The sequence below is a fragment of the Vicia villosa genome, linkage group LG3 (assembly GCF_029867415.1).
Source record: "Vicia villosa cultivar HV-30 ecotype Madison, WI linkage group LG3, Vvil1.0, whole genome shotgun sequence".
Lineage (NCBI taxonomy): Eukaryota > Viridiplantae > Streptophyta > Magnoliopsida > Fabales > Fabaceae > Vicia > Vicia villosa.
Window position 1 is genome coordinate 208,758,625 of NC_081182.1, and position 62,782 is coordinate 208,821,406.

Below are 62,782 nucleotides of genomic sequence, written 5' to 3' on the forward strand. Positions count from 1 at the left end.
GTCGAAAGACTTCTACGATGCAAGTTCATCAGAACTGCGAGGTATGTCGAATGGATTGCTAATATTGTGCCGGTTATTAAAAAGAACGGTTCATTAAGAGTATGCATAGATTTTCGTGATCTTAATGCAACAACGCCTAAGGATGAATATCCCATGCCAGTGGCAGAAATGTTAGTTGATTCAGCCGCAGGCTTCGAATATCTAAGTATGTTGGATGGATATTCTAGGTATAACCAAATATTCATTGCAGAAGAAGATGTGTCTAAAACAGCTTTTCGTTGCCCAGGGGCCATAGGCACCTACGAATGGGTTGTAATGCCTTTTGGTCTAAAAAATGCTGGGGCAACTTATCAAAGAGCAATGAATTCTATATTCCATGATTTTATAGAAACTTTCATGCAAGTCTACATAGATGACATTGTGGTGAAATCTGTTTCAGATAACAGTCATCTGGACCATCTGAGCCAATCATTCGAGAGAATGAGAAAACATGGCTTAAAGATGAACCCCCTTAAATGTGCTTTCTTTGTGCAGGCTAGAGATTTCCTGGGTTTCGTTGTCCACAAAAAGGGAATAGAAATTAATCAAAATAAAACAAAGGCTATTATGGAAACAAAGCTTCCATCCACGAAGAAAGAATTACAGTCTTTACTGGGGAAGATAAACTTGAGAAGATTCATCTCTAACTTGAGTGGACGCACGCAAGCTTTTTCTCCTTTACTTCGACTAAAGCAAGGAAAGTTCGAATGGCACGCCGAACATCAAGAAGCTTTCGAGAAGATAAAGCAATACTTGATGCATCCACCAATTTTATCTCCCCCAAATGGGAAGAAACATATGCGCCTGTATATTTCAGCGTCAGATAATACAATAGGTAGCATGTTAGCTCAAGAAGATGATAATGGCGTAGAAAGAGCCATTTATTACTTAAGTAGAGTACTCAATGATGCAGAGACTAGGTATAGTGCAATAGAAAACCTCTGCCTTTGTCTATATTTCTCTTGTATCAAACTAAAGTATTATATAAAGCCAGTTGATGTTTATGTTTCGTCTCATTGTGATGTGATTAAACACATGCTATCAAAGCCTATATTGCATAGTCGAATTGGCAAATGGGCGTTGGCCCTTACTGAGTACTCTTTGATATTTCAACCCCTTAAAGCAATGAAAGGTCAGATCGTATCAGATTTCATTGTTGACCATGCAGTGGTTGAAAACCCTCAACAATACGTAGAATTGAAGCCTTGGAAGCTATACTTTGACGGTTCAACCCACAAAGAAGGAACTGGCGTTGGAGTACTAATAATTTCTCCTGATGGAATTTCAACAAAGCTCAAGTACAAAATTGAAGGTCCCTTATGCTCCAACAACGAAGCTGAATACGAAGCACTGATTGGTGGACTTGAAGCTTTGTTAGAATTGGGGGCAACTAGAGTCGAAGTTAAAGGAGACTCTGAACTAGTGATTAAGCAGTTGACGAAAGAATACAAGTGTATCAAAGAAAATTTGATCATGTATTTCGTCATAGCAAATAGGCTGCTCAAAAAATTCGAGTACGTGGATTTAAATCACGTTTCAAGGGTAAAAAATCAAGAAGCGAATGATTTGGCACAATTAGCTTCAGGATACAGGGTATTAAAAGAAAAACTAGAAGATTTGATCGAAGTAAGAGGCAAGGCAATGGCTACCAGGCTCTCCCCAAGTGACTTGGAGAACTCACAATTAGGTTTTGCCAACAAACAAGAGTTTGAAGTTTTGAATATAGACTCTTTGGCAGACACAGATTGGAGAAGTCCAATTGTAAACTATTCAAAAGATCCTTCAACAGACACGGATAGAAAGGTAAAATATCGAGCTTTATCATACTTTTTAATGGGAAATGAATTGTTTAAGAAAACTCCCGAAGGAGTTTTATTTGTCTGGGCGAAGCAGAAGCATATTTGGCTCTCTCAAATGTACATAGCGGAGCATGTGGTGCGCACCAAGCGGGGCACATATGAAATGGCTTTTGTTTCGATACGGAATGTATTGGCCTTCTATGTTGAAAGATTGCATAGAATTTGCAAAGGGATGTCAGGAATGTCAAGAACATGCAGGTATTCAACATGCTCCTGCAAACGAGTTAAGTTTAATAATAAAACCATGGCCTTTCAGAGGTTGGGCATTAGATTTAATTGGAGAAATTCACCCCAAGTCTTCTAGAGGTCAAAGATATATTTTGGTAGGAATAGACTACTTCACAAAATGGGTCGAAGCGATACCACTTGCGAATGTAGATCAAGAGGCTGTGATTGAGTTTATTCAAAAACACATTATATACAGAGTCGGAATCCCAGAAAGTATAACCACAGATCAAGGATCAGTGTTCACTGGGCGAAAGATGCAAGACTTCGCCAAAGAAATGGGGTTCAAGTTGTTTACTTCCACACCTTACTATGCTCAGGAAAATGGACAAGTCGAAGCAGCAAATAAGATAATAATTGGTCTTTTAAAGAAACATGTAGGGAAAAAACCCAAGAATTGGCACAAAACTTTGGACCAAGCACTTTGGGCTTGTCGAACATCTCCAAAAGAAGCTACAAACACTACGCCTTTCCAACTGACGTTTGGACATGATGCAGTACTCCCAATTGAGATATATTTGCAGTCAGTTCGGATACAAAGACAAGCAGAAATTCCTCCAAACACTTACTGGGAATTGATGATGAATGAATTAGTAGATTTGGACGAAGACAGACTTCGAGCATTGGAGATGATAAAAAGACAAAAAGAAAGAGTGTCCAGAGCATACAATAAAAAGGTGAAAGGTAAAACGTTTATCAGTAACGACTTAGTCTGGAAAGCTATTTTACCTATAGATCGAAAGAATCAGGCGTTAGGTAAATGGTCCCCACATTGGGAAGGCCCTTTTCGAATCTTGAAAGTGTTCTCAAATAACGCTTATGAGATAGAAGAATTGGCAGAAGATCGTAGAATTTTAAGGGTAAATGGAAAGTATCTGAAGAGATACAAACCAAGCATGCATGAAGTAAAGATTCTTGCAAAAACGTAGATATTCGAAGTATATTACGTAGGCCAAAATGGTTGAACTAACACCAAAATGGCTGTATGTTCAGACAAACATGCATGGTAAATACAGTAAGAAGACAAAGAAACGTCAAAATATTTTTCATTAATTTCAAAGGAGTACATTCGTTACAGAGAAGGTGGTTCCCAAGAACATTGAGGATTACAAAATTCAAAACATGAAGCCTAAAACAACCCACCTCCTAGTTGATCCTTTGATCTAAACCCTCTAGGGACAGCAGGGGCAAGCTTTCCGCCTCGAACATGTCCAAGGATCCAGATCTACGCATCCTTCTCACTATCCCTTTTTTAAGGAACATGTAGGACAAGAGTCTTCCATATGAAAGACATGTTACTACACCTTGCCGAGCAGCAGCCATAGAAACTGCTTCAACAAGTCCTTTGAAGATCATCAGAGGAAAGTTAATTTTCTTCCCACGGAGGGCACAGAGTATAAACTCCAAATCCTCCACCACGATGCTATTTTGATCATGGTTTCGTGGACGAAATTTGCCCACGAAGAGTTGGTGCCAAACCCTCATGACCTTGGCGCTTAAAGGATCATTATCGATAAGAGTCCTCAACATAAGATGGGTGGTCATGTTGAAGGTATTGTCATCAAAAGTCTCTCCAGAGTTATTGCATCTCAGCAGGTTGGAGATGGTGGAGGGAGTGATAGTAATATGGGCCCTTCGAACCTCATAGACGATAGTGGTTCTGCCTTCCGGATCTATGCGCAGAGACGCAAATATCCAAAAGTCCGCTAACATATTGGGATAAACAGATCCCTCTAGGATTTCATGGTAAAAATCAAGCTCTTGGTTAGCAATGAGGGCGCTGATGCTTATAAAGTTTTCATCATGTTCTTCTTCAGAGAGTTTGAATTCTTTCTTGATGCAAGCCCTGATGTTAGCGTAAGTTAGGGGTAGTGCCATTTGGAGAAGAAAGTTTAGAAAAGGTTTTATCTGACTCTGTATTTGAGAGAATGCAAGAAGAAACGAAATTTTGGGCAAGAGTTTGAAGAAAGTGTGAAGGAAGAAGTGGAATGCCAACCCTTTATATAGAATAAGTTGGCAGTAAAGGAACGGTTCATTTTTAATGTTTGATTGGACTGCGTTTGGTATTCCAAAGAGAAGTTATGGCTTCCGCCGTTTCCCGCCCTTGGAAGTTGAAGTGTAATCATGATGAGAACTGATGCACGCACGTCTCCAATAGACGTTTTGAAAAAGGTGACGTCATCTTTCAATGATGGTTACGGATAAGGGTAGTAGAAACGTCAAGTCTAGGCGCAAAGGGCTGCGAAGGGTAATCATGTCACGTGGTTTACATTTCTTAAAATTACTGTGACAGTGAAAAAGTATATTTTGGCAAGTTTTAGAGAATTGCTAGGGCATTACTTATGACAACTGCAAAATAAAATATGTGGGGAGATTGAAAGATAAAGTTGCATATATATATTCTTGGAGAAATTTGATTACAAAACAAAATAAGTACGCAGCACAAAAGGGAGTACAAGGTTCGAAGCAACTAATTAAAATCCCAGGGAAGATTATCTTTTATCTTCGAGTATTGGGTCTCCCATAAGGACATATGACATTCGATCAATTCCTGTTGTCTTTTCAGTTCTTCGATCTCTGGCACTAGCTTCTGTGCCGTCTCGAAGTGTCGAATCCCCGACTGCGCCACTTCAATTAATTCATCTTGATTGGTTTTTTGGATTTCTACCTGACGAGACTGGGCATCCTTTATCTTCCCTTTGAGTTGCTCAATTTCTTTTTTCCATGCTTTGATATTTGTCTCACACTCTTCATATTCTCGTTGGTTCTTCGAACGCTCGAGCTTAAGGGTTTCAACCTTCTTTGTTGCATCGTTAGCAGCTTCCCATGAAGAACTGTGAGAAGTCATTTTTGCTGTGAGCTGTCCGTCAACATCCCGTTTTCGAAGGAGATTAGATTGGAGTTGTTCAATCAGAGAACTCAATAAAACAATTACTTCTGAGACTTCCATTGGAACAAGAAGTAAATCCACTTTCTTCAGAAGGTTGTTTAGACCATAATATTTGGTGGAATCCTTGCTGAGAGCTTTGACGAGGTTGGTTTCAAAGAACCTCTCTCTTATCTGATGAAGGAGTTTAGGAATATCATCCTTGTCACCAGCACCTGCCAAGACAGTCGAAGGAGTTCCAAGAGACGAGGCGCTATCGATACTCATCATGGTCTTGAGGAAGCTCACAAGATCAGTCTTCTTGAGTTGCTCTAGTTCTGAGGGCGTAGGCATCGCAGGGGCTTGCTTCGAAGTAGTCACAAGAGTGACTGTAGTCCCAAGGTTCGAAGTTTCATTAGAACCAGGTGTAGCCAGTTTGGAAGTTTCTTCTGCAGCATCTTGTTCAGATATAGTGTCTTCGCTGCCAGTTGGTTGTCCAACTGCGTTACCACTATTCGAACATTGCGGATTTTCCTCCATAGTTTCATCTTGATGAATGGGTGGAGACTCATCATTTGAATGGCTTTCTTCAGCAGACGCAATCGGAATAATGGTTGCAAGAGGTTGAGTGTCTTCGAGAACGGGAGAAAGCACATGAGATTGGTGTTGAGAAACACCTGCGATGGACAGTTAGAGTCGATCAAAATGGAGGAAAGGGCAGAAAAGTCCATCTCTCATTCAAAAGAGCGGACATTTACCTCGAAGGTTGTCAAGGTCAATGTGTAAAATTGAGGCTTTGAGATCAGAAGTAGCGGTACCAGCATCATCCTACATTTACAAGGTAAAATGTGAGCTTAATCATTAGAATTAGAATCTAAAGAAATGGTTAAATGGTGAAACCCAAAATACCTTGGTCGGAATGTTGTCTGGACTGGAGTTATGACTCTCCATAATGGAGATAGTGCTAGCAGCCTTCAAGGGTGAGTCCTCAGAAGATACCTTGTCACTCGAAGAAGTGAGCTTCGAAGTCCCAGATCCTTTTCCTTTGGCTGAAGGGGTGGCAGCTTTTTGTCTTTTCTTTATCGTTTGTCTGGTGTGAGGAGGAGATTTATCTTCATCGTCCGAGTCGGCTGTTGGAGGAACTTTTCGCTTCGAAGGCGCTGGAGGTTTCGAGCTCTGAAGTACATATTAAAACCAAGTGAGTGACATTCATTAAGTTTCACAGGCTAAAATATAAGGTATCCATGTACCGTAGGCTTCTTGCCAATGGTGACAGAGTCACTCCCACTCGCCCTGGTGTTCCTCGAAGTTCCAGAACCCTTTTGTACAGGGGCTTCTTTGATTTCCCTCTTTCGAGCAACAACTGTAAACAAAATATAAATCAGTATTTCAATGAAAAAGGAAAATTAGTGGAAGGATTGTCTAAACCCCAACCTTCAGGTATTGGAGTCAAAATGCGAACGTGCTCAAGATCTATATGAAGATGTCCTTTGAAAGTATCCAAGGTATGCTTAGTCGGGACCACTCGTTCAGCGTGTTTTTTAGATTCTTCCTGAAGAATTTTTATGAGATTCCCACACACAAACCAGTCTGGAAAAGGAGGGCTTAAGGCCACCCCGAAATCAGCACTAGGAAGTGGAGGAAATTTTGGAGGATGAAGTTCAAAAGCCACTTTATAACGTAGTTCAGGTCGAACAGACGTAGGCAATTTCAACTTATCCAGCTTAGTAGAAAACTTTTCACGTAAAGTAACCGCACCCTCACGAACGGTCCGACTAAGGTCATCAGGCCTGTAGATAGTTTCAAAGAACTTTTGAAATGCTTGAATTTCTTTAATATGAGTCGAAGTACCTTTCTGGAAATTCTCCTGCACATCAGCAAAAGCTTCAGTTAGTTCCCGAGTAAGGCTTTCAGCATCGAAGATTTGCGCAGAATAATATTCTGTCCACCATTGATGAAAATCTATGGTAGAATAAAAAGCAGGCTCGAAAGAAACGGGAGACAAAGTGTTGATGCCAACATATCGGGAGATTTTTGATTCATAGTCATCTTCTGCCAGATGCGAAGTGTGTAGACACATGTGATTCCTTTTGTCATACAAACACTTTGGTTTGAGTTGAACCAGCCCAAATTGTCTTGAAACCAGATTGGGTTGATAGCAAAGGAGACAACAATGACTTTTTGAAGATCGAAGTCGGTGATATAACAGCTTTGGGGTGAGGAAAGCTTCCCAGATGGCCATAGCTTCAGCTTGTTGATCAAGAGAAGTTGCTGGAAACTCTCGAGTAAACCATTCGGGACCCACCTTGCGTTGTATGAATGGAGCCATCGAAGGAGTGAAGTGATGACGTTCAGCGAACATCATTATGAATGCCAGGAAGGTTTCACGAAGTTTGCCACTTTCTTCCTTGGGAGTTAGGTAAGCCAATCTGGTTCCTTCCATTGTTCGATCCTTTATGTCTGCACTTTCTTCATCCACGACATTTTTATATGGGAGGTGAGCCTCGAAAGTGGCATTAAGCCATAGTTGCAACAACCAGAAAGGACCAGCGAAAAGAAGAGATCATGTTTTGTAGTTCTTAACAAGGTCCGTTGCTTCACCAAGATTCTCATAAAGAAATCCTAGAATTAACTGGCCTAGGTTTAACTTTATCCCAGCATTTAGCTGGTTAGCCATGCAAAGATATCTTTTTGCTACTTGTATGGACCTGGAGCAAAAGACGCATCTCGAGAGCCAAAGTGCTAGAAACGCTATGTGTTCTTCGTCAGAAACGCTTGGGTCCGTTTCGTTGTGGTATTGTTGAATGAAGGCAGTATAGGTGACTGTTGCTTCATTAAAATTGATGGTGTCAGTATCCATGAAATTAGGGTCGAAGGTTTCCCCAGTTGGTCGAAGCCCTGTAATGGCAGCTACATTGAAGAGGGTAGGGGTAACCATCCCGCATGGAAGGTGAAAATTATTGTGAGAAGCATCCCAGAAGTAAACTGACGCTACTAACATGGTTTGGTTATATTCTAAACCTGTTTTGGGTAATTGGATTAAATCATAAATCCCTAGTTGTTTCTAGAAAGGCGCTTTTTGCTTTTCTACCTTCGTCAGCCAAGCATAATACAGTTCAGGATCCTTTGCTAAAGGGATTGACCTAAAGACTTTCACAAAATTGGTTACATAGTTTAACCTAATTTTCTCTAAGGCCAAAGGAGTTTCAATTGAGGTCTCTTTTGGGCTATCAGGGTTAGCTGAGACTGGGTGACCTTCATCATCTATCTTATTCTTGCTAACTAAGGGCCTAGTTTTATAATAAGCAGGAAAGAATTTATTCAAAGAGGAGTTATTTTCTCCTGGTAGAGGACCCATGAAGGCATGAGTTTTTCCAGAAAGTTCAAAGGGAATGATTTCCTGAGAAGCATAGATGGCGTGCGCCTCTGCAGTATTTGGGCTTGGTATATGTTCTTGATTTCCTGTCCGCATAGGGTTTTGAAGTTTTAGAACGGGTTGAAGAACATTTGAAGAAGACGCCATGGATAAGTTTGATTTGGGAAATGGGTTTGAATGTAACCGAAGATGTTCTTTTCTGTGGAGAGGATGAGGAAATAGAAGTGGAAGTTGTGAAAGGATAGAAGTTCAAGTATTTAAAGGTTTAACGGAAACCCTTTCAAATCTTTTGGGCAAAAGCCAAGAGACACGCGACAGGCGTTGATTTAAACCAACGGCGGTCGAATAATTATTAGCTTTACTCCTAGTATATAGGAGTAATGATCATGACGTAAGACCAGAACGTGGGAATGTAAGTTATGAGAAGACATCTTTGAAAATGACAAGACGTTTTGGAAATAGAGTCATAAATGATTATGACGTCAGTCAATAGTCTTGGAACTCTAAGACGTAAGTAAAACGAAATCTCGTTATAACAAGAAACACCTATTTCTCTTATTTTCGAAACAGGCATTTATTGGGGGCAATTTGTTAGCTGAAGATTTCGTTTGGGAAGAGTATCCTTCGAAGGTTTGAAATTCGAAGGAAGATGGTTACTGATGACCATCTTTGAGATCAAAATGGCTACTGATGGCCATGTTCGAGAATGATGGTTTAAGTTGGAACGAAGACAGTTAGCACTGAAGCTAAATTCGAAAAGAATCATCTTTGGGGACTTAAACGTTTTTACGAAATATGTAAAGTACTGAAGCTTAGCGTATTTTCGTGGCATTCTCGATTCTGATTACGTTGCCACGCGTCGAAAGAGGATTCAGGCGGGAGGATTTGAATTTCGAAGGAGTTTATATATCTGCACAAAGACAGATGGCATCCCAAGGATTCTCATGAGTAACGTGGCATCAGATTAGTGTAGGACCGTTAGAGTCAAATTTAGTATAAATAAGGATCTTAGTATTAGGATTCTGGGTGTTCAATTTGTACAAATCTCTCACATATTGCTCAAGTATCAAGTGTTAAGAGAACGAGTTTTCGCTGAGAAATGTACGTATGATACCAATACCATTTTAAATACATTTGTATCTTTCTTTATTCAAGTATCTTTTGATATTACTGCATTTCGTTTACTTTCTGTCATTTACATTCCTGCACTCTTTACTTTCATTCTATTTAGTTTCGAAGCATTTAAGTTTCTGCACTTTAAGATTCCTGCACTTTACAGTTTTTGTCTTATATTTTATCTTTATCTTGCCCTTCGCTGATGTTATATTTACGTGTATAACAAGGTGATTGCTAATCTTTATTTCTTTGATTAAGTATTTCTTATTTCGAGACAAGCCAACCATAGACATAATTCGAACTATCATGAATAACAACCTTTTTGACTATGTCCTAGGATCAATCTAGTCGATCCTGCGAGTAACCAAATCATATTTATTATAGTTTGGAATACTAGCGGTTGTTTACCGGAAATCACCCTAAACACATAGATCTTGATTTTCTCTTCAAAATGAGCTTTGGAACAAAATATTTGACCAAGGGATGAAGAAGTTATGACCTTTCAAAGTTTGAATGAAGAATATCTAATTCTCCCTTAAAAAGTCAAAAACTCTAAAATGTTGACTTATTGATTCTTGATTAATTTTCTTGATTTCTCTTATCAAATGGCTCTAATAACCATGTATTCATGATTTTGATCCTTAAAAATCTCTAGTTGACCAAATTTCTCAAAAGTCAAAGGTGATCCTGAACAATTGACTTTTTTCTAGGTGAATTGAAATCTTCTAAGTATTCGATGAATCAAACTCTTCCAATCAAATGAATGATATGAGTGGATCATAATGAGGCATTGGATATTGTTGAACCATGATTTGAGTCATGGATTTATATCTTGACTAAAAGGCAACCTCCCAAGTGAATTAGGTTAAAAACCCTAATCGTGGACTAGATGAATTTTGGAAATTGTTGATCTTGAATTGAAGCACACATTGACTTAGACATTGATGAGGAGAATAATATGAAGATACTTGAGCTCTTTGAATCATGTTTTTGAAGCTTGAAGTCCCTTCCATATGAAAATCTTAACTACAGTCCCTGATGAATCCAAAACCCTAATTTGATGCTTCTGATGAACTTGAGGCTTAATGCCTTGAGATTGGAGATCGTGTTTGGATGAATGAAGCATCTTGATCTCTATGATATAATGAGGATAATTTCAGTCATTGATTGATCCTTTGCCTGAGTTTCCTGGCTTGAAACCATAATTTGAGGACTTGGTGAACAAGTGACTGCTCTGGGTATCTGCCCTGAATTGATGAAGCATGTGAGATGCTATATGATGTGATATTTTAAGGGGATCAAAATTTGGATATGACACTTATGTGTGCGTCCTACCTTAATGGTGCCCTCTTTCCATCCCTTCCTTTTCGATCATGATATAGTGAATTTAGGAGTTTGGAAGATGATTAGAGGATGTTGATGAGAGAACAATCAAAGAGATTCTTTGATTTTTAGATTTTTAGGGTTTCTCAATTCTAGAGAGATATCCAGAGCTTCTATTTACATTTCTCTTTAAGGTTTATAGAATTATTATAAACAGTAATGTCATCCCAAGTTTTCAATTAACACTTTATTCGGAATTTTCCTCAAATATTTGAAGCTAAGGAAAATTATTTGAATATGCAATGGTGACATAAGATGTATGTGGCAAAAGTAATTTCTAGAAGGTTGCCATATATGCAACCAAACCACATAATGGATGGGGGTATGTACATTATGGAGTGTGCTTGTGGCGTGTAGAACGCGATGCATAAAACTAATACAAGTCAGCCAACAATATCAATGCCCTTAATTTTGCGCCAAGTTATAACCTTGACCCACTTCACACTCCAAAATAATTTTCAGCATTAGTTGTCCAATTTTCAATAGATCGAAAACTATGTTAACTGTGTCTATCTATTTACGTTGGGTGTAATTTCTAGTGTGCAGATAGAGATTTATCTCTAAATTAGTAAGGATCGTTTATAACCATACAAATATATGAAGATTTTATATGCATTGATATGAGATTGAATTAAGCAAGTGATTTAGTTAAAATGGGATTTGAACTCATGCTAAGAGTCAATTGCTTGAAAAATATAACATTTAAAAAAAAATGATAAATGAAAGAGATCATGATATTTTAATTAAATTATTTTTACTTATCATTAATGTACTAGAATTATCATAAGTGTAATGTGAGAAAATAATAAATTTAAAGTATTAATTAGAGAATATAATTAAAAAATAAATATTAAAATTGTATTGGAAACTAAAATCAAAAAATATATTTTAAATAGGCTTTTAAAAAGGCCAGACTAGGCTTTTAAAAAGGCTAGCCCAGGCCAAAAAAGAGAACCTATTATAGGCCACAGTCCAGACTCAGGCCTTTCAAGTTTATCATAGATCAGACCCAGGCCTTATAAAACCTAACCTTGCATAGCCTATTTCCACCCCTATGTGTGACTTCTTTACCTAATTTCAACCATGTTGTTAGTGGAATTTACAGTGTCAAAAGGAGATGAAAGCTTAGAGGGAGAGTTTTGACGCAAAAGTGAAAGATCAAAATTTTTGTTTTTATTTTTTTACTATTAAAGAGACGAAGTGTTTTTGTGTTGGACGAAAGGACACGAGATATATTTTTAATGTAATGGGGGCTTATAATTTTACAAGTTATTAATGCACATATCCAAAGTTGTTATGAGATTTCAAATTGGACAATATCAAGAGCTTTTGTGAAAATGTCGGATAATTGTTTGTTTGTTTGAACATGCTTAAGAGTGACATTCTTTTCTTCTACTAATTCCTTCATAAAATAATGTTGAATGTCAATATGTTTGGTTTTGTTATGTTAGCCAAGGTTTTTGGAAATATTGATGGCATTTAAGTTGTCAGAGTATAATGTCATGACATCTTGTGATACATTATACTCTTTAAGCATTTCTTTCATCCATAAGAGTTAAGTGTAACTACTTCCAGTAACAATGTACTTAGCTTCTGTAGATGAATATGAAACATAATTATGCTTTGTACGAAACCAAGATATCAAATTGTTTGTTAGAAAGAAACATCCACTAGATATATTTTTCCTATCATCGACAAGTTCTGCTCAGTCGGCATCACAATATCCAACTAGAGAGGAGTTAGTATCAAAAGAATAAAAATGACCATAATCGGTTATTCCACTTATGTATTTAATGATTCTCTTAACTTGAGTAAGATGACTAATCTTAAGATTGGCTTGATAACATGCATATACACAAACAGAGAAAGTAATGTCAGGATGACTGAAAATTAGATATAAGAGGATATCAATCATACTCATGTAGAGGCTTTGATTAAAATTAACTCTTTGATCATAATTTGAGAGCTTGACATGAGTAGCAACAAGGGTATGTTAATGCCTTGCATTCTCCATACCAAATTTCTTCACAATATTTCTAGCATACTAGTTATAGGAGATAAAGATTCCATCCTTCATTTACTTCACTTTAAAGACAAGAAAGTAGGTGAGAGTCACCTAATGAGGAATATTTAGCAAGTATCTTAAAATACCGAAGTAATAAAATTTATAAGTTCGTCTCCAAAAGGATTTTATTATTTTAACAAAGCGATTTGTATGCTATTGGAATTTGAATTAGGGGTTTTTCATAATTAATTGGGTAAAATAAAAGCGTAGACAAAATTGGTGGAAAATTCGATAAGATTAATGACGATTAGACATTGTTTTGAATCTCCTGTATGTCATTGTTGATGTTGGCATCTATTCGCCCCTAAGATGATATATCAATGATTACGACAATTTAACTTAGTCGTTACACTCAATTCTTTGGTGTATAAATCACTATTCTACACTACGCTCCCTAATCCCTTAGGTCAACTAGCTTGTTAAAACGGGAAATGTTTATGCACGTTAAACCTTAAGGAACGACTTATAATTTCGTATCCCTAATCAATTACTAAGTTGAATATATTAATTTAGTTATGATTCTTAGAGTTATGACTAGTAATCACTATACATACGTGTGTATATATATATATATATATATATATATATATATATATATATATATATATATATATATATATATATATATATATATATATATATATATATATATATATATATATATATATATATAAACACGTCTAAAGCAATGAACACAAAATTAAACTGGATAAAGATAATGAATAAATCAAAGATACAAATAATACAAAGATCCAAACATATATGTCCCAACTGGTTTATATAGATTCATCTAACAAGTCCTAACCAATAAAATTTAGCTATTCATACTCATAGGAATCATAATGGAAGTAATAAAGAATCAATGCATTAATTTCATGTTTGAATTTGGCTTATGATGATGAAAACCTTCGCTCCAAAACTCTAAAACTTACTTCGCCGTCCAAATCTGCATCCAAAAGTGTTCACCATAAACCCTTCTCTTACTTCTATTTAAATAGGAGTTGATATCATGCTTTTAGAGTTGTGAGAAAAAACTCAATACACAATTCAGTTTTATATTCGCAATTTTTTATCCATTTATATTATGATTTAGACGTTAAATTATTTATAAAGGTTTTAGCCCTGGATCTTATCTTTCATTTTAAAAAAGTCATGTCTTAATAGGATTTATGAAACTCTAGATATGATCAAATTACTCGACAGACGCCATGCTTTAAATTATGCTGAAAAATGCTCTTTTCTTCATAATTTCTCCACTTTTTTATATTTCACCTTTGTTTCTTTAGTTCTTCATTTTCTTCCTATTTCTTCATAAACTCAAACATAATCATCCGAAAAATAATAAAACAACTGCAAATTCTCATAAAAATTACATGATGACATAGTGTAATCACAACCCTAAATTTACTATGCAACTTATCTTCAAGGTACTCGGTACTCATTCATAATTGTGATCTTCGTCAAAACTTTGTACTTAGAAAACCAATGATATACATCAATTATTGCGGAGCTATCAATTTCGTTCATTAGTTCAATCCAACATAATCCAAATAGTTTTCTTCAACATTCTATATACTCAATCTTCTCTCAATCTCACCATTCACTCTTATTGAAACATGGAAAACACTAATTCTAATACAATTGACATCAAACATATGAATTTGCAAGATTCTAAAAATTTGTCACTTGTTATTAAAAAACACTTTTGAGGTATTTCAAAGGTTGTAACTTAGCTTATGTCAAAGTGGGATATATTTTGTGAATAGGTTCAATTACTTGGAGTAAAGTACCTGTTACCTTCTTATTTTCATACTATCCTTACATATTCTTTGCTTGTTTTCCCTCATGGGTGTTAGAATTTTGACTTTGATTTCTGTCTCCCTTTTTCCAAAAGCTCTAAATTTTAACTTTATAACATTTTCCTAGCTTCTATTCATTACATTTTTTATATTTTTCATCATCATTTTTTCGATTTTCAGACTCTAGTACCCCAACCGAAACTTAAATCGTTGCTTATTCCAAAAGAAACCTCAAACTTAACTTTTTGCATGGATCTTGATAAATCATATAAATATTCCAATCTACCTAACTTTAATGAGAGGGTGGAAAGATTTCTTTTTTCAGGTCACTCGGCAAAATAAGTGGCTAAGTTACCTAACAAATGGCTCAGGCTTAAAAGATTCAGAAAGGGATAAAAATTCTTTTAATGTTCACCTAAGAAAGAGTCTAAGTTTAAACAAACAACTTACCTCAGCGTGTAATCAAACAGACAGACAAAAACTAAAAATTAAAGAAAATTCTTGTAGATGAACAATCATACAAACACTCATACATGAAATAAAGTAAATAGTAAAACTATTTGGCTCAAACCTTAATTGTTGAGGTATTTGGTGATTGAGTACAAGATTGTTGAATATTACTCTTCTTCATACTTTGTTAATCCGAATTTGGAACTTTTGTAACAACTTTGATTTCTCTTTTCTTTTGTTTTTCTTTACTTGTGTCTTTATTCTTTTTGTCATTGGTAAAGCATGATACTCTGAACTAAAGAACACACCATAAACAAATTCGTTCGTTAAATAAAGAACATGAAGTTTACAAATAGGGAAAGCATACTTATTAAAAATTAAAATTCAACTTTAAAGATAATATGAAAGGAAAATAAATAACACAAATTTGTGGGCTTTCTCCCTGCAACGCTTATTTAAGGTCTTTAGCTTGATCATTTGATTATCTGTTAGGGTGCCAAAAATACATCATTTTTATTCTTCCTTTTGTTTGTTGGGAATCCCATGAACTTGTGATGTTACTTCTATATCTTCTTCAGCTTTATGGTAGTGAACAAGGAACAAATGGCATCCAATACTTTATCAATTTCTTCTTATTGTAATGCTTTGAGACTAACAACCTAGACACAAAAATTGCATAGAATAACAATAGAAGAGAAATTAAATAGAAACAAACAAAATTTAAAACTAAACCAAAAAATTAAAAAAACAAACGAAGCACACAAATTGTGTTGCTGAAATAATCCAACAATCTCCGGCAACAACACCAAAAACTTGATGAATATTTAGCAAGTGTTCTAAAAATATCTAAGTAATAAAATTTGTAAGTTCGTCTCCACACGGATTATGCTATTTTAAAAAAGTGATTGGTCTATTATTAAAATTAAAATTGAGGGTTTTCATATTTATTTGGCTAAAATAAAACCTTAACAAAATTGGTGAAAAACTTGATCAGATTAACAACTATTAAACCTTTTTTCAAATATTATGTATGTCACAATTGATGTTGGTGTCTACTTGCCTCTAAGATGATTTATCAATGATTATGACAGTTTAACTTAGCCGTTATACTCATTTCGTTAGTGTATAACCCATTATTCTACACTACGCTCCCTAATTCCTTAGGTCAGTTGGCTAGTTAAAACATGCAATGTTTCAATGCGTTAAACTCCAAGTCAGAACTTATAAATTCTTATCCCTAATTGATTAATAAGTTGATTATATTGATTTAGTTCTAATTTATAGAGTTATGGTCAATAATCACTACGAGTCTAGATCGATATACGTATTCGTAAACACATATAAAGCAATGAACACAAAATTAAACTAAATAATGATATCGAATAAATCAAAAATGAAAATATTACAAGATGCAAACATATATCCCAACAGGTTGATACAGGTTCATCTAAGAAACCCTAATCAATAAAAGTTTTCTATTCATACTCATAGAAATCATAACAGGAGTAATAAAGAAAATGCATGAACTAGACAAGGATTAATGAATAATTCTGGCTGCTCAACAAAGACTTCTTCATTCAAGTATCCATTGAGGAAGGAAATCTTCACATCCATTTTATAAAGCTTGAACTTAAGGAGACAGGACAATCCTAGTAATAATTTGAGTACTTCTAGACGGGAAACATGAGCAATGGTTTCGTCAAAATCAACCCCTTCAATTTGAGTATACCCTTGTGCAACAATATGCTCTTTGTTTCTCATAAGTCCCTCATTCTCATCAGAATTATTCTTGTAAATCCATTTCGTACCAATTATATTTGTTGAGTTAGGTCTAGGAACAAGCTCTTATACCTCATTTATTTCAATCGGAATAAGTTCTTCCTACATAGCATTGACTCAATATTCATCATTGCGGGCTTCTTTCGCATTTCAGTTTAGTTTTCAAAATGAAACACATTATCTAACATCTCTCTATAATTAATAAGTTCTTTTCTTCGTGTGTTGATTCCTTTGTTTAGATATTCAATGATGTTTTCAATAGGATGATTCCTTCTAATCCTTCATGATGATATTTTATTTGTAGAAGCATTATCTTCATCTTTTTTTTGAATCTTCATCTTCTTTAGCAGACTGCAGGTTGTTAGCTTTGTTGTCTCGATTATTTTGCATAACATTTTGACTAGGGACGACATAATCTTTGTCTGTATATGGGATTACTTTAGTTTGAACATCATTAACATTAACATTTATGGATTCCATCATCTATCTATTGCATTCGATCATAATGAGAAGTAGGAAGGTCATGGAGCAGTTACAAAAATAATGGGAAACGAGCACATTAAATGATGTCCCATCATTGAAATGCCTCGTTAATTTATTTTCAAACGCATGGCTTTAGGCTCACATTGTTAAGGCATGGCACTTTCTTCTAGGCAATTCAAGTGCACTTGAGTTTGTTTTCATTTCCTAAGTGAAATCTATCCGTTGATTTGTAATATCCTTTTTCCCATTGAGCTGATACGATTCTTTATCTCCACTATATAAAGGCCTCTTGAGTTTTGGGAGAACTTTCACCATTCTTGAGAATCAATTTCTATTTGGAAGAGTAATTTCTTCTCTTCTCCAGAGCATTTCTTTGAGCATTTTCCTTTCCCATGAAAAAGCTTTTGATTCCGCTTTTAACCTTCACGTTCTTCATCAAACTCTACTCTTTCCAAGTACTCTTCTTTACCCTGAGCTTGTTTCATAACTTTTAGTATTTACTTCACCGTGGCCAATATAAATTATCATCCCATAATCTTGTCTAGCGATTATGGAAGTAGAGATTATTCCCCTTTAGTTAGGGCATATGCATTCTCTAGTTCATATTCTCGTCGCTCAGTTAATGATCGACCTAGTCATATTGTTATACTTGTGTATGATGATTTTGAGTCGAAGAGGATTTCTAGAGGTTCTCTTGATAGAGAAACTTCTTTCAATCAGTCTTCTTTTGAAATGGAAGCCAAGATCCATTAGGCCGAATCTTTGCAAGTAGGTAGATTTGTCGATGATGAAAAAGTGTTGGATGATGAGGCTCTACTTGGTGTTGCTCACTATGAGCGTGTCACCATTTTGGACACTGAGCTGGTCGATCTCGATTCCTCTATTTCTTTGGCCAACACGCGCTTACAGGTTGTGGAAGACCAATATGTTCGCCTCAAGGACTCTGTACCTTTCTAGGATTCTTAGGCTTTTGCTTAATTTCTATTGTAATGCTTCTTTAGGCCTTTTCTTTGTAACTCTTGACAATCAAGCCTCTCATGGCCTTTTAATTTTTTTTTATATATATAGCAGATTATTTTCCCTCAATGGTTATTTCTTGCAGCATAGGCTTATATCTCTTTAAATATTTACCATTTATGCGCATTGTTCGACCTTCACGTGTTAGTTCTTCAATATCGTAAGCATTGTTTAAAAACACTCGAACTACTTTGAACGGTCCTTCCCAATTTTGGGATCATTTCCCAAGGACTCTATCTTTTCTATCCATTGGGATAATCACTTTCCACACTAAGTCTCCAAGGTCGAACACTTTCATGTTCACCCTTTTATTATAGGCCTTAGCTACTTTCTCTTTTTGCCTAAGCATTGCGTCTAGAGAAATCAACCTATGTTCTTCGACATCCACCAATGCATCATGCATCATACCCCAATAATACTTAGTGGGAATTTCTTCTTGTCTTTGAATTCTTACCGACTACAAGTGAATTTCCAAAGTCAAAACTACATCTTGTCCATAGACCAAGTTAAAAGGATTTGTGTTTGTCGATTCTTTTGGTGAATTCCTACATGCCCACAACGCCTGGCTTAAAGTTACATGCTAATTTCTGGGCCTCTAAAACACATATTTCTTGATCAAACTTATGATAACCTTGTTCACCGCTTCGACTTGCACATTTGCTTTAGCGTAATATGGCGTTGACGTTGCTAATTTGAACTCTATTTCTACAGCAAACTCAATTACTTTTCGCCCTATAAACACGGTTCCTTAGTCATTTGTGATGGTTTCAGGCACTCCAAACCTATGTATAATTTGGTTTTGAATAAAGGCTATAACTTCCTCTTGGTCGACTTTAGCCAACTCTACTGCTTCTACCTTTTGAAAAGTAATCAAAGCCCAACCTCTAAAAGGCTATGGTTTGATGACGTAATGTAATTCACTGGCTGGCACGTGTTGTATCCCAGAATGCTTCTGGAATTCTTGGCAACTTCTGGCGAATTCAATGCAATTTTTTAACATCGTTGGCTAATATACTCCTATTATATGCAACAACCACTTCAATTTATGCCCCACTTGGTGGGCTCCACATGCTCTAGTGTGTACTTCAGATGTTGCCACATATGCTTCATTTTCCTCTAAGAATTTCAACAATACTCCCTCCGGGGTCTTTCAGAATAGTTCATTTCCCATAATTTGGTAACTTAAAGCCCTGTACTTGACCTTACATTCTGTTGACCCACCTGGATTTTTTAAATAGTCGACTATCGGTTTCCTCCAATCATTTTCGGTTAAAGTTTCAAGGGCAAAAACTTCTAACATTTCAAGTTTCCAAAATATTCATAATTCAACAAATTAGAGGTTTGTATTGGATCTGCCCCCCCAAGTTTTTGCTATTGGAACTTCTTCAGCAACCAATTTTTCTTTGGCCTCAATGAATTCTTCTAATTGGTGCTTTGATATCTTGTACCCTGAGGCCAATTAGCCTAAATCATTAGCCTCTTGATTGTCGACACGTCTAATATGTTTGATCGACGTATTGTCATATTTACTGACCAAAGCCAGTGATGTGGCAACATATCTCACTAGGTTTTCCTTGACACACTTGTACTCTTTAGTCAGTTGTTTTACTACCAATTCCGAGTCACCTTTAATATCCACATCTCTGATGCCCACATTTAACATAATTTGGAGCCCTATGATCAAGGCTTCATATTCAGCCTCATTATTAGAGCAGTCCCCCTTAATTCTGTACCTGAATTTGGTTGGGATTCCATCTGGTGACACAACGAAAATTCCTACCCCAGTGCCTTCTTTATGTCTAGACCCATCAAAGAATAATTGCCAAGATCTTGTGCCTACGTAGGCTTCTGTGATGTCGACCACTGAGTGGTCAGCAATAAAATCGGGAACAATTTGGCCTTTGACTGCTTTTAATGGGACATATGTAAGTGAATATTTGGTTAATGCTAATGCCCACTTACCAGTTTGATTGTGTAAGATAGGCTTAGATAACATATGTTTAATAACATCAAAGTGGGAATAAACATAAACTTCGACTGGTTTTATATATTGTTTAATTTTACTACAAGAGAAGTACAAACATAAACACATATTTTCAATAGCAATGTACCTAGTTTCAACATTATTTAATACTCGACTGAGATAATAAATAGCTCTTTCAACGCCATTTTCATCGTCTTGGGCCAACATGCTGCCCAACGTCGACTCTGACGCTGAAATATACAATTTCATGCTCTTATTTCTGCTAGATGGTGCCAACATGGGAGGCTTCATCAAATAATCTTTTAGGAAATCAAACGCCTCTTGGTGATGATGCTCCCATTTAAACTTTGACTCTTTACCTAAATATAGTAGAGGAGAGAATGCCATAGTCTTTCCATTCATGTTCGACACAAATTGTCTCAAGAAGTTTATCTTCCCCAACAAAGACTGCAACTCCTTCTTGGTAGTTGGCGCTTTGGTATTCCAAATCGCCTTGGTCTTGTTTTGATTTATTTCAATGCCTTTTTTATGCACCACGAACCCTAAAAAGTCGCCTGCACGAACACAAAAAGCACATTTCAAGGGATTCATTTTTAATCCATATTTCCTCATCCTTACAAAAGATTGTCGAAGATGGTCTAAATGACCAGTCCCCGAGGGTGATTTGACTACAATGTCATCAATGTACATTTGCATAAATGTGCCTATGAAATCATGAAACATTGAATTCATTGCTCTTTGATACGTTTCCCCAGCATTCTTTAACCCAAAAGGCATTACTACCCATTCATAGGTTCCTAATGCCTCAGGACATCGAAACTCCGTCTTAGAAGTGTCTTCTTCGACAATAAAGATTTGATTATAACTAGAATAACCATCTAAGAGACTTAAATACTCATGACCTGCAGGTGAATCTATCAACATTTCTGCCACATGCATTGGGTATTCATCTTTTGGAGTAACTTTGTTTAAGTCCCTAAAATCTATATAGACTCTAAGCGTTCCATTCTTTTTAATCACAGGGACTATACTAGCTAACCATTCGATATACCTAGTTGTTCTGATGAATTTCTCTTTAACAAACGCTCAATTTCAATCTTTATTTTTGACAACACCTCTGGGGCGAACATCCTTGGGAGTTGCTTAATTGGTCATTTGCCCTCACGAATAGGTAACCTCATTTCAACCATGTGTCTACTCAAACTGGGCATTTCGTTTTAATCCCATGCAAAACAATACCTAAACTCCCTGAGCAACTCAATTACCTATTTTTTCATTACGCCGTCGACCTTGGTGCTAATGTACGTGATTCCCCTGGTGATTCTGTCCCACAAGTCGACTTCTTCTAGGGGATCTTGTGCTTGCATTCTTTGAATACCATCTCCTGGGTCTTTTTCAAACCCCAAAGGCTCATCATCATAAATGCAATCAAGCCTCCGACTTTCTAAAGCTGTTGGTTGGCCGATTTGGCCAATATTTTCTATCAATGTGGCTTTAGGTGCCATATTTATCATGTTACTATTGGCCTCTAAAGCCATATTTAATCTGTTTTCAGATACATAGGCCAAAATCCTTGCCAGAGCTTTCGACTCAGACACTGTCACCATTATTTTCAGCATCCCACCCACTGGGTGGTAAACCCTCTTCGTCAGCTGGATGTTTGTCCAATTTTTCTTGGTCCCAAATGAAACCATGTTTGGGGTGCAGGGTTAAAACACTTTTAGCATCTGGACGTGGCTGGAAAACTTCATGTTCTGGATAACACGGAGGTATTGTCGCCAATTCTTTGTTAAAGTTTCTCCTATTCACCATTTTTGCATCAATAGTGAAGTAACCATGATCAGCTTCTATATTCTCAACAATACCATCTTCGTGCCAAATTGACACTCTTTGGTGCAACATCGAAGGTACAATTCCTATCCCATGAATCCATTCTCGCCCTAATAACAAATTTTAATTTGCTTTGGATGGAATTACCATAAACAACGTTGGTCTCACAATCGATCCAACTGACAAACTTACTTAAATCACTCCCAATATGTGGCTTGTCTTCCCCTCATAGTTTGACAAGACCATGTTATGTGGGCGTAGGTTTGTGTCAACCTTGCCAATATTTTTCAGCAATGATTGAGGCATCAAGTTCATTGCAGCGCCCCCATCAATAAAGACTTTGTTTACTGGAAATCCATCCACTTTTGCCCTTATGAAAAAAGGCTTTAGCTGATACATCATGCATGTAGTGGGTTTCTCAAACACAGCTTGTTGTTCTTCTATAACTCCATTACCCATTACATAATAGCATAAAGGCTTTTGGTCACTAGCCTCTTCAGTTATTGACTCATCTTCAGCCTCTGAGACTTCAGATACACAGTCGTATTCCATGGGTAAAACTGACACAATGTTACAATGGATGATCAGGTCATCTTCTGAACTTTCCTCGAAATTTTCAGATAACATATCATCATCCTTATCATCGACATAAGTGTTACACTCCATTGACGTTGAACCCTCTGTAGGAGCTAGCATTGTCAATCTTTCTTTTGCAGGCTCTTTTCTATATTTTTCATTTCTAGGCGCATGTAGTTTCTTGACTAGCTTCCCTCGCAGCCTTTTTGTTTCTTTGAAACCTTCTCCACTGAATTTGTAGGTGGCACAAAAGTTCTTTAATACGAGAACTTTGCCTTACTTTGCGGTTTTTGGACTTTGAAAGTTTTCCTTGAATGGTCGAACACCACCTTTGGTCCTTTTCCTCGCAGGTGTCCCTTCCTGGATTCCTCCTTCTTAAGGTCTTCAAATTTCTTAGCAGTTTTCTCATCCACGTTGCAGTTTGGCCATAACATAGTCCTTTAATTACTCAACTTGCAACGATTGAGAAATTCGACCAAATCTTCTTCAGGTTTTGGAAAAACTATCTCCATTAATTGTGCCACCTTTTCTTCATACATTTCTCCCCCTTTTTCGTTACACTCCATCGCTTCTTTGTCGCCTTTATGGTTTTTAGGATCCTCAGTAATCCCTACCATCATCAGTTCCAGTGGCTCAAAAATACTCACTTTCTCATCCCCAATGCCTTCAGTAACCTTGATTATATTATCTTACTCTCCATTGAGACCCTCAGTAGCCTCAATCATCTCACTCATATCAACATCAAAACCATTAGTAGTTTCGACCATGCGTACTTCCATTGGCTCGACAAAATTTGCATTGGCAACATGCAGGGGATCAACATCGATCTCACGGGAGATAACACTGTCGCACTTTGTGTCGTGGTGTTCATCGGTATGACATCCACATTTTATGCAGAAACTTGTGAGAGTGAAGGATTTGAAGTGCTCGTGTCTGTGCTCAATCGTGACATTCTGGACACTTGTTTACCACTTCTTAAATTCATACACACATAGCAACGAAAAAGGAAGAAATAACTTTCACAATAACTAAAAACAAAATCTTTAGCACTGTCCCACTGGGCGTGCCATTTTGTTCACCTCGAGTTTTGGTAAAGTTCGCTAGACTCTTCTTAAAGGTTACTTGTGAGATCGACCAGGGAATCTCAGAACAGTGCTTTTGTTTAGAGTTTTTGTGAGAAGTTCTTTTGTTTTAGTTACGAGAATGAGGGTGTTCAACACGGCGTCTAACACACTTAGAATGATATATTTTTTTTGTAAAAACATATTTGGTGAAAATCAAATCACAAATAAACAAAGGAAAACAACAAGAATAAAAGGTAAATGACATAACATTTAAAGTTTGCAGAAAAGTAGATGGTTCAAACATACATAGCCCTTGCTTGACTCATTTTGCTTGGGTACTCTGAGTGTTACAGCGTGCAGGCGTTAGTAAAGTTGTGAACCTCTAAAACTATGTACAAAGTTCTTTATTTATAGTGCAGGCGTTACACACTTAGAAGTCCATGTTCTTTACCTTAACTTCCATCCCACGCTTCCACGTTCTATATTGAGGTGCCTGTTCCCTCCAAAACCTTAACCTGCGTGAAATACACTTTTCATTTGAATCCTTTGGGCATTTTTGCCTGCTTCTTGGGCTTTTAAGTATTTCTGGGCCCAATAATCTATTTTTCCTTTTGGTTCTTATTCGACCAAATGTGGTTCGACTTGAGAATATTTCTCTCACAATGCTCTTCATTCTCTTTGGCGGGATTTTAGCTCAAATCAAAAATCCCAGCCAACACCATGAGACTTAACATCACAATTTTGCCCTTATCTCAGCTCCACCTATGTATACGAGTACACACAATCATTGTTGTTGGTTTTGTCAACGAGAATCATTGGATTCAAGTAAAGTTGAAACCTGATTGTCCATTGCCACCCGTCACTGATCGTTGGAGAAAGAATTGTACCAATGATGCAAAAGCTTGAAAATCAGCATATGCTGGTCGCTTTAGACATTGAGAAGACATGTATAGAAAATCCTATTAGTTTGTTTTTTATGAATATATGTATGACAATTAATATATATATATATATATATATATATATATATATATATATATATATATATATATATATATATATATATATATATATATATATATATATATATATATATATATATATATATATATATATATATATATATATATATATATTCTACACTATGTCGGGTAGTTATTTTACCAATTTTATTTTTTAAGAAAAAAATAATCATTAGTATTACCGAAATTTTCATTTTTTTTCCAATTACCAAAAATTTAAAAAATTTCAGTATGTTGTACCTCTTCACTGGAAATTTAAAATTTCCGGCACTGGAAATTTAAAATTTCCGGCATCGGAAATTATAAATTTCCAGTATCCCACACGGTAAAAAAATAGTAACTTCAATTAAATTTCCGGTATTTCTCTAAAAATTTCTAATTATCTTACGAGAACATTAACGTAAAAACGCCAAAAACAATGACTATCATATGTAAGTGTGAGAGTGGTAAATTAATTTCTTGACCATTTGCTTAAAACAAAAGTTATTTAAGAATCACTTTAATTAAATATATTAATAAAAATGAAATTTAAAAAAAATTTAAAAACTAACTTTGATCGATTAAGAATTCAATCAATGACTTCGGCATCTGAAACTATATAACCATTCTTTTTAATTTTAGCTATATATTTATTTTGTGGTTATCATATATTCTAAAAAATTTAGAGATATTTAATTTGTGGTTCTCATATATTGTACGAATATGAACAATCACATTCTTTTTCTAGTACTAAAAGTCTCACATCTATACTGACGAGTCATATATATAAACACAAACCATGTATGCATAAAATTCAATCACTCCAAAATGGCCAATTTTCTTCCTATCAAAGTTCTTGTTATTATTTCCAATATAGTTTCATTATTTTTCTTCTCTCAATTATCCACCGCAGTTGATTCAATCACTCAATTTCAATCTCTTGATGATGGCAATACCTTGGTTTCTAATGATGGAACTTTTGAGTTAGGATTTTTCCGACCAGGAAGTTCCACAAATCGCTATGTTGGAATATGGTACAAAAACATCTCAAATAGAAGAATAGTTTGGGTTGCAAACCGTGATAATCCAATCAAAGACAACAATTCCAACTCAACCATGTTGATCATAAACCAAGAAGGAAACCTCGTACTACTTACCAATAACAATCAAACTCTTGTTTGGTCAGTAAACATCACAACACAATCTTTGTCTTCTACAAGTTCACATGTGGCTCAACTATTAGACAATGGAAATTTTGTAATCAAAGACAACAATAATAACTTTCTATGGCAAGGTTTTGATTTTCCTTGTGATACTTTGTTGCCGGATATGAAGCTAGGTTGGGATCTAAAAATAGGTCTCAATCGTCAATTAACTTCATGGAAAAATTGGGATGATCCGTCTTCGGGAGATTTAACTTGGGGTATTGTTCTTAATAGTAATCCAGAAATTATATTAAAAAAAGGATCCATTGAGTTTCATAGGAGTGGTCCTTGGAATGGAGTTGGATTTAGTGGAGCGCCTGCGGTGAGCGTTACTCCAATTGTTCATACAAAATTTGTGAACAATTCAAATGAAGTTTATTATACGTATAGTCTTGTAAGCAAGAGTGAGGTCTCCATAACTTATTTGAATCAAACACTTGATAATCGTCAACGCGTTACATGGGTTCCAAAAGACAATATTTGGAGGGTTTATGAGTCTGTGCCAAGAGACGATTGTGATGCCTACAATCCCTGTGGTTCTTATGGAGAATGTATTCCTAACGAGTCACCTATTTGCCAGTGTTTAGATGGGTTTGTGCCTAAATCGCCGCAAAATTGGAACACTTTTAATTGGACACAAGGATGTGTACGCAAAATTCACCCTGCATCTAAATGCATGGTGAATGATGGTTTTGGAAGATTTTCTAGATTAAAATTACCGGAAACTACACATACTTGGGTCGATGCTAATATGACAATTGTGGATTGTAAGAAAAAGTGTTTGGAAAATTGTTCTTGCACGGGTTATTCAAACTTGGATGTTAGAGGAGATGGTAGTGGTTGTTGTATATGGTTTGGTGATCTTATTGGTTTGAAACAGGTTTCATCCGTTCAACAAGATCTATATGTTCGAATGGATGCTTCCTTAGTAGGTAAATTTTCTGTTCTTCTTAAACATTTTAATTGAACTCGCTATTATTAGAAATATCTTATGTACTTTAAAGTTTAAATCATTAGAAAAAAATTAATAGACTAAAATGAATAGAAAATTGTATAGAAGAAAATGAAGAAGAAAAAAAGTTAATCATTTATTTATTCATTTATTGAGCAATAATAGGTCACTATTTTATCTAACATTTGACAAGTTCTATTTTTTTTTAGATTCAAATGGAGAAGTTTCTGGTGGAGATAAGAAAAGTCATACTTTGACAATTGCAATCACTATTCCATTGGTCATTGTTTTCCTACTTGTGATCATAATCTTCTACCTTTGCAAGAGAAAAAGAAAGCAAAGAGGTAAATTTCTTGAATAGAAACATTTCATTTCAATTAAATGATTTAAATAAATTACTAACAAAACTAATACTACCATAAAAAAACCTCTTTTCATTAATAAGTCACTTACTCACCACCTTATTATATTAGCCTTTTTAATTATAAAAACCTATTTATTTACAAAATATATTTCATATATAATTAATTTACAGTAGGTCCAACCCATATATTTCATATATAATTATTGTGATATTGACATCATTTAAAAACAGAAGATAGATCAAAGAATATCATTTTAACAAAAATGAAAGAGGAAGAAGAACAAGATTTTGAGCTTCCTTTCTTCGATCTTTCCACAATGATTGACGCAACCAATGACTTTTCAAATGATAACAAGCTTGGAGAAGGTGGTTTTGGGCCGGTATATAAGGTAAATATACAATAACTTGGTATAATACATGAGAAAATGCTTGAGTCTTATTTTTCAATGTTTTTTAATTATAAAATTTAGGGTATACTTGCTCTAGAAAGACGAGAGATTGCCGTTAAAAGACTGTCGGAAAGTTCTAAACAAGGAACGAGAGAATTTAAAAATGAAGTTATATTATGTTCAAAACTGCAACACCGAAATCTTGTCAAAGTTCTTGGCTGTTGTATTCAAGGAGAAGAAAGGATGCTTATCTATGAATATATGCCCAACAAAAGTTTAGATTCATTTATTTTTGGTTAGTATCTCGATTAAGCATGATCATTAGTAAACAATTAAAATAAATTTGAACCTACTTTTCCATTTTGGAAAAAAAAAACACTTATCAATAAAATGCACATTCTTAACAGATCCAGCTCGAAAGAAACTTTTAGATTGGTCAAAGCGCTTTAACATCATATGTGGAATTGCTCGTGGACTTCTTTATCTTCATCAAGATTCTAGATTGAGGATCATACATAGAGATCTAAAACCAAGTAATATTTTGTTGGATAGTGATATGAATCCAAAAATCTCAGATTTTGGCTTGGCAAAAATTTGTGGTGATAATCAAGTTGAAGGGAACACAAACAGAGTAGTTGGGACACAGTAAGTAATTTCGCTAATATCTTATATACTTTATGTATAAATATACTCTTTAATTCTATATTTTTATTAGGAATACACAAGCTGTATATATAGAGTACAAGGACAGAATTTGAAACTAAAATCTATCATAAAATTAGGGGAATTAATCTCCCTATAAATGCTGATTCTAATTACAGTAAATGTATAAATAAAAACTAATTAATTAAATTAAAACTTAATCCTAACGAGTTTTACAAAATATAATCATTTGATTTTGTATTGATTATTCCACACTCCCCCTCAATCTAGGTGGTAAATGTCTATCATACCTAGATTGGATATGATATTCTTGTATACATTCCTTGGAAGTGCTTTTGTTAGAATGTATGTAGTTTTCTTTCATGATGGAATACGATCATCGCTTATAATTTAATGATAATTTTTCTCCTTAATGAAGTGATTGTCTATCTCTACATGCTTTGTTCTACCATGCTGAATCGGGTTCTTCACAATGCTTATGGCAACCTTGTTATCAAACAATATCTTCATGGTGTGGCTGGTTGGAATTTTGATTTCATCTACCATTTGCTTAAGCCAAATTCCTTCACAAATACCTTGTGTCATAGCTCTGAATTCTGCTTCTGCACTACTCCTAGCCACAACAGATTGTTTCTTGCTTCTCCAAGTTACCATATTGCCCCCACACAAATGTTCAATACCTGCAGTCGATTTTCTATCAGATAAACACTCTGCCTAATCTGAATAAGTGTAGACTTCAATACCTTTGTTTGAGTTCTTCTAGAAATATAGTCCTCGACCTGGTATACCTTTCAAGTACTAGAGTATTATGTTCACATTTCTCGTGTCAGTTTCAGTTGTATTTGACATATATCGACTAGCCATGCTTTTTAGCAAAACTAATGTTTGGCCTGGTATGAGTTAGATAGATTAATTTTCCAACTAGACTTTGATATATATCTTTATTAGCTTGTACATTCTCATCTTCACTCCTTCTTATTGATTCTATCGGAGTATTGGCAATTTTTCATCCAAGCATATTTGTTTCTTGAAGTAAATCCAAGGTGTACTTCCTTTGAGAAACTGAAATATCGGCCATCCCTAGAAAATACTTGATCTAGCCTAAGTCCTTAACTTCTTTGGTTGGTTAACTTGTTCAACATTATCCCAAGTTATTACAATATCATCAACACGGATAATAAATAAGGTTATCTTTCCATTCATAGAGTGCTTGACAAACATAGTATGGTCTATTTGGCAATGAACAAATCCATCTTACTTAACAACTTTTGTAAGTCTTCCAAACCATGCCCTTGGTGATTGTTTGAGGTCATATAAATATTTGTGAAGTTGGCACACCATTTTGTACGTCTTGGGTAATTCAAGTCTCGAAGGAATTTGCATATATACCTCTTATTCTAACTCCTCATTAAAAAATGTATTATTATATCTAATTGTTGCAGGGACCAATCTAGTTTTGTTGCTAAAGATAGTAGAACCCGGACAGAATTAAGTTTCGCAACAAATGCAAAAGTTTCTTCATAATATACTTCATAACATTGGGTGAACCCCTTACCAACCAACCAGGCTTTGTACATGTTTACACTTCCATCAACATTTTACTTGATTGAAAATATCAACTTGCATCATACTACTTTCTTCCCTTTTGGTATAGTGGTTATCTCCCATGTTCCATTTTTTACAAGTGCTTGAACTTATTTTGTTGCAGCTTCTTCCCATTCACATTTCTGCAATGCTTCTTGAATATTATTTGGAATTTCTATGTTTCAATAGTTGCTACAAAGGACTTGTAACTTTGTGACAATTTACCATCGGAGACATAATTTCTAATAGGGTGTTTAGTGCAAGTTCTAACCCCTTTTCTAATAGCAATAGAAATGTAAATATATGTTGTATTTATATCAACATGTTCAGGAATATGGAGAATATTACCTGTATGAACATCATTTCCTAGAGCCTGGTTTCACTCATGCCCTTGCATTGAAGTTTTACTTGACTCTACTTCCTTCCTCCTTTTTTAGGCCAAAATTCTGTTTAGATGTGGTTGGGACTACAACCTCAGTCTATTTTGTTCTTGTTTTCCTCATGACTTCTGTTTTCCTTTCACTTGGTTGAATATTAAAGGTTTGGTTTGGTAAATTTTTCAGCTGGTTTAGGCGTAGGTTCGATTGGTTAAGTGTCATAAGTTTGGTCTGGTAAAATTTTTCATGATCGCTTAGTTCAAGAGCCAAAGATGTTATTCTAAATTTTCAATAGGAAGTATGTATGGTTGCTCCCCCTGAAATGATTTTAGTGGTTGGGAATAAGTTTTGAAGTGTGGAGAGTGGGGTCTTAAAGTTAAGGATATGATTGGGCGTTCAATTTATAAGGTGAGTTGCTGAAAAGACAACTTCTCCCCAAAAATGTTGTTGGACATTTAAGGCTAACATGATCGATCTAGTCACTTCTAGGAGGTGTTTATTCTTCCTTTCTACTACCGCATTTTGTTGGGGATTATCCACACACGAACTTTGGTGAATAATTCCAACCTTTTGAAGATATGAACTTAGAGCTAGGTTGAAATACTCCTGGCCAATATGAGCAAGCATGTAATGACCTCTTTGAGTCACTACAGAAGCACCGCCTTTTTCTGCAGTTAACATAGTTTGCTGAAAGAGCTTTTGAAGAGTCTTCATTTGTTCTTTTCTAAAAGGAGATGAGTTAGAGTATTCTTGATTTTTAAAATGACGTGTTACCTTTACCCTCCTTGGCTTTGAACAGTTGGGCTCTGAAGGTTTTCCATGTATGATCCAACATGTTCCCTTTGTGTGACCAGGTCTCTTGTAGTGATCACACCAAGGACATGTTTTCTTTTTTGATGGTTGAGACTGATTTCCTCTTGCTACTCTTGCTACCATTTCAGAACTCTTATTGTATGGAACAAAGGTGGGTGTCCCTAACATGATTTTTCTCCTACTTTCTTCCCTTCTCACTTTTGAAAAAGGCTTCTCAAATTTTGGGAAGTGGTTTGGTTCCAAGAATCCTTCCACGAAATTCATTTATATCCTTGTTTAGTCCCATTAGGAATTTGTAAATCCTATCTTTCTCCCACAATTCATTATAATTGTTTTGATCTTCTGTACATCGCCATGTAACATCTTTAAATATGTCCAGTTGCTGCCAGTGTTTGTTAAGTATGTTAAAATACCCAATAACAGAAGATTCTCCCTATCAAAGGCCATGAATAATGCTTTTAACCTCAAATACGAAAGATGTGTTATCAATGTTTGAGTATGTTTCCTTCACTGCATCCCATATCTCTTTTGCAGTATCGTAGAACATGAAAATTTCACCAATTTCATTTGTCATGGTATTGAGCATCCATGACATTACTTGGCTGTTCTCAGCTTCCATTTTTGAAAGTTTTTGTCTCCTTTATCAAGACACTTAGTATCTCAAATGGTGTAGCCTTCCATTCATTTTTCTTTGAGGAAGATCTTGGCTAACCTTACCCATTGGGTATAGTTTTGACTATCTAATTTATGGCCTATGATGAGGTGAGTGAGCCCTTCGTGTGAAATGCCAGAAATGATTCATTCTCTACTTTGAGTGATTAATCAGATTTGGGTTCTCCCATGATTTTGTGATGCTAGGTTAGGGATGGTTCGGATTGTGCTCTAATACCATGTAGAAATACCCTCTTTATTTCTACATTTTGATAAGGAATACATAGGTTGTATATATAGAATACTGGGGAAGAATTTGAATCTGAAATATGTCATATAATTAGAAGAATTAATCTCCCTATAAATGGTGATTTAATTTATAGTAAATGCATAAATAATAGTTAATTAATTAAAGTAAAACCTAATCATAATGAGCTATACATAACAAAATCATTGGATTATGTATTGATTGTTCAACACATTGGTTATTTTTTAATTCAATTTAGCATTTTATTTTTATTTTTCAGTGGTTATATGGCTCCTGAATATGCTATTGATGGACTATTCTCCATAAAATCTGATGTATTTAGCTTTGGCATATTATTGCTAGAGATTGTAAGTGGAAAGAAAAATAGAGGACTTACATATCAAAACTGCAATCACAATCTTGTTGGACATGTGAGTAACACAAACAACTTTTATTTTCCCTTAATGAAATTGTAAATAATTTTATTAAAAAAATTTTGTAGGCTTGGAAGTTGTGGAAAGAGGGGAACTCAAAAGAATTGATTGATGATTGTTTTGGGGACTCGTTTATTCTATCTGAAGCCTTACGTTGCATACAAGTTGGTCTTTTATGTCTACAACGCCATCCAAATAATAGACCTAATATGACAACAGTGCTTGCGATGTTGACAAATGAAACTGTTTTAGCTCATCCAAAGGAACCTGGTTTCATAATAGAAAGGGTCTCCACCGAGGGAAATTGTACAACCCAAAATTTAATTTCTTCCTCAATCAATGAAGTCACTATTTCATTATTGGATGTTAGATGAAAATTTTATTTTATCTATTTGTATATTATGTCATTTTGACAGGTTGATGGAGCTTAACGAATTATGAATCTTCTAGTTTATTTAGAAGGAAATCTTTTAGGTGTATTTTATTAGTTTGTCTAATAAAATCATTATCATGTGGTTTATTTTGTTATCTTAATTTGAGTGTACATTAACTTATATAAGCATTATATAGCCTTAGGATTGAAATATATGCATAAAGAAGAATGCTTTTAATTTTCTTTGAGTGTTTTATTTGTGTATGTTTGGTTCCATTTCTACAAGTCCTAGAATCAATTCTAGAGATGTAGAATTGATTCTGGGTGATTTTGAGGTGTTTGATTGTTTAAAAATAGAATTGATTTTGTCTCCAGAACTGATTCTACTTGAAGCTAGAATTTGTAGCTTCCGCCTCCAAAACTGATTCTGGGTGTTTTCGCACTGATATTTATTCTTCAATTCACTTTCACATATATGTATCCAAACACAAATCAATTATGTTACACTCAATTCTGTTAAAATCAATTATATCAAACTCAATTATGCTTGAATCAATTTTGTTCACCGTCAATCCAAACATACTCATTGTTGTTTTCTTTTCTACTTTATAAATCCAAGTTTAACGATTTTAGTAGGTAAAGAATCCTCACCTATGATCATCTAAACATTTTGGGGTTGTATATGAATTATATTGAAACCTTTATGTGTAACACCCCAAAATCTAGAATTCTTTATTTTAATGATTACTTATAAATTTTTAGGAATATTATGTGATGTGTGATGATATGTTGTTGGGTATTAGTGGAATATGGATGCTAATTAGAAGTTATTTAGATTTAGTAATTATAGTTTATATTATTTAGAATAATAATAATAATTAAATAAAATATTAAGGTGAAAAGGAGAAAAAGGGCGTAATGGTAAGTGTATGTGATTACGTGAGGGTATGATGGTAAAAGACAAATTAGGGAGAATAAATTAATAGAAAAAGGGAAAATATGGGACTGAAGGATTCATTATGAACGATCGTGAAAATTGGGAGAACGTGAAATAAGAGGCTAGGACAGAGGAACCAAGAGGAGACAATCATCCCTTAGGTCTTGAAGAGATATCAAAGTTGTGAGGATTTCAAAGTAAGGGGGTAATTATAGTTTATTATGATTGGTATGTGGTAAGGATAGATGTAGGTTGTGTTATATGTGATAATTTGATGATGAATAACATGATGTGTTAATGATGAATTGTTATGTTGTAGATCTTGATGAATTGATGTGATTGTTATGTTGTGTTGTTATTCCATGATTCTATAATATGAGGAGTGATTTTTGAATGTTAGGATAGTAGAAAATTGGGTCTGTGATTATGTATTTTTTGTATCATGAGTTGTGTCGTGATAAGTCTTTGAAAAAGTGCTTTAAAAAGTCATGTTGTGCCAAACGTAGTAGTATGTACCGACCTATACGTTTTATGCAGACACATGTTTCTTTTAAAAAGTGATTTTTAGAAAATCTAATAGCATGTCTCGACCTGAAATTTGGATGTGTCGACATATAGCTGTTAAAAAAATAATTATGGTTTATTATGATTGGTATGTGGTAAGGATAGACATAGGTTGTGTTATATGTGATGATTTGATGATGAATAACATGATGTGTTAATGATGATGAATTGTTGTGTTGCAGATCTTGATGAATTGATGTGATTGTTATGTCGTGTTGTTATTCCATGATTCTATAATATGAGGAGTGAATTTTTAATGACAGGATAGCAGAAAATTGGGTCTGTGATGATGAATTTTTGTAACATGAGTTGTGTCGTGATAAGTCTTTGAAAAAGTGCTTTTAAAAAGTGATTTTGTGCCAAACATAGTAGTATGTACCAACCTATACGTTTTATGTGCCGACACATGATTCTTTAAAAAAGTTATTTTTAGAAAATCTAATAGCATGTGTCGACCTGAAATTTGGATGTGCCGACATATAGCTGTTAGAAAAATAATTATGGTTTATTATGATTGGTATGTGGTAAGGATAGACGTAGGTTGTGTTTTATGTGATGATTTGATGAGGAATAACATGATGTGTTAATGATGATGAACTGTTGTGTTGTAGATATTGATGAATTGATGTGATTGTTTGTTTTGTTGTTATTCCATGATTCTATAATATGAGGAGTGATTTTTGAATGTTAGGATTGCAGAAAGTTGGGTATGTGATGATGTATTTTTCGTAACATGAGTTGTGTCGTGATAAGTCTTTGAAAAAGTGCTTTTATAAAGTCATGTTGTGCCAAACGTAGTATTATGTACCGACCTATACGTTTTATGCCGACACATGTTTCTTTAAAAAAGTGATTTTTAGAAAATCTAATAGCATGTCCCGACCTGAAATTTGGATGTGCCGGCATATAGCTGTTAGAAAAATAATTATGGTTTATTATGATTGGTATGTGGTAAGGATAGACATAGGTTGTGTTATATGTGATGATTTGATGATGAATAACATGATGTGTTAATGATGATGAATTGTTGTGTTGTAGATCTTGATGAATTGATGTGATTGTTATGTTGTGTTGTTATTCCATATTCTATAATATGAGGAGTGAATTTTTAATGATAGGATAGCAGAAAATTGGGTCTGTGATGATGATTTTTTTGTAACATGAGTTGTGTCGTGATAAGTCTTTGAAAAAGTGCTTTTAAAAAGTGATTTTGTGTCAAACATAGTAGTATGTACCAACCTATACGTTTTATGTGCCGACACATGATTCTTTAAAAAAGTGATTTTTAGAAAATCTAATAGCATGTGTCGACCTGAAATTTGGATGTGTCTGTCGCACGCTCGCGAAATGATGAATAGAGCTACCACTAATATATTTATCCCATCGAGGAAAAGTAATATCAGAAAACCTGGATTAAGGAAAGGATACGAAAAGGTCTTTCGACCAGAGATCGAGTAAGAAGTCGGTTACGCAAGGGGGAGGTATTAGCACCCCTCACGTCTGTGGTACTCCACAGAAACCACTTATGTTTATTCTATTCTAAAGGTGTGTTATCTATAAATCTAAAGCTTAATGCTAAGGGAATGCATGCAAAAGGAAGAAAAGGGAAAACACGGGGAAAATAAGGTTTATAAATAGTTGTGCTCGCTTAGGCCCTGCGACCTAATGCCTACGTATCCTTCTTAGGAATCAGAGCGCCGTAGTTCGGCTCAATAGTTTTTGTTTGTTTTTGAGTTTTTTAGTGGACGAAGTTACATTCGCATTCTAGCATTAGGATAGCAGCTCGTTGAGTGCAGTCTTATGCGTTACCTGTCTGCGATCGAAAGGAAGCAACGTGTCCGATTAGGAGAAAGAAAGCCCTGAAGGCAAGAGAAAGAATGCCTCGGAGGCAAGAGAGAGAAGAGAGAAAATTGGTTTGTGTTTTTTAGATGTAATTCCATGATGGACAAAACCCACTACTAGGCTTCGCACCACTTCCTTACTTTGTTTTAATTTGAACATTTATTAGATGTTTTAAGTGTTTTTGGTTAGGTATCTTTTAAGGGAAATTTATTTGTGACTTGAATCATACCCCAAAAGTTTAAGTATTTAGAGAAATACACCAAGGCCTACACCTCAATCATTTCTCTAAGTAGCGGTTAAGAAATACACCGAGGCCTACACCTCAATCATTTCTCCCACTAAGTAGAAAAGAAATACACCGGGGCCTACGCCTCAATCATTTCTTTCCCACGATAGAAGAAGTAATAGCATGATTCGCGTCGTCCTTTATTAAATGTTTTAAAGTTGCAAAAGAGAAAGGAATGGAATCTAGTCTAATTGAAATGATTCTACCTAAGTGTTAGGATTTTGCTAAGGGAAGAGAACTAGGCCTAAAGTGTGAAGATTATAAATCCTAAGATCTAAAGGAATGTACAAATGGGAAATCACAATTACAAGCAAAAATCAATGTAAACAATGATACAAAATTAGTACAAAAATTGAATTAAAATGACTTGAAAATATGGTACCAAAGCATGAAAATAAATGATTCAAAATATAATGTAAAAATTGAATTAAAAGGACTATTTTCGTTATGAACTTTATATAAAAAAGAATTCAAATCAAGCAAGCAAAAAATAATATAATTAGCCTAAAAACTAATATTTTTTAGGCTTAATTGCAATTTTGGTCCCCCTATTTTGTGTTTTTTTCGATTTTGGTTCCCCCATTTTTAAAACCATGATTTTAGTCCCCCTCTTGAGTTTTCTGTTGAACAAAAGACAAAAGTAGGGACTATTTTTGCAGAAAAAAGCAAAATAAGGGGACGAAAATTGCACAGAAAAGTTTAAAAAGGGACTAAAGTAGTGACTTTTAAAATAGAGGGATCAAAATCAAGAAAAAGACAAAATAAGAGGACTAAAATTGCAATTAAGCCTATTTTTTATTGTATATTTTTCTATGTCAAAAATTGTACCAAAGTCTAAAAATTAATAGGAGAAAATTAGTGTTTTTATTGTTTCTTATGACCTAAAAAGATATGGAAAAAAATAGAGTAAAAGTCCTAAATTCTACCAATTTTAAATAGAGTTAGGGGGTGTATTAATCAAAATATGGTGTCTGCAGCAATAGGGGCGCAGGGCCCAAAAGTGAGCCCAAGGGCATTTTTTTTGTTCAGACTGAATTGCCAAAATGGCAGTGATGGGCCCATGGGGGTGAGAAAGTAATTAGGCCCAAGAGAATTGTTTTTGTAAAGGTTTCAGGTTACCAATGGGCCACATGGGGGTGTGATGAGCAATTAGTGAAGGCCCAACAGATTGTAATCCATTTTCATTATTCCATTTTTTAGATTATCAGATTTTTAATAAAATAAAAAAGGGATTAAATTAGATAAAAGAAAGGGAATTTAGGGTTTTGTGTTGTTGTGACTATCAGACTCTCATCTCCCTTCTCTCTCGAACAAAAACGGCGGTGGTACGGTGGAGAAATCTGTCTTCTCCGACCGAAATCTTGGTCCCTCCGTCGTATATCTCCCCCTAATCTCCATCTCAGTCTCTTATTGTTTTATTCAAACCACCTTTGATTCATACAAATATCAAAATCCCTAATTCGAACCCTAATTTCGGTGTAATCCAAATTACAAGCTCAGAAGAGAATAACGGATTATCTTACCTGAGATACAGAAGGAGATTAACGATATAGAATACCAGAGGAGCGGCTTCAGCTAGCTCGGATGCGAAATAAACACACATAACGGAGAACGAGTTTCGATGATAGGTAACCAAGCTTCGCTATTCTCACTCTTCTTGTAATTCTCTTCTGCTCGGTTCTGAATCTTGTTCTGAAACGTTGTTGTTGGTGATGATGAGGTTGGAATTTCGTTCCTGAAGATTAAAGATGTGATGCTGAATGCGATTGAGGAAGATGATTCAAGATGAGTCGAGAATTGAAGATTGAAGCGTCAAAGAGAGAATTCAAGTTCTGACTATCATTTCGTTGATTGATTCTTTTCTTCTATTCTGCAGTGAATTTCTAAGGAAGACGGATTGAAGGTTGAATGGAGAATCGAGGAAAGAGTTGAAGGTTGGTGGTGAAGAGGTGAAGAATATTGGAGGGGATGAAGAGTGAAAGTTCACAGAGAGATTGAAAATGATGATCTGAGAGAGAGAGTGCAAAAAAGAAGAATGTGAAGAGATGGAGATGATGATGAATAAAGATGAGAATCTGGAAAAGATGGAGAATGGTCCAGTGCATTTGTGATCCATTCTCATCAGATTTTGTGGTTTTTATTAATTCAAATTAAAAACAATTAATTAATAAAATAAAAGAGAAAAATCAAAAGAGGGGAATTAGGGTTCATTTTATGACGATCCATCTCCTCACTCTCAGACCTCTTTCGTTCTTCTCCCTAGCGCCCAGATGGCCGCGATTTCTCGAGCTCGTCCTCTCAAATCGAATCTCTAGTATCTCCGTTCAACTTCCGATCAGCAACCTTCGGCCACCATACAAACATTTCCCTCAGATTCATTCTCGTTTCCTATTCGTCAACACCGCGAAACCCTAAGCTATCGAAGTGAAATCGAACGCGATACACAAGGATTCTGAGCTCAATTCTCTGTGGTTATGAGTCGTAACGTGTTGTTCTACACAGAAACTTCAAGAAATAAGCAAGAGGCGAAGAAGAAGAAGAAGAAGAAGAAGAAGAAGAAGAATTCGAGGATTTACTTACCGGAGGAGACCAAGCGGGAAGAGGGCGAAGGCCAGAGATGAGAATCGCACGAGCTCCGATGCGAAATAAACACAAATGACAAAGAATTTCTTCAGGTCAGTTCTCTTGCTCTACTCCTTCTTGCATTATCTTTTTCTTCTCCTTCTGAATTTGTTCTTTTTGTGAATGTATGCGCGCGTTTTTGTTATTGTCATTGTGATTCTGCTGAGCATGGATTGTGGAGAATCAGAGAGATCATGAGGATGAGGAGTCACTTGCTACCTTAGGTTAGATCTCCTTCTTCTTATGGTTCCCCACTTTCTCTTTTCTCCTCTTTTTCTTCTCTTCTATAGAGCTCTCTCTTTCTACCAAGTGATAGTTATGACTCTAACCCTATCAAAAATTAGGCCCAATAGCTATTACCTCATTATTCTACTAATAGCTCAAATAACTAATTAGCATAATAACACACAATTAAATAATTATCGTACCAAATAATAATTAAATAATAAAATAATTATTTTAAATAAATAAATAATTAAATAAAACACCCAATAAAATAATTAATAAAATAACTAATAAAAAATCGGGATGTTAGAATCAACCCCACCACAATAGACTTCACATTTTCTAGGATTTACCACTAATAATGTGGAGTTCGTAAATTCTGGACAATCCCCATCAGCATTTGCACAGACTGGATGTCCCCTCTGCAGAACAACATAACATCATCTATAAAAGAGAGGTGTGTAATGCCCATTTTCTCACATCTAGCATGGTTGTTAAAATTAGGGTCCATCTCCAATTTTCACCAATAGCGTATTAAGGTATTCCATCATCATTACAAAGAGCAAGGGGGAGATGGGGTCCCCTTTCCTAACACCTCTCCTAGCTGCCATAGGTTGGGACAGTTTTGCATTTATGTTAAATTCATAGGTTAGTGAAGTGACAACAACCATGATCCAGTTAGTGAACACCCGTGACAGACCTAGTTCCTTCATAAAATTCTTCAAAGCTCTCCAATCTATCATGTCATAGGCTTTTTGGAGGTCTAATTGGAGCATACATCTTGGGGTGCCGCCCTTCCTCTCATATCCTTTCATGAGTTTACATGCCAACATTATATGATTGTGTATATGCTTCCATAGCACAAAGGCAACATGACAAAGGCTAATGGTTCCTGGAAACACTTTCCTCTATCTTGCAGTTAGGGTTTTAGAGACTATCTTATAGAAGGTGGTGCATCCTTAATTCCAGGACTTTTAAGGTCACCAATACCCTGCACAACATCCCCCACCTCCTTAGCTGTGATAAGGCTCACTAAGTAAGTTATCTTCTCCATGGTGATTTTATTACCTTTTCTCATGGCCTCTATGTCAATTTGGTCCAGGTTTTCACTTTGTTTTCCCATGAGGCCTCCATAGAAATTCATAACTTCCTTCTCTATATCTTCCTGTTTGGTTAGCATTGTGCCATCACTGCTTTGAATGCACCACATACCTTTAACTTTATTCTTGGTTTTGAGATAAGCATGAAAATATGCATTCTCATCACCCTTTTGTAGTGAATCTAGTTTAGTTCTATGTAACATCATACTTTCCTCTAGACTGTTCCACTTGATAACCTCATATGTGAGCCTCTTAACCTTTTCAATAGTATGTGCATCAAATATTTTTGTCATAAGCTCAGCCTGCATCTGCCCAAGGTCCTGTCTAGCTTTTCCAACTTTATTTTCGCATCTGTTACAAGTTTACCAAACCTTCTCATCTCAATTTGAAGCCTTTTCAATTTTCTCCATAGCACCACCATAGGTTTTCCCCTTGTAGCTTGTCTCTAACTGTTTGTAACCATTGTGCCATATCCTTCTATATCAATCAAATAGTTTCTGAACTTGAATGTGCTCTTTATTGTCCTCATCTTGTTATCAGTGATGTGTAAAAGAGCGTGGTCTGAGACTACTGTTGGGAGAATAGTCAGAACTTTATTATTATTACTCTGAAACTAAGCCACATTAGTCAACACTCTATCTATCCTTGAATAGATAGGCCCCGTGCTTTGCTTGTTGAACCATGTGAAGTATTCACCATGGCTATCCATTTCAAATAACCCTGTTGAGTTCATCATATTTTGTAGGTCCTTATACCCAGCTTTAGTAACCAGTTGTCCCCTATCCTGTCTTGTGTAGTAGCCACGTTATTATAATCCCTCACTACGCACCAGGTGTAGCAACCTGCCCTAAAAAATTGAATGTTTAGAGTCGCCACTTATTCTACCAAGGCGAATAGGAAACCTACGCAGTTAAGAGATCAGGGTAAGATACTATATTCAGGTCGAGGGAAGGTGTTAGGCACCAAAAACCCTTTCCTAAAGGTTAACATTGCAAAGATGAAGGTTTGTGGCAAAAGATAAAGAAAGATGACAGACAGTAAATAGAGTTAAAGGCTAATTATTTGAACATGATTAGAGTTTGGAAGAGGGGGACTCGCCTTGTTGCCAAGTGCCTACGTACCTCCTTATGGAGGATCAGAGTCTACGTAGTTCGGGGAGGGTTGTACGCCCTTAGAATTGAAATTTGATTTGAGATGGTTTGAAGGCTTTTTGAATGGCCTATCGTAGTTTTGAATGAGGATGAAAATCCGTAGTTTGAAATTTGTGGTTTTGAAAGGTTTGAAAAGTGTTTTTGAGGTTTGGGCGTACAACCCTGATTTAATTTGTACTATTAACCGCAATAATCGATTGATTCAATTACCATAGTTAACAGATTTGAAGTTGTATCGTTACCGATTTTAGTCAATTGATTTGATTATCACTAATAACGAATAATAGTATTTTTTTTATAATTTTTAATAATTAATTTGTATCGTTACCCCTCATAATCGATTGATTCGATTAAAAAGAATAACGAATTGGAATAAGAAAAATAGAAAGATTAATCATCGCGACTAATAAGATAGTCGAAACCATTTAATCAAATAGAAATTAATTGCATTTTAATTAAATAACATTTTAATTAAAATTTATTATTGACCATAGCGATTAATCGATTTAATCGGAACGAACAACAAATTAAAACTTTTAATATAAATATCATATAATAATTTATTTAAAAAAACAATTATTATTATATTAATAAATATATTTAAAAGTATTTTAATTAAAATAAATAGATAATTAAAATTATTAAAGTTATTAGGGTCTTGATTCAGTGTGATTGTCACTAGGGCGCATGGTATAGGGAACTAAATCTGGGGCGTTAGATTGAAGCTAGTGGCACTTGGGTGGTTAGATCTGGAGGGTATATGGTTAGTCCTACAGACGCGTGCACATGGGATCAGGAGTCTGAAAATTCAGAAAAAATATATGTGTGGGCGTGGGGGATCGAACCCACACCCTTAAACTTCAACCAGCGTTCCCCAACCAAACCAGCTAGACACCATGTGTGTTATAGAAACGCACCCATCACTATGTATAAAACATATGAGCACCCAATCTACAAAACGCGCGCGTGAATTCAAATGGACCAGTAGCAGAGAGCCAACTCATTGTCTTCTTCATGGAGCCTGCAAAAACCTGTGATATTTGCTACGAATTTACTACGAAAGCATTCGTAGCCTAAGGACTTGGAAAATAACGAATCCACCATGCTTGAATGTAAATCTTTCGCACCTATCCAAAACAAACCGTCCAGACCATGCGAATCCAACTATGCCTCTAATTTAGCCTAATTCTGTCTCTACCAAAAAGCCCCAATTAAAACCCTAGGAACCTCACTCGGCCTCCAATGGCCGATTACGTTTTAGACACACAAACTTCAAATCATTAACCCAGAAACAATCATGACATCAAGGCAAACCAGAATACATGATCAAAACGCTAAGAGAATGCATACAACATGCTAATCGAATCAAAATTCAGAGTGACTTACTTGGGCTTGTATGGAGGTGTTCTGGGGGTGTTGAAGCAGCGTGAGTATCCAGTCACCTTCAGAATCCCTCGAGGGAACTTTTGCAACCTTCAAATCCTGTTGAAATGCTTTGATTCCTTGAAACCGAATTAGAGTTTTTTATGAACTTTCAAGTTCTTGCAAGTGTGCCTCTGATCCCATCCTCCAACCCCTATTCCCTTGACTCATGTTCTATACTTATAGTGAAACAGAATTAGGTCAACCAAGAGAGCCCAAAGTCCTTGCATCCAATATTACCATATTTGAGAAAATTGATTCAAATCTTCTATGAAATCTTTCTATTTTGGCCAAGTCTTGTATCATTTTTTTCCAATAAATATACCACGAAAATTATATGATATTGTGATATAAATGCTGATTGGAATTAATATTTATGCAACCTTTTTTCAAATATTTGATTTCCTTTGATTTATACAATTTTAAATCATTATTTAAATGAATAAAGATCATATAAAAATCAAATAAAAATCTAAAATTTGTGGCATATGGTTTTGGACATGCTAATGACTTGTGGACCAAGTTTGTATCATAATACCATAGGCCCATTTGCAAACGTTTCCAATTTGAACCTTCTTATTTCACATTTTGCCTCCAAAAATAACCCAACTTTAACCAAACGTATCTCACTCAATTTTTAAGCTATGAATGAGTTCTAAGACTTTTTGGAAACCTAAAGATGTCCTCTATAAGCCACTTTGGAACATATTTTTCATTTGGAGTTTTTATCTTGATCATATCTTCTTTGACAAAAAACTGCTTTTGAAGGATGCCTGAAAATGACCTGTAATCTTTTGCATCATACCTCTCAAATGAAGCATTTCTAGCCTTGGCTTATGAGAGGCAAAGTTGTAGAGAATCCAATTTCCTTCAAAATAGGCTTTGAGTGGGGAATTTTTGATGTTCCATGTGAAAGTTATGCCCAGTCAAAGTTGGGTTGACTTTCTCCTAAAGAAACCCTAATTTGAACCTTTTTGCATTTGTTCATCTCTGAGTTTCTATTAATGGAATCATGATCAAGCTTTGATCAGATGATGGTTATGCACCTCTATACTTGATGTTTGACCAATGATCATAGGTTTGAATCATGCTTTGATTGTAGTTGACCTTTAGGTTTGGATCAGTTGACTGTGGATCTTGGGATTGTTTGAGCAAAGCTTTGGAATTAAATCTTGAACTTTGAATCATCATGAATGGAATATGGAAGGCAAATTTTGGGGTATGACACCAGGGTCCATGTTGATTCATATGGATTGTTTCAATATCATCCCACAACTTCCTTCTCTTCTTCAAAGTGTTATGAGCATAGATAGCAATAATCCAAAACTTAAATCCCCCAGTTAAGTCATACACACCACAATGAATGTATTGGCTAGTGCTATTAACAAACTTTATCTCCCATTTGTTATTATCCCAACCAAGCTGCAACCTACCATTCATATGTGTGTTGTAATTATCTAAGTATTTTCCTGTGAATCCTAGTTTATTCCTGACAGCATCACCCTTGTTAGCTTTTACTCTAGTCTCAATCAGAATCATAATCTCTGGTCTAAGCTCATGGAGACGGGAGCTAATCTCCCTTAGCTTACCAGCTTTATTTAACCCCCGTACATTCCAGGCTATAATCACGAACCTTTATCTACCACCACTAGAGGGTCATTCAACACCTCTAGTATTTGGAATCCATTATCACAATACGCACTACTTAAAGATTCAGCGTTCGGTCTCTTACCTTTATCTCTGATGGATTTGCTTGCTATGGTCCACTCTTCTTTTGGTTTCTTATTTTGACTCGTATCAACCCTTGGTGTGGGAGTAATTGGTTGCTCTCGAGCTGCTTCATCCTGCCGCACTTTAGGTTTCCATATTTTCTTCTTTGCTAGTTCTTCACATTGATGCCCCACCCTTTGACATTTCTCAAAGAATTTCGGTTTCCATTCGTATTCTATGGCTTGCTTCAATTTCCTTCCTTCTTTATCTTTTAGCGTAACCTCCTCCACCAATTTGCAAGTTACATCAACCTCCACCAATATCCTTGCATAGGATACTCTTAGTTTATGCGCAGTGCATTCGTCTGTCACCAGAGGTACCCCAATAGCGCTTCCAATATTGTTCAAACTACGAGCACCCTATAGGGTTAAAAATGATTTTACAGGAAAAATAATTAACTATACTTTATTTTTTCTTGGAAATTATATAAAATGTTCTATCATAATATAATTGTTTAATTTGGAAAAAAAAAACTAAAGTTTGATAGTTGTAGTGAGACAAAGGTAATAAAATTGTATGGGTTAAAAATGATCTCATTGGAAAAATAATTAACTATACTTTGTTTTTTCTTGGAAATTATATAAAATATTCTATTATAATATAATTGTTTAATTTATAAAAAAAGTTAAAGTTTGATTTGTAGTGAGTGAAAGTAAATAAAATTTTAAAAAAATTGTTTTCTCCTATTGAGAAAAATATATGAAACGGGGAAAATAAAATTACTAATCTAAATATTAATATTTGAAAATCTATCTATCATTTTTAAAAATACAAAAAAAATTCAGGGTAAAAATAAGAGAGTAAATACATATCTTAAATTTTGTATTTTCTATTATCAAATAATTTTCTTATTACTAAAATACTAAAATAATGATTTATCTAATACAACATTTAGTAGTTTTTAGTTTTAATCATTCTATTAATTTGTATTGTATAAATTCCATTTAATATGTTTTATCATTTATTATTTTTAAATACTTTTTAAGATAGATGAATAAATTCATTAATTCACTCACCTATATTTGCTTCAAGTTTTATTAAAAGTATAATTAATTTTGATATTTTGAGTAAAAAAATAATAAATTTTCAATATTTTTTTATTATAAAAATTATATGAAACGGAAAAAATAAAATTATTGATTCAAATATTAAAAAATTAAAAAATATCTTGTATTTAATTACGCGTACGACACCAGCACATATACGAAAGCAATGAACAAAATTATCTTGTATTTAATTATTGAGCAATGGTGGATCTATTCACCATTTTATATGAGATTTGACAAATATTTATTTCTTCTTCAAGATTCAAAAGGAGAAGTTTATTGTAAGCATAAGAAAAGTCATACTTTGGCAATTGCAATTTGATACTTTGGTAAACATAATCTATGAAATTTGTTTCATTTATTTTTAAATGTCAAACTTATTTTTTTATAAAAGAAATATATATATATATATATATATATATATATATATATATATATATATATATATATATATATATATATATATATATATATATATATATATATATATATATATATAAAGAGAACTAGCTAAAACTACAAACATACTAGATAAATCCTAGGCTGTCGTTAGCAAGGTTGTTAAAATCTCGATTTAAAACCTAAACTCTATAGATTTCACGTTTTTAGGTTAGCATTTCGTGTTAAATCGCAGGTAAAAATCTTTTTATGTAAAATCGTATTCTGGAACGATTTTACGTGATTTAAATCTTTCTAAAATTAGTGAAATCGTGTAAAATCATGTAAAATCGTTGGATTTTACTCTTTGTCCTGATTTTACTTTTTTTTTGTCAAAGTTAAAAATCACATGTTATATTTTGGCCCATAAATTTTCTCTATGGATTTTTTAATTTTATTCACATTCATATCTTGGTTAAAATACTAAAAAAAATTAACATTTGGAGATGAATTTTATCAAGTCAAATATGAATGTTCTAATTAATGAAGATGATGTTGTAGAAGGATTGAACTTTTGATTAAGTTGAAGAAAAAGATGAAAAGATTTATTTTTTTGAACTTGAAAAACTTATGAAACTATTGTTTTTTTATAATTTTTTGGATGTTATATTTTATGATTTGGTGGACAATATATGTAGTTTGATACATATTTGTGAATATTACACTTTATTATGATGATATAATATATTTTTGTTTTATAATTAAGTTAAAAATTTAAATAATTAATGCATTTAAAATATTATATTAGTATATATATGTCGTATATATAAATTTAATATAATTTTAATATGAGGTAAACTCTATGATTTTACGTTTCGATTTTACGTTTCGATTTTACCTAGGTAAAACGAGTTAAGGTAAAAACTCGATTCTGACAACCTTGGTCGTTAGTTCCAATCAACCAATTTAAAATACTACGTCAACACTTTAAAGATGAAATGACGCGAGAAAAAAAAAACTATTCATTTCTATCCAACTCCCCCAAAATTATAATCTTTTCATTTTAAAATGAGTGTCATTTTATCAAATAAAATTTATTTTAAAATAAATATTATAAAAATGGTTGCTATATTTTTAATTGTGTTATTTAATTATTTTGTATACTATTTTAAACATATTTTCAAGGTTAATTAGTAAAAGTGCAATGCCTTTTGACAATATGATGACAGTTTTTAATTTATATACAAAATTCTTAAACGACACTCATTTTAAAACGAAGGAAATATTTTAGAGATGTTTTAAGGGAAGACACTGTGTTTTTCGAAAGGAGAAGCTCTCCCAAACCCCAAACATAACATGATAATCTACATCTCTGGACAAGACCTGCCAACTATGGATGCCTCTGGGTGCTTCAGATATACCAACCAGATCAAATCAACACCTTTGGGATCCGTTTGACAAGACCATTATCATAGAGTTACAATGAGACGTGAGAGAGTGGAGCGAAACACGGTGAGGATAGATGAGTGTGATGCAGGGTGGACGGAGGTGGGGGGACGGAGAGTACCTAGGGCTAGAGTTCGTTGGGATCATGTGGGGGGAAAAAGGCTACTTCCGAAACGTTCGTCAACTCTTTTTTCTTCACGTCCTTTCCAGAGAAGATGAAGGCTAGAGACCTGTACGATGTGTTCAAGGATTATGGTGTGGTAGATGAGGTTATCATCCCAGGGAAAAGGGACAAATCCGGCAAGAAGTTCGGCTTTGTTCGTTTTTTCGAAGTTGTGGATGCTGACAATCTAGCAGTGAAGCTGGATAATATTTTCATCGGCAAACAGAAGCTGTTTGTCAACTTTCCTCGTTTCCATAGGGGTAAGGAGGTGAAACAAGGTACGTTTGCCAAAGAGTCAGTTTCTGAGGAGAACCCAAGCAAGAGGTCCCATAAAGGAGCGAAGGAGGGAACTCGTGATGTGCAAAGTGTGTCCCAGGTTAGATCCTTTGCGGCGGTGACTCGTAATACTGCGGGTCCGGTCTTACCTCGTCAACAGTATCTGGAATATGTGTGTGATACGTCCTTGGTGGAACAAAGATTCAACAGAGCCTTTGTTGGGAAGGTTAGAGAGGTCGGAATGACTTACAACATTCAGGACCTGTTTGATATGGAAGGATTCTTTGGGGTGAAAGTAACAGCTCTAGGAGCGAATTTGTGTCTTTTGGAAGATAGGGAGGTGGGAGAAGTGGGGAAATTATTGGAGTTTGACAGAACGTGGGTGGATAGATGGTTTTCGGAGATCAAGAAGTGGGACAAAGAGGTATTCGATGGTGAAAGGGTGGCGTGGGTGAGATTGTTTGGGCTCCCTTGTCTTTTCTGGAACAATCCTTTTTTCGAGTTTATTACAAAACCAGTTGGGGTGTTCATAAGACCAGATGCAAATACCTTGGATCAATCACGTTCAGATGTGGCGCGGTTTTGTTGAATGCAGTATAGGGCAAGCAACAAAAGAAAGATTTGGAAATATTGATCCGAGATTTATCGTCCACAGAGATGGTGAGAATGCCATTCAACAGTTTCTATGGTTTTGAGCTCGGGTTTGAATAACAAAAGTATAAGAACGGAAAAGTAAAATATGAACATAGAAAGAATTCATTCTTTGGAAAGATAAGACTTATCAAGCTTTGCATATGATCTACTTCTTACCAACGTAAACTTGTCGACCAGTTATACTCAACCTACGATACTCATCTATGTTATCACGTATCTCTCACATAAGCGTCCATCTATGGAGCACAAACGAGATCATCTCACAACTAAGGTTATCTCTAACGCAAAGTCGCAAGAACATCCGTATTCTCGCGTCGGCGATCTCTCGCGCGCCACTCAAACACGAAAGCATTAAGAACGGATACCCACAGTGATTGTTAGCTCTAAATCTATCTCTAGAGTTCAGAAACTAACAGATAATCATCCTAGATAAGGATTCAAGAAGTTTATCTCTAAAGCAACCCAAATCCCGAGCACAGAGCAAAAATCTAAGACAACAATCAACGTAGATTTGTAAAGCAAGTTTTATATAACGTCATGATCAACAAATATACATGAGTTCAAAGTAAATACATACACAAAACCCAACCAAAGAGAAATACACAAAGAAGAAGAGAAATGAACCGAAAATCTCCCGGTTTGTCAGCTCCGTTCGACGCTCAATCCACCCCCGATCATCCAAATGCAGCCTCCGAAGTTGTTTTCTAACCTAATCTAACCTAGAAATGAAGGTTGATGGAGTTGGGAACAAATACCCCAACCCATAACCTAAAAATTGTGTTTTTGACCCCTTTTAACGAGCTGAAGTTCTGCTATTTCCGCTTAGCGGCCAATTTCCGCTTAGCGGCTGACAGAAAAAATGAAATCTTGTTTTCGCCATAACTTGAGAACCGTAACTCCGAATTGCGTCCGGTTCGAAGCGTTGGAAAGCTTATTCAATGCTCTATCTAATAATGAATGAATGAAAACCAAATTGATGATTTTTATCATCCTCATTTTGAGTCTTTGGAAGTCCGCTTGATGGTGACTAAGCGGACTTGCACCAAAACTGCGAAATCGAAGCCGTGCCTTTGACACTTTATTCCCCAAGGCTCCAATAAGCATGAATACCTATAAAAACAAAGTAAAAACTATCAAATGGTATAAAAGTATATGAAAATACAACTATTCACAAAATATACGTATTTATACACAAAACGGGGAATTATTCAAATGGTATTAACAAAAGTATCGATAAGTGCCACTATTTACATACACAAAATAAGTACATTTTGGCACTTATCAAACTCTCCCCAACTTGAAACTTTGTTTGTCCTCAAACAATGTCAAATAAATCAAAGAATTGAAAGTAATAAACCAAAGAATTGTGAATCAACAAGTTTAGAAAAACCAAAAACAAATGTATGGCTCACACAAAAACGTATAAACAAAGTAAGTACTTACCACTATCCTACAACAACAACATGTAAACGAAATGAATCCTAAGCACAAAAAGCATACAAAACATTCTAACACAATACATGCTCACATCATGAATCACACCTAGCGAAAATTCATCATTGGATGAAGAACACACAAAGGTGAAGGACTTTTAACACTCATCCAACAATCTTGCAAACAAAAGATTAAATTATGCATTCATCTAAAAATCACATTGAAGATACAAAAGCAAGAATCACAAGGGCTTTTCAAGGTTGTAATGTGGCTTGGTTAACAAACAAGGGATATGTCCTAAGGCTAATCGAAACAAAAACTTGCCTAAACCTAAGGGAGTGATCAATCCACAAAGTTCCAAGCAATGAAATCTCGATTAAACTTACTCCTTAACCACAAGTTTCTCAAACCAATCACCATACTTATTAGCACAATTATTCGCTTCTCTTTTCTTTTTGTTTTTCAAAACTTTTTCACATTTTTTCTTTCTTTTTCTTTTCCTTCCTTTTCAATTTTTTTTTCTTTTTCTTTCTTTTCAACCTCATAGCAACAACCAAATAAGTAGAAACCATTTTCTCCCCAACTTGAATTCAACCACATCATTATGTGAATACTCCCTACTTCTAAGGCAAGGTAAAAATTCAAACAAAAAATCATGGTTGAGGGTTCAAGAAAACAAAGAATCAATCATCCATGCAAAAATGAGAACTAAACACTCAAAGATAAGCATTTAGCAAAAACAACATGGACATTGACAAAAAGGCTCAAAAGGGTTAACAAATGATCACACACTCACAAGGTGAATTGACTATTTGGTTATGGTGGTTGTGCTCAAAATGAAACAAAATGCCTTGATCCTTTTCATGCTTTCATAAAATCAACATAAACAAAAGATTAAGCATAATAAAATCCAGTTAAAACAAAGATTGTGGCCTCCAACATTTATGAACAATGGAAAGCTTCCTCACATTTATGGTTTGGGAACTAAAGTGATTCAATCAACAAGCAAGTAATGCAAAAGAATGAATGGTATGGTAATTGTACAAATGAAAAGTTTCCTAAACATGTTATGCTATAGAAAGCGATAAATGAGTACCTTGAATGATACAACTTCAAAAACAATATCCTACCATACATCCACAGGTTGAAACACTCAAGCTTTGGAAAATCACCTAAAAAATCTTCGAATTACCGAACAAAATTTGAGTACAAACAACCAACAAAAGAATTAGAAAAACAAAACTAATATATACTATTAATTAGCCTTGGCGAGAGTGAGAAAAAGGAGTGAACCAAGTGGAATAGGAACCCCACTGGTACAAAGCAAGAAAACAAAATTTTACTGTCATCGCTTAGCGGAGCTAGGCTCGCTTAGCGGATGACAGAAAAACCTGAAAAATCAAAACAGAAACAGTTGTTCCAATTTTCCTCCACTTCACCTAAATACCTCATATACTGAAATATAGACAAAAATTTACAACCGTTGGGGTGCCTCCCAACAAGCGCTTGTTTTACGTCGTTAGCTCGACGCCTTTATTGTTTTGGTGTTTGGAAAGTAGCTTCCTCCAATCATGCCATGGTGACGTCTCACCGCACAAGCCTAAAGAAAGTGTCCTAACCAACCAGTAAACAAACGTTACGGGTACAAATATATACAATGATTAAACGAACATAAAAACGAAAGTATACAACTATATACACAAACAAACACATATGTACAAGTATGGAACAAATACAATTATTATCATACAAAAAGAGAAAATTGGTGAATGTTGAATTCACAAGTTGAAAAGTGAAGATTTTGAATAATGAACTGGTCCGATCTCAACGTGTTTCACCAATATTCACCAACAAAGTATACTTGTATGCAAACATATACAAGTAACTATATGGTGAACATAAACAAGTAAACATGTACAAGTAAATATATACACGTGAAACTATACAATATATACGTTATATACAAAGTTCAAAACCACATAAACTATTGTGATGCAATCCACAACCATCCCCGGCAACGGCGCCATTTTGTTGAATGCAGTATAGGGCAAGCAACAAAAGAAAGATTTGGAAATATTGATCCGGGATTTATCGTCCACAGAGATGGTGAGAATGCCATTCAACAGTTTCTATGGTTTTGAGCTCGGGTTTGAATAACAAAAGTATAAGAACGGAAAAGTAAAATATGAACATAGAAAGAATTCATTCTTTGGAAAGATAAGACTTATCAAGCTTTGCATATGATCTACTTCTTACCAACGTAAACTTGTCGACCAGTTATACTCAACCTACGATACTCATCTATGTTATCACGTATCTCTCACATAAGCGTCCATCTATGGAGCACAAACGAGATCATCTCACAACTAAGGTTATCTCTAATGCAAAGTCGCAAGAACATCCGTATTCTCGCGTCGGCGATCTCTCGCGCGCCACTCAAACACGAAAGCATTAAGAACAGATACCCACAGTGATTGTTAGCTCTAAATCTATCTCTAGAGTTCAGAAACTAACAGATAATCATCCTAGATAAGGATTCAAGAAGTTTATCTCTAAAGCAACCCAAATCCCGAGCACAGAGCAAAAATCTAAGACAACAATCAACATAGATTTGTAAAGCAAGTTTTATATAACGTCATGATCAACAAATATACATGAGTTCAAAGTAAATACATACACAAAACCCAACCAAAGAGAAATACACAAAGAAGAAGAGAAATGAACCGAAAATCTCCCGGTTTGTCAGCTCCGTTCGACGCTCAATCCACCCCCGATCATCCAAATGCAGCCTCCGAAGTTGTTTTCTAACCTAATCTAACCTAGAAATGAAGGTTGATGGAGTTGGGAACAAATACCCCAACCCATAACCTAAAAATTGTGTTTTTGACCCCTTTTAACGAGCTGAAGTTCTGCTATTTCCGCTTAGCGGCCAATTTCCGCTTAGCGGCTGACAGAAAAAATGAAATCTTGTTTTCGCCATAACTTGAGAACCTTAACTCCGAATTGCGTCCGGTTCGAAGCGTTGGAAAGCTTATTCAATGCTCTATCTAATAATGAATGAATGAAAACCAAATTGATGATTTTTATCATCCTCATTTTGAGTCTTTGGAAGTCCGCTTGATGGTGACTAAGCGGACTTGCACCAAAACTGCGAAATCGAAGCCGTGCCTTTGACACTTTATTCCCCAAGGCTCCAATAAGCATGAATACCTATAAAAACAAAGGAAAAACTATCAAATGGTATAAAAGTATATGAAAATACAACTATTCACAAAATATACGTATTTATACACAAAACGGGGAATTATTCAAATGGTATTAACAAAAGTATCGATAAGTGCCACTATTTACATACACAAAATAAGTACATTTTGGCACTTATCAGGTTTCTGATTCGAACTCGGTGTGCAGCTGGGATTGATGAGACTTTCAACGTGAAACTCAATGGTGTTCCTGTGAGATTGAAGATGGTAGAAGACGCACAGGGGCCGGTTAGGGTTTTATCTTCATCTCTAGATTATTCTTCTTCTGAATCAAAAGAGGTTGCTTCTGATTTAGAGATGGATGAAGTCGGTTCGGAGGGTGGTGTTCCGGTCAACTCGACGGAGCCGGAGTTAGGAGGGGAAGAGACGCTCGGAGAGGTGGCGTAGTCTGTCATGGCAGAAGGGGACAAAGGAGGTGTTTGCATGGAAATGGATTCGGCTGGTTTGGTGAGCAAAAAGGTAGACGGGTTTTTACCAGCTTTGGCGAAGGATCAGGAGGCAGCGATGGTACACAAGGCGGCAGAAAATCTGGTCATAGAGGATTTTTCTGAAAAAAGCGATAGGGATGTGACGAATAACGAGGTTGTTGAGAAGGTGATTCCCAATACCTGGGAGGAGGGTCCCACGGAGTTGACTAAGAAGTTTTCAAAACGCTCAAGTTCCTGGCCTCTCATTCACGTGCCAACTAATAATGATGACGTGGAGTTTAATTTGAGTTTTAAATCTAAATCGCATTCTGTGGAGATGGGCCCATTTGCTTGTTCTTCGTTGGGCCAACAAAGGGACTTGGGTAAAGTCCATTGTGTAGAGGTCCATTCCAGAACGGGTAGACTTTCATCTAGCGAGAGAGCACGTGTTTTTCTCGCCCGGAATCAAAGCTTGTTGCAGAAAATTCTTCGGTGGGGGCACACTCTTCGTCCTCCTATGTTCCTTCCTCCATTTCAAATAAAAGGCAAATTGAGATCTATGGGTCAGCAGGAGCGACGACGTCCTCTTCTTCTTCCAACTTCGAAGTTTGCTCGTCAGAGGCAGACTCTCTTGCGGGAAAGGGTTTCTCTCCAAATCCGATAGCCATTAGGAACTCTTTTCTTCCTCTACGAAAATCCAAAGCGGCGTTGGTGAAAGGTGGTGTGGGCAGAATAGATAAGGGTGGGGCAGCGGTAGCGGTGCAGGCTAACAGTGATTCGGATTCTAGATTTAGTGATATTCCTGATGAAGATGTTACAAGGGGCAATAATAGATTTTTGGCAAGAGAAAATGAAGAGATAGCAACTAAATTATGGGAGAAGGCTTCACTGTTTGGAGCTCGAGGGGTAGCATCAGATTCGGTCATGGTGGATTCTATCATCTCTATGGAACAGAGGGACAAATTATTAAAAGAACAGAAGGCAGGAATCAAAGGAGGTAAGTCATGAATATCATCTCCTATAATCTCCGTGGGTTGGGTAGTTCTCTGAAGCGTAGATCCTTTAGCAATTTGGTTCGTAAAGAGGGCTTCGATTTCTGTTTTATTCAAGAAACCAAAGCTGTTTTGGTTCCAGATAAATTCATTTTCGAGCTGTGGGGTGGGGCAGATGTTGAATGGTCCTTTAAAGCTTCTGCTGGTAATTCTGGAGGTTTGTTAACTTTGTGGAGAAAGGGTTCTTTCGACTCTTGTTATAGCTTTCAGGGGGAAGGCTTTTTGGGTGTTTGTGGTTTCTGGAATAGTGTTTTGGTGTATGTAGTCAATGTTTATTCTGCTTGTGTTCTGGATAAGAAGAGAAAGCTATGGAGGGAGTTAGAATCTTTACAAAGGAGGTTCCCGAAAGGTGCTTGGTTATTGGGGGGGATTTTAATGCTGTTCGTGAAGAAGCTGAGCGGAAGAGTGTGAATGGTGTTGTGAACAGGGGTGAATTGGATGGGTTCAATAAGTTCATTAATAATATGGAACTGGTGGATCTTCTTGTTTTTGGCAAGAGATTTACTTGGTTCAGTGCCGATGGTAAAGCTATGAGCCGTTTGGATAGATTTCTTCTGTCGGAGTGTTTGGTGGAGGAGTGGAAAGTGGGCGGTCAAGTGGTAGGGATGAGGGAGCTATCTGATCACTGTCCGATTTGGCTCAAATCCGATTCTTTGGATTGGGGACCGAAACCGTTCAAGTTCTTTTCTTGTTGGACCAAGCATGATGAATTCTTCTCCTTCACCGAAAAGAGTTGGAATGGGATTCATGTTCGTGGGAAAGCTCTATTTTGTTTCAAAGAGAAACTTAAAGTTTTAAGGACCGCTTTGAGGAAATGGAACAGAGAGGTTTTTGGTATATTTAATCTTGAAGTGGAAGAAGCTAGAAAGGATCTTAATGCTCTAGATATCGTAGCTTCCGATGGTAGTGTGGTGGATCTAGATGATTTGGCTTTAAGGCGGTCGGTCGCTTCCTCCAAAATGTGGGAAACTCTTAATTTCAAGGAAAGCATTCTCCGTCAAAAGGCTAGGGTGTTATGGTTGGAAGAAGGGGATTCTAATTCTAAGTTTTTTCACAAAATGGTTAACATTAGAATAAGACGGAATTCTTTTTTGGGTTTAAACTCTTCAAGGGGGTGGATTGACCGAGTTGATTTGGTGAAAGAGGAAATCAAGAACCATTTTCAAAATAGATTTGCGGAACCTTTGGTTTTTCGTCCCCGTTTGGATGGTATTATCTTTAATTCCCTCTCGGAGGAAGATGTGTCCTTTTTAGAGAGTCCTTTTACGGAAGAAGAGGTGTGGGATGTTATTTCAAAGTGTGATGGAGACAAGAGCCCCGGGCCCGATGGATTCACGAAGGGTTTCTACAAAGCTTGTTGGCCTTTCCTAAAGAAAGAGATTCTTGATTTTGTCAAGGAGTTTCAAGCTTCTTCCGTTCTTCCTAAAGCGGTTACCGCTTCTTTCTTGGCTTTAATTCCAAAGGTAAACAATCCCTTGTCTTTAGACGAATATAGACCTATTTGCCTCATTAGTAGTATGTATCGGATTTTGGCTAAATTGTTGGCGTCAAGATTGAAGATGGTTTTGGGAAATCTTATTTCTTCTTGTCAATCCGCTTTTCTACCTAAGCGTAACATGTTGGATGGAGTTCTAGCCTTGAATGAATCTTTGGACTTTGCTAAGAGATTCAACAAAAGGTGCATGATGCTAAAGGTTGATTTCGAAAAGGCGTATGATTGTGTGTCGTGGGATTTTCTTAGGTACATGCTTGAAAGGATGGGGTTTGGTGTTAAATGGAGAGGTTGGATCGAAGCACTTGTCTTTAATAGTTCCATGTCTATTTTGGTGAATGGTGTAACATCCCGATTTTTATTAATATTTTTATTAATTATATTAGTAATTATATTATTTGGTGTTTTTAATAATTACTTATTTATTTAGTTATTATGTGATATAATAATTATTTAAGTATTTAATTATGTGAGTGTTTGTGTTGTTTGACTTAATTGAGTTATTAGAGAGATATAACTAAATGGGTCTAAGTGATAGAAACATAATGGATGGATTGGTGGGTTAAGCCCAATTGACATAAGTGAGATAGTAAGATAAGGTTAGGGTTTTAGAGGTTACTATTTTCATTTGGGAGAAAAGATAGGAAGAAGAGAAAAGAGGCAAAAGGGAAGAGAACAATGGTGGAAGAGAAAAGCTAGAAGAAACCCCATTTTCGCAGCTATGTTTCAGCAAAGAGCCACCTTACCAAAATGGACGTATCTCTCAATCCAACCGTTGGATCGTTGCGGTACTTGGACACAACGTTCCTGACCCATAGAGGTAAGTTCTGACCGGAGCGATTTTGATTTTGAGGGTTCTAAGTTCGTCGATAAGCTGATTCCCGAACTGGTTTTTAGGTGTGTCTCTAAATGATGTTAGAAAGGATTTCTTTTGGAGAAAAGCTTAGAGCTATGGTGAAAGAGTCCATATTTACCAAGGTAAGGGTGAGGTTCTTTTATGCTAAAGGGCTGTATGATAGTATGTTATGGTGGATTTGATTCTATACTTTGATATCCATGTTCTTCTATGTTGCAATTTTGGGTATTTGATGATTTGTTGGAATGTGATGATATAAATGTGATAAGTTGTGTGCAATTGATAATCTATGTGTATTAGATTGTTGTGTTTGTTGTGGGTAAACCATTGATAGTGAAATAATGGAATAGAAATATAATAGTTGAATTGAAATTAATATAGTTTGATTATTAATTGGATAATTAAATTATTAGTTGAATTGATTTCAATAAGTCTATGTGATTGGAATATACTTGGACTTGGACCAATTATTCGGTTTATCGGTAAATTATGGTATTTTGAGAAATTGACCGTAATTGTGTTTTGGTTGAATATTCAAGTTGAGAATAATATATTGTTATGCCAATGATGTTGTTTTGATAATTAACATTATTTCTAATTGATTTAGTTGATGATTGAAAGTCGATTTGATTTACTTGATATATTAGCATATTGAGATTATTTTGAGAAATGACCAAAAATTGTGATTTCGGTTTGGATGTCTTTGTTGCGAATAATGTTGTGATTGCCAATATGATTATTATTGTGCACTGTTATGTGATTAACCTTATGGTATGAATCCTAGCTAATTGTCGTTAGTTTAGTGGATTATGATGATAATTGCGATGACTGTGTTAATATGTGAAATTGAGTAATTATGCCGATGTGCCGAAACATGATGATAATTGTAATGATCTTGATGATATGCGAATTGTATATTTGTGACGATTTTGTGAATACGTGATGTTGTATATATTTGTGAGGATGATTTTGTGACTAAGTGAAGATGAAATATTATGGTGACGTGAATTACCTCGTATAAATGGTAATTGATTGTGATATAGGCTTATGCCTCGTGACGATATGTGATTGTGATGAGTATGATGTGTTGTCTTGTTTGTCGAGTCACATTTCATATGCATACTCTGTGACGGCCTGGATTGGCAAACTAGTGACGAAGGCTTATGCCTTGTGCCTCTGAATTGGGCAATTGGTGACGGGGGCTGAAGCTCCGATTGGTACCACATGCATATGCACAGTTGAGTCGCATATTGAGTCGCATCTTGAATTATTGTGTTTATGAAGTGAATGCTATGATGTGTGAATGTATAGTTTATGAAGTTGAATTCATTTGATATGAATTATTGATGTGTGTAGATGTGATATATGTAAATGAAACATATATGATGAGAATGCAAATATATATATATATATATATATATATATATATATATATATATATATATATATATGTATTAATGATATATGTATATATGTGGAATATATGAACCATGTTTTGCCATTGTTGATAGTTGTATTAATTTACATTGTGATTATGAAGTGTATGTTATTATGTGCTTGAATGACATACTTGTAAACTTGAATACATTGTTATAGTTGATAGTTAACATTATTGTTGTGATGCAAATTGCTTATATTGAGAAGTGGTGAATTGTGTATGATTTTACCTTTGCTATATATATTATCATACTTTCCTTTATAATGTTTGATATCTCACCCCTTCTGCTGATATTTCCCCTACCATGGGAAATGGGCAGGTACTCAAGTATAGCTATGGAAGTTTGTAGCTTCATCATGTCCGATTGGTGTATCGCTCTGATACGTAGCACTCTGGGGGTTGCCTATATTGTTGTTTCTATGTTGTTCATGTTTTAGTTGTTGAGTTCCAAATTGGATAATGAGAAGTACTATGATGTTTGAAGTTATTTCCGATTAAGTAAGATGATTTGTTTATAAAGCCGAATGTTATGATTCTACTGCATATTAAAATGAAGTTGGTTTGTCTAAGAGCTGTTATAAGTTGTTTTGTGCTTCTCTGAGATTAAAGTGCTATGTATCTGTTTATGAGTTGTCTATATGGAGGAAATGTGATATCCCAGATGCTTGTTGATAATTTTTAAAATACTCTGATTTCTCGTATGATATTTTCGGGTAGAATTTAGTGTGTTACAAATGGTAGCCCTACTTGTGATTTTGAGGTTTTTAAAGGACTTAGACAAGGTGATCCACTATCACCTTTTCTTTTCTTGTTGGTGGCGGAAGGATTAGCGGGCATGGTTAAAGTGGCTTCCTCTCTTGGTGAGTTTAGGGGTTTTTCGGTGGGTGTTGGTTCCAAGTTGGAAATTCTCCAATTCGCGGATGACACGGTTCTCATAGGTGAGGATTCTTGGAATAATCTTTGGACGTTTAAGGCCATCCTTAGAGGTTTTGAAGTTGCATCGGGTTTGAAGGTAAACTTATCCAAAAGTAGACTTTTTGGAGTTAACTTGGATCCTAATTTTATTTAAGCCGCTTCATCCTTTTTTAATTGCGAGATTGGAGATCCTTCCTCTTTTATGTTTCTTGGGATTCCAGTGGCGATCAATCCTAGAAGATGTTCGACTTGGAGACCTATAGTGGACAAACTAAGGAAGAGATTAGGTGGATGGCATCACAAACACTTGTCGTTAGGAGGGAGAGTGGTGCTCTTGAGTTCCGTTTTATCTAGTATATCGATTTTCTTCTTTTCTTTTTACAAAGCTCCTAAGGCTATTGTAAAGAGGATCATTGATATACAACGATCGTTCCTATGGGGGGTGAGGAGGGAAGGAAGAAGGTGTGTTGGGTTAGTTGGGACTTGGTGTGTCGTCCAAAGAAGGAGGGAGGTTTAGGGGTGAAGCATTGTGGAAGATTCAATCTTTCACTTCTTTGTAAATGGAAATGGAGGATCTTGGATGGTGGAAAATTTTTTTTGGACTAACTTTCATTCTTGTAGGTACGGCGATATAAAGAGAGCTATGCTCATGGCTCCGTCTTTTAATTCAAGGAGTAAATCTTCCCTTTGGTGGAGGGACCTTTGTTCTATCGGTGCGGATTCTACGGTCACTTCTCCAAATTGGTTCGCTTATTCTATATCCCTTAAGCTTGGTTCGGGTTCCTTCATTCTTTTTTGGATGGATTGTTGGTTGTGTAACATTCCGCTAAACACTATGTTTCCGGAGTTGTTCTTGTTAGCCGAAGACTCTTGGTGCAAGGTAACGGACATGGGGTTTTGGAATGGAGATTTTTGGAGTTGGCATTTGACATCTTTTATTAGACCCATGGATCGGGCAGCCGCGGCTCAGTTTGAAGAACTCCAGATTCTTCTAGTTCCGGTTCATCCCACTAGGGTGGAAGAGGATGGTTTCAAGTGGTGGCGTCACGCTTCCGGTTTTTCAGTTAGTAATGCTTATGATTCTTTCTCCTTATGTGTTGTTCCGGATTTTTCTTTGGAATCCTCTTTCCGTGTGGCTTTCTCTAGTCTTTGGAAAACAAAAGTTCCTAGTAGAATCCTTATTTTTGGTTGGAGATTGATTTGGAATAGGCTACCAACCAAGGTTGAATTAGCTAAGAGGGGCATTTTGGTTAATCCAAGTGAGCTTCGTTGTCCTTTTTGTCTTAATTTCGAGGAAGATCTCAATCATCTCTTTTTTGAGTGTTCTTTTACTAATCGTTGGTGGAAGAATTTTCTTTATTGGTTACATTTGATCGACGATTCCGCGGTTGATTCGATAGTGGGTCGTCTTTGTTGGTTGGAGAAGCATTGTCATAAAGTGGGGGGCGTTGGTTTGAAGTGGTTCCTTGGTCTTGTTTTTTGTTGGATTGTGTGGATTGGTAGGAATGAAGTAATTTTCAATGGTTTGGATGTAAAATCCTTTGATGGTTTATCTCGCATGAAAGCTCTTTCTTGGGATTGGTTTAATGTTTTCTTTAAATGTTTTTGTAATAGGTCCCGGGAGGAGTGGTTCTTAGATCCGGGTTTTTTCACGTTATGATTTTAGATGGATTATTCGTTGATAGGTCGGTTAGTTTTTGTTACACCGACCGGTTTTATGTATTCTTGTATTTGGGTTAAGCACCCCTAGTGCTTTTTAATTCCAATTTGCTTATAAAAAAAAATCCTAGTAATCCTCATACTGTTAAAGAGGAATCACATTCAAAACCATAGCTAAATTATAAACTTCTCCAAAACAAAAAGATTTATCTACCACTTAAATTGTGAAAAAGAAAAAAAAATTGTGAAAAAGAAAGAAAGTTGTGAAAGCTTATTGTGTTGATTCTTTCTCCAGACCATAGACAGATTTTGAGTTTAATATTCACTTGTATCAAGTCTTAAAGCTTATTGTGTTGTTTAATGAGTTGAGACATCATCGATTAAACAATACGGTAAAATCTCACAATACCGGTTAGACATAAGCGGTATTGAAGAGTTATACGCAATTATACCGGTTAATAAATTACATTCACATACTTGATTGCTAGAATATATATGAGATAGGTTGATGAACTCTAATCCCGACATGTTTCTTTAAACGTTACTTTTCCAAACTCTTACAAATTTTACATGATATTGAAACCGTTACCTTTTCATAATTGAAACCCTTATAAACCTTTCCTTAAAATTAATAGTGATTGTGGAACAACACTTATATCGCACTAATTTCTGTGGAGATGATACAAAATTTTTAGCCACAACTAAAACTTTCAACAATCTTTACCTCAACTAATATCATGTAATATTTTGAGAGATATTGAGATCAATCGTGTGAGAATAGCATTACAGAGATTGTATTATATATAGAGAGTGTGAGAATTGAATCAAACTTTAGTGAGTCAATGAGTAGTTTCCTGTTTCGACACAAAATGTATTGAAGACCTACATACTGTAGTGGAAGTGTGCTCTAGTATGTGGGTGTAAAAATGTTAGGGTTGTTAGTATTTTGAATTGGGCCTATTTGTAATGTCCAATTGTTTAAGTTAGCTTGTACCCTAAGTTAGCGCGTAATGGGTATTTGGGAAAATGTCCATTAGTTTAGTATGTTAGATTTTATTATAAATAGCATATTAGTCTTTCATCATTGCATACGGCAAATCCTAATTTAGGGTTAGAGAGTTATTTGTTATTCTTGTAACACTTGTAATCTTGTTTCAAAGAGAAAGTAAAGAGTAACAGTTATAACCAATTTCTTATTGTTCTTCTTGCTTCCCATTATGTTCCCTATTATACTTTGTCCTTAGCATCATTTTCACTACAAAGAGATTTTTAGTTTATTATATGTTATAGTCGATGTTACACTTATATACAAATAATTAAATATTCAATTAATAAATAAATATATATTTTATCCATTTAGATGACACAAGATGATAACTCTTTTCCTTCTAATACCGTTAAACTAGGATTTATAAAGTAG

At 35.4% G+C, this 62,782-nt stretch overlaps 3 protein-coding genes across 5 annotated transcripts; 2 read left to right on the top strand and 1 right to left on the bottom strand.

Annotated features, from left to right (window-relative positions):
- Positions 1 to 19,916: 19,916 nt before the first annotated feature.
- LOC131659846 (uncharacterized) lies at positions 19,917 to 21,979 on the bottom strand. Its single transcript, XM_058928970.1, has 2 exons — positions 21,820 to 21,979; positions 19,917 to 20,995 (listed from the first exon to the last, which is right to left on the bottom strand). The coding sequence occupies exons 1-2, from the start codon at positions 21,977 to 21,979 to the stop codon at positions 19,917 to 19,919; spliced, it is 1,239 nt and encodes a 412-aa protein (XP_058784953.1).
- A 3,744-nt stretch (positions 21,980 to 25,723) lies between these two features.
- LOC131593424 (G-type lectin S-receptor-like serine/threonine-protein kinase At4g27290) lies at positions 25,724 to 33,157 on the top strand. 3 transcript variants are annotated; one of them, XM_058865918.1, is made up of 7 exons: positions 25,724 to 27,049; positions 27,279 to 27,413; positions 27,665 to 27,822; positions 27,904 to 28,117; positions 28,230 to 28,467; positions 32,438 to 32,588; positions 32,660 to 33,157. In XM_058865918.1, exons 1-7 carry the CDS (start codon positions 25,741 to 25,743, stop codon positions 32,963 to 32,965), a joined length of 2,511 nt encoding a protein of 836 aa, XP_058721901.1. In that variant the 5' UTR covers positions 25,724 to 25,740; the 3' UTR covers positions 32,966 to 33,157. The 3 variants fall into 3 exon arrangements, with proteins under 3 accessions (XP_058721901.1, XP_058721902.1, XP_058721903.1); XM_058865919.1 differs by having other exon boundaries at positions 27,668 to 27,822; XM_058865920.1 differs by lacking the exon at positions 32,438 to 32,588 and having other exon boundaries at positions 32,660 to 32,842.
- Positions 33,158 to 47,968: 14,811 nt separating this feature from the next.
- Positions 47,969 to 53,930, top strand: LOC131659847 (uncharacterized). Its single transcript, XM_058928971.1, has 2 exons — positions 47,969 to 48,771; positions 53,666 to 53,930. Exons 1-2 carry the CDS (start codon positions 47,969 to 47,971, stop codon positions 53,928 to 53,930), a joined length of 1,068 nt encoding a protein of 355 aa, XP_058784954.1.
- Positions 53,931 to 62,782: the final 8,852 nt, after the last annotated feature.

What these genes read in the sequence shown, in the direction of transcription:
- LOC131593424 (XM_058865918.1), top strand. Translation starts at nt 25,741, where the DNA reads ATGGCCAATTTTCTTCCTATCAAAGTTCTTGTTATTATTTCCAATATA. An exon ending in TTTAGATTCATTTATTTTTG is followed by an intron (nt 28,118 to 28,229) that starts GTTAGTATCTCG and finishes CATTCTTAACAG; the next exon opens with ATCCAGCTCGAAAGAAACTT. An exon ending in ATCACAATCTTGTTGGACAT is followed by an intron (nt 32,589 to 32,659) that starts GTGAGTAACACA and finishes AAAATTTTGTAG; the next exon opens with GCTTGGAAGTTGTGGAAAGA.
- LOC131659846 (XM_058928970.1), bottom strand. Translation starts at nt 21,979, where the DNA reads ATGGCTTTAGAGGCCAATAGTAACATGATAAATATGGCACCTAAAGCC. An exon ending in TGAAAAAGACCCAGGAGATG is followed by an intron (nt 20,996 to 21,819) that starts GTATTCAAAGAA and finishes GTGTTCGTGCAG; the next exon opens with GCGACTTTTTAGGGTTCGTG.
- LOC131659847 (XM_058928971.1), top strand. Translation starts at nt 47,969, where the DNA reads ATGAAGGCTAGAGACCTGTACGATGTGTTCAAGGATTATGGTGTGGTA. An exon ending in TCACGTTCAGATGTGGCGCG is followed by an intron (nt 48,772 to 53,665) that starts GTTTTGTTGAAT and finishes GGCACTTATCAG; the next exon opens with GTTTCTGATTCGAACTCGGT.